The 72,089-nt window shown below is 40.1% G+C and overlaps 1 protein-coding gene across 1 annotated transcript; it reads left to right on the forward strand.

The window, feature by feature from the left end:
- Positions 1 to 588: 588 nt before the first annotated feature.
- On the forward strand, positions 589 to 54,829 carry socs5b (suppressor of cytokine signaling 5b). The gene is made up of 2 exons (XM_061910898.1): positions 589 to 994; positions 44,712 to 54,829. The coding sequence occupies exon 2, from the start codon at positions 44,747 to 44,749 to the stop codon at positions 46,409 to 46,411; it is 1,665 nt and encodes a 554-aa protein (XP_061766882.1). The 5' UTR covers positions 589 to 994; positions 44,712 to 44,746; the 3' UTR covers positions 46,412 to 54,829.
- The last annotated feature ends 17,260 nt before the right edge of the window (positions 54,830 to 72,089 follow it).

Below are 72,089 nucleotides of genomic sequence, written 5' to 3' on the forward strand. Positions count from 1 at the left end.
TTTTTTTTTTTTCCTAGTCCGTCGCTATCAATATTCTCAAACACGAATCTTTCATCCTCGCTCAAATTAATGGGGAAATTGTCGTTTTCTCGGTCCGAATAGCTGTTTTTGTTGGAGGCTCCTATTAAAAACAATGTGAAGATGTGAGGAGTAATCAACATGTGACGTCATCGTCTGTGACTTCCGGTAGAGGCAGGGCTTTTCTGTTAGCAAGCAAAAGTTGCGAACTTTATCGTCGATTTTCTCTACTAAATCCTCTCAGCAAAAATATGGCAATATCGCAAAATTATCAAGTATGACACACATAGAATGGACCTGCTATCCCCGTTTAAATAAGAAAATCTCATTTCAGTAGGCCTTTAAGAAGAAAATGTTTGGTTGTATGCATGTTTGGCTGAATATTTTGCAAAGTTGACTTTCTTACCTGGGTGACGTCATTGTCACTGCATCGCGCGCAGGTCTCCATGAGCACCATCGCAACGCTCCACGTTTCCAAATAGCTGCCAATGACCCAGGCCATCCTCGTTCTCTCTTTTCATTGGTAGCCTGAGACGTCCGTCACCGGGAGACAACTCGTGGGGCCTTTCCCTATCCGCGTTGTCAGTCGGAAGTGGAAACCATTCCCTCGCACTCCATTGGACCGCCGCGCCGTCAGTCGCGCTGCCGAAGTGCTCGCAGCGCTCCCCGGCTCTCGGAGGTCTGAGAGCGCCGTCATATTGGCTGCTGGTGCTAGCTCGGCGGAGAAGAAACCGCCTGCTCCTGTGAAGAATGGGAGTTAGCTGCTTGAATTTTATTCGGCCTTTTTAAATGATTTGAACTGGAACCATACCATGCTTTAAAGAACTCGGGATGACACCTTCTGGTATCGTCGGACCTTCTGCGCTTTCGTCGACACGGTGGCCAAGCCCAGAGGAGACATGCCTGCTTCCTTTCAATAGCCCCTTTTTCGCAGACAAAGAGGGCTGCTGAATAGGGCTCTCAAAACGGCACAAGGGTAAGACACATTTCGAAAACCACGCCATTACGTAACGAGTAATGTTCAGTCTATCCAAACCAGCCGCAGCTCCACGTGTGTGTTTGCCTTATTTCTCTCCAATTTGTATCTCCATTTTACAATGCAAGCTAACACGCTAAGCTCCGTGGCGAGCTAACACCCTAGCTCCGAGGCTAGCGGAATGCTAACGGTTAGCATCTTTCCACATTCTTTTTACATTCTTTTTACACTCGTCTTCTAACTTACCGCAAATATTTAGTTGCAGCTGTTTTCATATATATTTTACAAATATTTCTGTGTCTGTTTGGCCAAATACTTAATAGTTTTGTTGAGGTTAAACGTTTAGCGAAGGAGCTATCTTGGCTGGGATCAAGGAAAAAAGGAAGAGGTTCTGCAGAAATGACAACGCTATTCTTCCAGCTATAATAAGTTGCTTTAAAACAGGGGTCTCAAACTCAATTTACCTGTGGGTCACTGGATGTAGAGTGTGGGTGAGGCTGTGCCGCAAGAAAATATTTATTTAATTTTTTTTGCATACTATTCAGTATGTCTAGTGTATAATGACATTTCAAATTGTATTCCTTGTGCACTGCAACTTTCTCTGTGCAAATACGACACGTCGGGGTACCCCTGTGCCCAACAAATATATTTTGCATCTCCCACTTTTCCTGGAATTGTCTTTGCTCATCAATAACCTTTCTCTTCACTGCAGGCTTTGAAAAAGACATGTTTGGGGTTGTGGAATATATTTGTATTTAGCCGACGCACGGAGGATACTGTTATTTCCGCAATGTGTGCCGTTCAGCTTTTCTTCCGTACAGCAACATGGAGGTTGGTGGATAATAGCGAGTGCAAAAAAGTGACGGCTCCCGGAGTGTTATCCGGCGTCATATAGAAATATATGTAGTGTTCATTGTGTGAGTCAATGCAACTTAAACAATACAAAAAAACAAATAACAGTTTGAATTGGTCCAGGTTATCAGGGACTGTTATTACTGACGGACAGATGTCGCGGTGTGACTGCAGCCAGGCACGTAAGAAAACCCTCGTCTCCATGGCAACGTCTATTTCGCTTACACTCATTTACCACTTTTCCACTAACGCAGGGGTAGGCAACACAGAACGTTGAAAGAGCCATTTTGGACCCAAATAACACAACACTGTCCAGCGCCTTTCACATAAAACTTGCGAGCCGCGCTAACATTAAACTTTCATATGAAGGTGGGGGCCGCAAAATAACGTCTCGCGGGCCGCAATTGACCCGTGTTTGAGACCCCTGCTTTAAAACAATGTGTCGTCATTGACACACTTCACACGTATTAAACCGTAGCTACACAACAAGCCTGTGATAAGATGTATTTTAAATCATACGATTTTGTACTCGTCAAACCATAATGCCTCCCACCTTGTCCAAATCGTTTGTGTTGCAAACATTTTAGTTCTTGCTTAAAGGGTTTTTAAGTTATTCTAAAATAATTTTTGGACCAATGACGTCATGCAGCCTTCCCCTTCTTGCCCAAATCAGCCTGGACTTGTTCCATTTGTTTGTGCTACATTTGTGCACCGGCAATGTTTGCAGCACAACCATATTGCACACGTTTGGGTAGATTTGGATATTGTTGTGGGTTTGGTCTTCAATAGTCAATCAATCAATCAATGTTTATATAGTCCTAAATCACTAGTGTCTCAATGGGCTGTACAAACCACAACACAAACCACGACATCCTCGGTAGAGCCCACATAAGGGCAAGGAAAACTCACACCCAGTGGGACGTCGGTGACAATGATGACTATGAGAAACCTTGGAGAGGACCGCATATGTGGGCAACCCCCCCCTCTAGGGAAACTGAAAGCAATGGATGTCGAGCGGGTCTAACATGATACTGTGGAAGTTCAATCCATAGTGGATCCATCACAACCGTGAGAGTCCAGTCCAAAGTGGATCCAACACAGCAGAAAGAGTCCCGTCCACAGTGGAGCCAGCAGGAAACCACCACAAGCGGAGGCGGATCAGCAGCGCAGGGATGTCCCCAACCGATACACAGGCGAGCGGTCCATCCTGGGTCCCGACTCAGGACAGTCAGAACCTCATCCATGGCCACCGGACCGGACCTCCTCCAGTGGGACAGAGGATAAAAAGTAAAGAAACGGCAGATCAACTGGTCTAAAAGTGGAGTCTATTTAAAGGCTAGAGTATACAAATGAGTTTTAAGGTGAGACTTAAATGCTTCTACTGAGGTAACATCTCGAACTGTTACCAGGAGGGCATTCCAGAGTACTGGAGCCAGAACGGAAAACGCTCTATAGCCCGCAGACTTTTTTTGGGCTCTGGCAATCACTAATAAGCCGGAGTCCTTTGAACACAGATTTCTTGCTGGGACATATGGTACAATACAATCGGCAAGATAGGCTGGAGCTAGACCGTGTAGTATTTTTATGATGCCATATAATAACTAAAAGACTATTATAACAAAAAAGTTGCAGCACCAACAACCATCGCAAACGATTGGGATAATCCATCCATCTTCTTCCGCTTATCCGAAGTCGGGTCGCGGGGGCAACAGCCTAAGCTGGGAAGCCTAGACTTTCCTTTCCCCAGCCACTTCGTCCAGCTCCTCCCAGGGGATCCCGAGGCGTTCCCAGGCCAGCCGGGAGAGATAGTCTTCCCAACGTGTCCTGTGTCTTCCCTGTGGCCTCCTACCGATCGGATTATCTATCCAATTGGGAAAATGATTTTATTATATATGAATTATAATAGTTTAAAGACATGCACCTGGGTAAAGGTTGATTGGCAACACTAAATTGGCCCTAGTGTGTGAATGTTGTCCATCTGTGTTGGCCCTGCGATGAGGTGGCGACTTGTCCAGGGTGTACACCGCCTTCCGCCTGAATGCAGCTGAGACAGGCTCCAGCACCCCCTGTGACCCTGAAAGGGACAAAGCGGTAGGAAATGGATGGTTGGAGACCAGGGGTGTCAAACCCATTGTAGTTCAGGGGCCACATGAAGAAACATCTACTCCCAAGTGGGCCAGACAGGTAAATCATGGCACGATAACTTAAGAAGAAAGACAACTTCAGATAGTTTTATTTGGTTAGTAAAAGAACAACCACATTCACGTTAATCAATTCATGGTAATTTTTAATCCATCAAGATAAAACATGTCAAAGTCTAATTATTTGTTGCTTGGTAATGACACATGCTAACCGTTTTAGATCATTTTACAGCTGTAAAATTATTTATTAATTATTAGTTATTTATGTAGTTTACTCATTTTCCTCGACTGATGTACTAACATCATGTGGTTTATTTTGTACATATGTTGCATCATCTACAAAGATACAAAGAATTGCTATTGCAACTACTAGTGGACACTTTTAGAACAGCTGTTTCTTTCATTCAAAAATTTCAGTTTAATTGGTATACTTTTTACTTATTTCAGGTAAATGTTATACTTGCAAACTCATTCCGTGGGCCATATCCAGCCCATGGGCCGTACGTTTGACACCCTTGAGTTGGACCAACATTGGGACAAGGTGGAGGATATTTGGGCTTCACACAGGTTTACCAATATTATCTTTGATTTGAATGACATCATTCAGCAACTGGAATTGTTTCCACACACAAGAATTTAAATGTTAATATCTTTAGGCTCTTCTTTTCCAATTGAAGTTACTGATTTTATGGCGGACATCCGATACACATTGCATCGGTACACCGCTAATATTAACCATGTAAATGCTGACATTTTTATTCATATTTCTACACTATTAAAAAAATACAGTGAAGTACAAAAAAGTATCGTTTGCTACGTCTCAATGGCATTGTTTCATTCGTTTTTTTCTGCATAATAATTACAGTATTGATACGTCAATGAATAAAACAACATTGACAGCACAATTTGTCACCCATGAAAATCACTACATTGTGTATGAAGGACTGCAGCAGCTCTTTGTAGCAGAAATAGGCTAATTCTACTTTCTGGCAGGCCAACATACCCATTCTCCTGGGATCAAACTGATCTCTGAAACAACGCTAAGCAAAGCATGATTAAGCTAGAATCACTCTCCACTAAAAAACATGGGGAATAAAACACTAGCTCTGTCTAATAATACACTTTGTTCTCATGACTTCTAGGCCTGGGCCGATAACAAATTTAGCTTGACGTTGTATTGCCCAACAATTGATTGCAGATAAACGATAATATTGTCATGATTTTTATGAGACCAAATTAACCATTAATTAAATTATACATAATAAAAATGTATGTACGCATCATAATAATCCTCTCAATCCCCTCCTCCCCAAATGGATTAATTTGCTGGAATATAAAGACAATATAACATACATCCATAAACCTGGATGCATATGCAGAAGTGCAATATATTTATCTGTACAATAATGTATTTATTTATATCTGCACCTTGTTGCTTTTTTATTCTGCACTACCATGAGCTAATGCAACAAAATTTAATCTGTACTGTAAAGTTCAAATTTGAATGACAATAAAAAGGAAGTCTAAGTCTAATGCATATCCTTTCAAATGCAATAAACTTGTGTTTCTCATGTATTTTCACATTGTAATCAAAATGAAAATGTTTAAATCTCCAAGTTAAATAAAATAAACAAATGATAACAATAAAATATACTTTGTCTTTTAGAAAAAAATTGCATTTCACTAAAAATCACAACTAAAAGCAAAACAATATATTAAGACGGAGATTGGGGGGGTTCAACCATAACAATAAATAAAATGGCTAAATAAAGTATTGACAACCAACGTTGCAATGAATATTGAACATGCAGGCAGAGGTAGAGTTGTACATAACTTACCATCAAGTTGGGACCTTTTTAAACAAAAGTGCATGATAACAATATAAACGCTACAGTTAAAACAAGTGTATTAAGAGGTCCTGTGCAAAAAAAAAATTAAGTTTGGCAGATTCCGAGTGAGAAACACCAACATAACGTGACAGTACTTTTTAGAAAAAATGCTAGGTTTATAGCTGTATTAAATGGCAGCTTATCTCTGGCGATTTAACCCCACTTTCTGTGAACGCATACTATTTTGCACTCTTTTGTTAACACTGACCTGTCACATGACTTCTTCACCAAACACGAAGTGAGTTTGGACTGTGGAGTGGTTGTATTTCAAGTCGGCGTTGCTGTCGTCGCGCACATTCAGCAAACTGGCATCTTGGTCTTGTTTGACTCATATTTTTCCAAAGGTTTGAACTGAAATATACCCATACTGGTGCGGTGGAATTTGGTTTTGTGATCATTTTGTCCGTGTTAGCTGCTACATGCTACCTAGTTGCACTCTGTGATGCTAACGGGCCAGCGGCCCCGCGTTGCTGCACTAAGAGTCCAAGACACTTAATGAGGACACGATAATTCACCTCACTTCTTATCATTCCACTATGGTACAAACGCGCATAGCCGCTAAAAGCGATGAAAGGCGTGAATTAGGGCTGGGCGATATTGCCTTTTTTTATATCGCAATATTTTTAGGCCATATCGCGATATATGATGTATATTACAATATTTTGACTTGGCCTTGAATGAACACTTGATGCATATTATCACAGCAGTATGATGATCATATGTGTATACACTAGGGATGTCCCGATCCAGGTTTTTGCACTTCCGATCCGATACTGGCCTATCCGAGCATGTATTAAAGTTTAAAGTTATTTAGCCTATTTAGTTGTCAGATTCATGCAGAAAATGATTTTAGTACTCTTGATAACAACTAGCCAGCTGAATTAGGTGAGTTTGAATAATACATAATAGTTGGTATTCAAGGATGAACACAAATTATCGAAAATTATACATGACAAACAGAAATGGCATCATTAAACAGTAAAAAAGTGAACAGTATAAAGTGCAAATAATGCTGGAAACATTATTAAAAAAAGCAAAACACACAAACAACCTGAGTGGGATAAAATGTCTATAACACAGCATCAATACTTGCTCTTGAACAAGTGTAGACTTAAAAAAAAATATATATATATATATATATCTACACACTCCCTTCAATTATTGGCCCAAGTCAGGGGGGGGGGGCATACAATTGAAGTCCAAGCATAATGGGGAGATTCTTTCTAACAAAGACGAGCACTTCAAGATGCTCAGGTGTCAGCCTGCTCCTGTGTTCATCTATGATGAGTGCTAAAAAGCCTCTCACTCGCAAGAGTCATTAAAATGTCTTACAACTTTACCACCACGCTTGACTTTATTGTGGCATGTTTTGCACTCCACCTCTTTATCTCTTTGGTTTTGTAGGGTAAAATAATCCCACACAGCTGACATTTTTACCGTAACTTTTAATTCACACGGCCATCTGAACTGTTAGAACGCAGACCTGTGGATGTTTTGAAGGTGTTCTGGAAAATGCGGAACAGAGTTTAGGGAGCAGCAGAAGAGTGGAATGTATTATTTAAATTGGTGTGTTGGAAAACACAGACCGGAGTTTTTAAAAAAACTGGACCTGGATCGGCATTTTTCCATGCCTTGCTGATACGCATTTTTTGGCAAATATCGGCGGCCGATCTGATCCAAATATCGGCTCCGGACAACCCTAGTATACACCAAAACATTCTCTTTCATACTGCATTCATATATGCTACTTTTAAACTTTCATGCAGAGAGGGAAATTACAACTAAGTCAATTGACCAAAAGTGTATTTCCTTCCTTCCTTTTTTATTAAGCAATGGCACAAACATTCATGTCATTTCCAAAACATAAAGTGCAAGAATGTCAGAGGCATTTTAAGTGTTAAATAAAAATGAGCTGCATAATAGGAAATCAAATAGTATTCGTCCTTCACTATGTGGTATGTTACTACGGTTATGAAATTCTCTTCATTCTCTAACGAGTGACTTTTCAAATGATGCTACATATTACCAGTAATGCTACTTTTTATAGCAACGCTTTTTCCCCCCACACTTGACAAATTACGGTTGTCTGTTCGACATATTCCCACTTGAAGCCGAACCACCGCCAGACAATGGAAACCCTGCTGTTTTTATTGGGAATTAATTATTCCTTCATTTGTTAACAGATCTGCACCTTCTTTCTCTCATACTGCTACGTTAGCAGCTAACGTAGCCCAGTCTGCCACGTCTCTGCTCTGCGAGGGCGGACTCGTATGTGACGTATGACGTGACAGTATGTGACGTATGCAAGAATGTGCGCCTGCCTGTCTGTGAAGAGAGACAGGAAAGAGTGAGAAGAGCCTGAGTGCCCGCAGTTAAAAGCAACTGCGTGAGAACGTATAATCGAATATTACGATATAGTCATTTTCTATATCGCACAGAGACAAACCCGTGATATATCGTATACATCGATATATCGCCCACCTAGTGTGAATGCTATTGAAGCATGCGCATGACAATTTATCGACACTGGAAAATATACCAAAGTTCATTTTCATTTATAGTCTGTTAATTGACTTATCAAATATCGGCCCAGGCCTAATTACTTTTTGAATTCTAGCAACCAATTAAGTCCAAACAAAAATGTACACTCATTTCGACTATCCATACACCATTAACATTTCATAGATACAAACATTTTATATTGCGATTGACTTTACAAAATAGTGTGATGGGACTCGAGCTACAAAAAACAATGAAAACATTAATTCCTAAATCATATTAACATGCAATCTAATTCCAATTCTTAGACATTTTTTCTCAAGTTAACAAGCTTCATCACAAACAAAGCCCATTTTTCTTCAGGGCTCACAGTGCATTGCCTTTTGCATGATGGCCAACAATTTTCTTTTCAATTTCACCTCACTGGCCAAGGCAGCAGAAACAACTTGTCCTGGCCCATTTGTCAACTTGTTGGATAAGGAATTGCTTTAATTGACTTTTCTTAATTAAATCCATGAATGTACTGTGGAGTCAGTGGAGCATTGTATTTTATTATATTGGTATTACATTTTACATGTTTGGCAAACTTCCCTCTTCCATTTGGTATGAAATTAAAACGCAGATTTAAAGCATTGCTGCCCGCACAGAACATTAGGTAACATTTAAATAACCTAATATGTAAAGTTTCGGGAACCGAAAAAAATGCTTGTAGTAGGGCTGGACAATTGAGCAAATTTTTATTTCGATTATGACTGTGGGTCTGAATGCTCTAACTAAATAAATGTTTTAAAAAAGCACCTTACACAAGCATAATGTATCTATAGCACTTGTGGATATATTTACACATTTATTATGCTTTGACCTAAATGCTGGTCAAACTTGTCCAAAGATCTATTGTACCAATAAATGTGAGTTTTTTTGCATCTAATTATCAAGCATTGTATTACATTTTATTTCACACATTAAGCACACACTTTATGATGATAAAAGATAAAAACAACCAAATTAAAAAAAATGTAAGGAAAAATTGAATTGTAAGTTTTATATTATTTTAAATGTTTTGTTATTATTTTACTTTTTGTGGTTTATTCATTACTCATTTATACGTAGGATCTTTAAAACTGTTTAAAGTTGTGTTTTGGTGGTACAATAATTACTCATGTTTTAAATTTAATGAATAACTGTGTAGTCGTTATAACAATCCAAATAATCGTGATTGTTAATGTTGCCATAATTGTCCAGCCCTACATTTTGCACCAATATAGAACTAAAAAGCAACCAAATGCACCCTTTAGGTAACATTAATTGCCTCAATAGGCTATCATAACCACAACAAAAATGGTTTGCTGGTTTAGGTCTAAAAACAGCTGTGTAAACGTGGTCATAGATCCTTCTGAGACAGCAAAAACGACAACAAATCTTACGGTACATTACATATATGTATCTTATTGCAATCGAAGAATGATTTTGTCCTTAGATAAAATAGTAAACTTACTAAACAACTTCTCTTTTAGTTTTAAGTAAGCAAACCAAGGATCCTAATTTGTCTGCTGACATATGCAGTAAATAATTGTGTCATTTCTCATTCTATTATTTTGCCAGAATTATGAAGGACAAACTAAAAATTTATTAATATTCCACTTTTTCATTTAATGTTAATATGTGGTTATTTTCTGTTTTAGAATGTTCTATTTACAATTATGTTAAAATGTAATTGCTTATTCTTCTGTTTTTTGGATACTTTACATTCGGTTTGGATGGTACCACAAATTTAGGTATCGATCTGCTACCAAGTAGTTACAGGATCATACATTGGTCATATTCAAAGTCCTCATGTGTCCAGGGACAAACTTCCTGAGTTTATAAACATAATAGGAATTTTAAAAAAAATAAAAAAGATTTTGTGACGATAAAAATATGTCATAGTAGTTACGACTAGATAAGCTACTGTATCATTGCAGTGGATGTCAAGTGTAGATCCACCCATGGCATTTGTTTACATTCAGGCACGCTAGCTTTTGTTAGCGGTGGCGCCGGTGACATGTATCCTCCTACGGTGTGTCGGGAAGCATGTTTAGCTATTCCTCGTCCTGCAGGGATAAAAATTGTAAGAAACTTACTTTATTTGTCGCCAAGGAGGCGAGGATTAGTGATTTAGAAGTAGCTAAAACACTGTCGACTGCAGATGGATGTTCGCTGCTAGCTAGCCATGTCTTAAAGCACATCTTCCTGAGGGTGTTTCAGTGTTCAAGCTTCACCTTTATTGTCAGTTTTTTGGCCAAAATGTGTCCAGTCTCCCTTTTCTGTCTCCACACTGTGTCTGCTTGTAAGTACTATATGATTGTGCTCTGCCAAACATGCTCTTCTACTCGTAAAACCAGCACATTTCACGACGTAACATATTCCCGAGAACCAGTACTTTTCAAACAGAATATAATACCGTTTGATTCGTTAGTAGTGCCATACTATACTCGTAACGGTATACCGTACAACCCTAGTGTGTATATATGTACATGTATGTATATGTAAATGTGTATATGTTCGTGGGCGACGTGGCTAGGTTAATAGAGAGACTGTGCCAGCAACCTGAGGATTCCAGGTTCGATCCCCGCTTCACCATCTTAGTCACTGCCATTGTGTTCATGAGTAAGACAATTAATCACATGCTCCCAGTGCCTCACACACTGGTTTAAATGTAGCTTTTATAATTTTTTATTTAACCAGGAAGAAATCCCATTGACATTAAACACCTCTTTTTCAAGGGGGTCCTGACCAAGAGGCCGCAAAGTTGCAATAAAATTACACTCATATTATACATTAAAATGACAGGATGGACATCAAGTAAAATAGCTACAGGCTGCTTCAAAGCGTATTGATTTATTGATTGATTGATACTTTTATTAGTAGATTGCACAGTTCATTACATATTCCGTACAATTGACCACTAAATGGTAACACCCGAATAAGTTTTTCAACTTGTTTAAGTCGGGGTCCACGTTAATCAATTCATGGTAAATGAGTAAAGGAGTCTATTATGGGTTTCACTTTGTAAAGCGCTTTGAGTCGCTCGAGAAAAGCGCTATATAAATATATTCACTTCACGTCATATGTGTATAAATGAAAATGTGTGCATATAAATATGTGTGTACATATGTACATGTGTGTGTGTGTGTATATATATATATGCAGTACATGCCAAAAGTTTGGACACACCTTCTCCTTTTAATGCGTTTTCTTTATTTTCATGACTATTTACATTGTAGATTGTCATTGAAGGCATCAAAACTTTGACACCTTTGAAGTGAAAACCCTTTCCGTTGATTACCTCTTTAAGCTCATCAAGATAATGCCAAGAGTGTGCAAAACAGTAATCAGAGCAAAGGGTGGCTATTTTGAAGAAACTGGAATATGAAACCTGTTTTCAGTTATTTCACCTTTTTTTGTTAAGTAATAACTCCACATTTGTTCATTCATAGTTTTGATGACTTCAGTGATAATCTACAATGTAAATTGTAGATTAGGCTGTACTGTAAATGTGCGCGCGCATGCGTGCGTGTGTGTGTAGTATAATATATTGGCCCCCCCAGAAGAAATAACACAAAGTCTGACGCTATTTCTAAATTGTATTATCTTATTATAACAAACATCAGTTTTACCTTCAGTGCATGCAATTTCATCTCTGTAGAGTTTGTGCTTCCCCTGACACACAGCACTACTTCCTCACTTTCAGCCAATCACCTTTTAGGCACGGACGGTGTGTTTGCGACATGGGAAAGATTGAAATCAAATCTAAAATGCACAAACATAAAACAATATAATTAGCTGTTCTTTACAGTAATAATTGATATTCATCCATTTTCTACCGTTTGTCCGTTACACCCTGGACAAGTCGCTACCTCATCACAGAGCCAACACAGATAGACAACATACACACTCACAATCACACACATATTGCCTATTATTGGTACACTATTGACAAGTGATGTATGGAAAACCTGACCACAGAACAAAGACTGATTACAGAAAGGATTATTCTCAGTTTATGTTGGTTTCTCTTAGGACAAAATTGCATGTTACGGTGTCTTGAAGAGAATGGGCTCCTTGTGTACACTGGTCCAGATGAGAACTAATGAAGGACTGAGCTGTGTGTTTTCTTACACCATATTTTCACTCGATGCAAAACTGCACAAGGCAAACTGCACGCTCTCTCTGTTTTTATTCAAGTCAACGTGTCCATTTCCGCCGCCTGCGAAACGTCAGCTGCATTCCAGCGCTAAATATACGCAGAGCTTCCGAATTTGTCAGACGACGCAACACATTTGTTAAATTCAGCTAAAAAATAGCAAATTTTTTGGGACAGGAAGTCATGCACATACCCAAAACAAATTATACGGTTTACTTTCAAAATAAAATACCCATGTTTTAAAGGCGGATCCTATTTTACACTTTGAAACGTCTTATTGGGCGGTGACGGACATGAAGTCAACTTGTCAAAGGTTTTCAGACATAATTTCCCTTTGTTGACACAAATGAACGAGGACATGCTGTTTCTGGGGATTCAAAATTAAAGAATAATATACAGGCATATCCCAGGCAGCTATATGGAGATATGGGGGCCTGTCAAATACCAGCTGATTTGTGGACCGGGAAATCAGGGGAGTGGATGTACTGTTGTATTTTTGCTTACTACTGAAACTAAGTCATATATCAAGGCAAAACTATCAGCGTTTTTGCCGTTTAGCACCCGTTATTAATAGCAAGACTGATTTTATGTGCTTCTGCTCCTCTGGAAGGACATAATACATTGTTTGTAGTTTGCTTCACTAGCCCTGGATGGATAAAAAATTTAGCTTGACGATACACCCTATTGCCGATAAACATTATTATTGCCATTATTTTAATGAGGTCAAATTAACCATTGATGTAATGATGATATTTAATGTGTGTACATCGATTTCAAAGCAATAAAATTGTATTTATCTTGTATTTTAACATTGTAATTGGAATGTAAACTTTTAAATCTCCAGGTTGTATAAAACAAACAATAACAATTAAATACACTTTGTCTGTGAGCAATATATTGCACTTGAATAAAAGTCACAACCAAAAGCAATAAAATATGTTTACATGGGTGTGGGCGGCTCAAATATCCACAACCAAAGCAATAAATAATATGGCTAAACAAAGTATTAACAAACACAGTTGCTCTTGAATATTAAAAATGCAGGTAGAAGTAGAGTTATATATTACTTAACTTACAATCAAGTTAGGACCTTATTAGGGCTGGGTGATATATCGATATATACAATTTATCGCGGGTTTGTCTCTGTGCGATATAGAAAATGACTATATCGTAATTTCCGAGTATACGTTCTCACGCAGGACTTTTAGCTGTGGGCGTACACTTCAGACTCTTCTCACTCTTTCCTGTCTTTCCTTTTCGCAGACAAGCAAGCGCACATTCTTGCATACGTCACAAACTTTCACGTCACATACACGCCCTCGCCCAGCAGAAAAGTAGCGGCGTGGCTAACGTTAGAGAAAGAAGCTGCGGATATGATAACAAATGAAGGAAGACTTAATTCTCGATAAAAACAGCAGGGTTTCCATCGCCTGGCGGTGGTTCGGCTTCACGTGGGAATATGTCGAACAGACAACCGTAATTTGTAAAGTGTGGGGGGGAAAGCGTTGCTATAAAAAGTAGCATTACTGCTAATATGTAGCATCATTTGTAAAGTCACTCACTAGAGAATGAAGAAGATTTCATAACCTTAATAACATACCACATAGTGAAGGACGAATACTATTTGATTTCCTATTATGCAGCACATTTTTATTTGACACTTAAAATGTCTCCGACAATCTTGCACTTTGTTTTGGAAATGACTTGAATTTTTGTGCCATTGCTTAATAACTTTAATAAATACACTTTTGGTCAATTGACTTAGTTGTGATTTCCCTACCTGCATGAAAGTTTAAAAGTAACATATTAATGCAGTATGAAGAAGAATGTTTTAATGTATATACATAGAATCATCACACTGCTGTGATTATATGCATCAAGTGTTCATTCAAGGCCAAGGCAAAATATCGTAATATATATTGTACATCGCAATATGGCCTAAAAATATCGCGATATTAAAAAAAGGCAATATCCCCCAGCCCTAGACCTTTTTATCAAAAGTGCAGAGTAACAATACAAACACTACTTTATAAGATGCATTAACAGGTCATATGCAAAAAAAAAAAGTCTTAAGTCCGACAGATTCCAAGTAAGGAATACTGACAGAAGAAAACATGAAAAATGTCTGTCATACGTTTTCAGTATTTTTAGAAATGCTAGTTTTATAACAGTATGTTATAACAGTATGCAATGCATTTCACTTCTGTTGTGATAGTGAAACTTAAGCTTCGAGTATTGTCCGATCACGATCAGCATAAACCTTACATACTTTAATGACTTATTTGGTAGTGTGGAATTTTTGAAAAGGCTTGATCAAGTGATACTTCTCCAACATTAAACTATAATCAGAAAGTCTTAGAAAAAAGTGACCAACTTGTTATTAATCAATGGGAACATTAAAAAAAAAAATAATAATATTAATCTTCTACAATTGCTTAAAATATTGAAACCCGTCATTACTCACCAGCAACAAGGGCTGGTCATAGGAATGGACTTACATCTTAAAGTCCGAAATGGGATATAAATGTTGCAACTAGGGGTGTGAGGGTTTTTTAGATACCGCGTGTTTTGGTTTCAAAGTCTTTACAATAATACCGTGACGCCTGAATGTATCAAACTAAAAGTTAGTGTATAGTTTTTTTCCGATGCTTTAGCATTGGACCGGTCTGAAAATAAGCTACCATCTCCCAGAATCCTATGTGAAATGTGGGGCAAATGTGGGGGCGTGGAACTCCGTAAGCAGGAAGTTAAGTGTTTGTAGTTGATACAAGGAATTGTTTTTTGGACATTTCCTGAAAAATGTCATCAAAATCTATGCATAACTATTTGAGTTATGTTGCTAACAGACAGACAAACAAACCCTGGCAAAAACATAACCTCAGTTTGTGTGGTATTTACGTTATTAAAAGTTAAATTGTTAGTTAACTTTTCTGAGAAACAGAATTGTCCAAACTGATATTAACATGTCTATTGTGGAGGACACTGCTTCTCAGAAAGTAAAAGTTTAAAGACCCCAAAGTGAACATCGTTTTTCACTTCAAAAAGACACGCAACTGTAAGTTTTTTTTTTTTTTTTTAATAGTTGCATGAAACAGTGGAAGTCCCTGCACAATTATTTGCACTTAATGTGTTTGTAGTAATACATATAATACAATTATTTGTATTGTATACTTATTACTACAAACATTTGTTTGTTGTAATAGGCATGATTAGAACATTTTAGTATTATGTTTGTGTTCAATTACAGTAAGTGTGTTTATCCTAAACATCACTGCCACTTCATTTTAGACACTAGCATTTTTAAGCCTTGTTTTTTTTACATATTCCACAATAATATCGTACCGTCACCTTAAAGGCCTACTGAAATGAGATTTTCTTATTTAAACGGAAGTGTCGATAGAGAAGGGAGCCGAACGCTAATAAGTCAGTCTTATTACTTTTTCTCCAGTGTTTAAATATTCACGTCGTATAAATACATCTTTGAGTCTTTATTTAGGGATAAGATTGTCTCGGTGCGCGAGAAGCATTTCGCCGCGTTTCGTGCTGACTTAGCTTAGCTCGCTAGTTAGCTTAGTTGTTAGCTGCTAACAAAGACGCAGAAGTTGCCAACACATCGATGAGCAGCTAAATATCATCTTTGACCAGACTGTGGGGTCTTAAGGGCTCGTCGTCATGGGACCGAAGAGAACCCCAGTGGCGGGGGGAAACGAGGACATTAAAAAGTCACTTCAATTTCTTTCACAAGACGTAAATGACATACGGATTAAACAGGGTATAATTCTTAAACTTGTGGATGAAGTCACGGAGCTCCGTATGTGCATCCAGGAGAGGGATAAGAAGATTGGCGAGTTGGAGAGGAAAGTGGAAGATCTGGAGCAGTATTGTAGACTGAATGATGTGATTGTGACGGGGTTAAAAGTTAAACCCCGCTCATATGCACATGCTGGGGGGAGCGAGAGTGCATCTGGGGACCCGGAGGCTGGCTCGGTGGAGGAGCAGGTTGTGGACTTTCTGGCTTCCACAGACATTCATCTGGACAAGAACTCAATCGAAGCGTGTCATCCTCTGCCTGCGAAGAGGGACGTCATGCCTGCTGTCATCCTGAAGTTCGTCAACAGGAAAAGAAAGACTGAACTAATGAAACAAGGGAGAAAGCTAAAAGGCACCAACGTATATTTGAATGATCACCTGATCAAAAGGAATGCAGATATTGCAAAAAAAGCCAGGCACTTAATGAAACAAAACAAAATACAGAATACTTGGGTCACAAACTGTAAAATATTCATAAAACTGAACGGATCACCTGAACAAGCAAAAGTGCTGGTTGTAGAGACATACAGGAACTGAAGAAATATGAATAAATATGTGAATTAGTGGGACAAGGAGAGTTAAAAAGTACTTTAACAAGTTCATTCAATGGCATACAATCAGTCCTCTGATATTACAGACAACAATTTAACAATACAACAAAGGATTCTAGATTCCAAGATTTTTGAACTAAAATTATCTGAGTATACTGATCACGATTCATTAGACTTGGAATATCATCTCGATCCAGATAATGTTTCCATCATCTGACTCCATTAACTGCAAATACTATTCAGAAAAGGAATATAATAACTCAATAAAATCAAAAGGCACATTTTCAGTCATCCATTTTAACAGTAGAAGCATGTATGCAAATTCCAGTGCAATTCAAGACTACTTACAACATTTAGCATAATTGCTATATCTGAAACATGGTTTAATGAAGCAAAAGGCATTGATTTTGAGATAAAGGATTATAATTTAAACTATGTTAACAGAACAAATAAAATAGGTGGAGGAGTCGCTATGTACGTTCACAAGAAATATAAATACAAAATATTAGAAGACATGACTATCAGTAAATGATATAGTTGAATGCTTATCAATAGAAATCATTAATGAAAGGAAGAAAAATATCATAGTTAGCTGTATATACAGGTCACCAGGTTCAAATGTGGAACTATTTACTGAGTGGGCTGAAAAACTTTCTCAGAAATAGTTAATAAAACAATATTTATTTGTGGGGATTATAATATTGATCTCATGAATCCAAATAACCACATAGCAACAGAAAACTATATTAACAGGATGCACAGTATGAGTTTATACCCAACCATTACAAGACCGACTAGAATAACATCGCACAGTGCAACCCTCACGATAACATCTTCACAAATAATATGCAGTCTTCAAACATCAGTGGAGTAATGGTCTGTGACATAACCGATCATCTGCCTGTATTCACAGTGTATAATGATGAGACCAGTACAGACCTGAATTCCCAGCAAAAATATACTTACAAACGAGTTAGAACAGATGACTCTTTCAATCTATTAAATCAGGACCTAACACTGCAAAACTGGGATTGCATGTACAACAAAAAGGATGTGGATAGTGCCTTTGAATCATTTATAGATACATTTAATTCAATACATAACCAAAAATGTCCAATAAAAAAAATTAGAAACAACAACAAAACTTTAAAGTGCCCATGGTTAACCAAGGGTTTACAAAACGCTTGTAAAAAGAAAAACACATTATATAGACAATTCATCAAATTAAGTAATGTAAAACTTGGCTCAAAAAATGAATATACAAAGAAACTGATTGAAGACTCTGAACATAGATATAAAACATATAAAAATAAATTGATTGATATAATAAGGACTAGTAAGAAATCATATCATACCAATCTATTACATAGGAATAAGAACAACACTAAGGAGATGTGGGGAATACTTACCACTATAATTAAAGGCAAATCAAAAAATAACTTGTATCTTAGCTATTTCGCTGATAACAACCAAGATAATTATAATATGTATAATGTTGTGGAGAGTTTTAACAGTTTCTTTGTAAATGTCGGATCAGAATTGGCAGCCAAAATCCCTGATTATAGCAGCAATGAAATGGAGTCACTGATTGAAATGAATCCAATGAGTATGTTTCTGTTGGGAGTAATTGAAGAGGAAATAATAGATGTTGTTAATAATTGCAAAAATAAAACATCTACTGATTGTTTTGACATAGATATGACACTTGTGAAAAAAAACATACATTCCATCACTAAACCACTAACTTATATATTTAACCTGTCCTTCCAAACAGGACAATTTCCTAATAAAATGAAAATGGCAAAGCTAATACCAATATATAAAAATGGGAACAAACACATCTTCACAAACTACCGACCTGTCTCTTTGCTCCCGCAGTTTTCCAAAATCTTAGAGAAATTATATAACACTAGATTACAGAAATTTATGGATAAACATGAGATAATGAAAGTCAATACGGTTTTAGGACAGCAAGGTCAACATCTATGGCAATAATTGATGCAGTAGAAGAGATAACCAATAGCTTAGATAGTAAGAAATATGCAGCTGGAATTTACATGGATCTTAGCAAAGCATTTGACACCATTAATCATCAAATATTACTGAAAAAATTATATAGATATGGAATAAGGGGAGTAGCTTTGACTTGGATAAGGAGCTATTTAACACAAAGACAGCAGTTTGTGAAGAATGGCGAGTTTACATCTGGGCATTTGGGCATTGCTTGTGGGGTTCCACAGGGATCCGTTCTTGGTCCCAAGTTATTTAACTTATATATTAATGACATATTTAAAGTATCAAATGTATTAAAATTAGTCATATTCGCAGACGACACTAATATTTTCTATTCTAACGATAATTATACACATTTTGTATCCACCCTAAATATTGAACTTGCCAAATTAAAAACATGGTTAGATATAAACAAATTATCCCTTAATTTAAAGAAAACTAAAGTTATGTTATTCGGCTATTCCAATCCAGGACCAGCAATAAATATAGATGGCGTGATTCTAGAAACGGTGTCAGAAATTAAATTCTTAGGAGTCACTATTGATAATAAATTAAGCTGGAAACCACACATAAGACATATACAAAGCAACATCTCCAAAACCATCTCTATTATCAATAAATCCAAATTCTTCTTAAATTACACAGCTCTGCATTTATTATATTGTTCATTGGTCTTACCATATCTAAATTACTGCATGGAAATCTGGGGCAAACAACTACAAAACTTCACTACATCCCCTGATTACACTCCAAAAACGTGCAATAAGAATTCTACACAAGGTGGGATATTGTGACCACACAAATATTTTATTTTTACAATCTAAATTATTAAAACTGCCTGATCTAGTTGATTTTAATACAGCTCAATTATTATTTAAAGCAAACAAAAAGGTTCTACCTGCCAATATTCAAATACATTTCAAACACAGAGAAGGAATTCATAATCTAAGGGGGTGTAGTATCTTTACAATTCCAACAGTAAGAACTACCAGGAAAAGTTTGTGTGTGTCTGTGCGTGGAGTGAAACTTTGGAACGGATTGGATGTGGGGCTCAAGCAATGTTCAAATGTCCATCAGTTCAAAACAAGATACAAAAAAATGGTATGGGCAATGTATATGAATGTGAACATGGATGCCTAAGTGTTAAAGTACATCACTGGCTAATAATGATTATTGTTATTATTATTATTATTATTGTTATTATCATCATCATCTTCATTATTTTATATGTATTATTGTCATCATTTATTGTCATTGCTATTGCTATTGTTCATATTATTATTATTGTTATCATTATCGATATTATTATTGTTTAGTCATTGTTGATATTATTATTATTACTTCTATGACATCACCCAACTAGTTAAACTATATGAATTAGTATCAATGAGAGGAATACATTGAATTGTGTGCGTGCGCGTGTGTGTGCGTGTGCGTGTGTGTGTGTGTGTACACAAACAATCCTATATGCAATTTGAGTAATACTAATTTTCTGCAAATGTAAAAACAAATATGAATTCTGACTAAAGAATTGGTGCCGATGGAAACTAAGAAAAGGGATTTGGGTACACTATCTGGAGAACAAGGCAGGCGAGTGGGGGATCTTATGTTCGTGGATAGCTCCTCTGGCAGGGGGCTCTCCTCGTCTCTTTTAATGCACAGCATAGGACACATAATAAGTACACTATCTGGAGTACAAGGCAGGCGAGTGGGAGATCTTATGTTCGTGGATAACTCCTCTGGCAGGGGGCTCTCCTTGTCTCTTTTAATGCACAGCATAGGACACATAGCAAGAGTGGTCCTCAGGTCCTGTTGATCAGGGGCAATAGCTCCACAGCCACAGATCCACTATAACCACTAATATCACAGTCAAAATGAAAGCTTGTCCCCATATGCACCATAAACTGTTAATAATGTTTAGACAAAAGTGTATATTATATATACTATTATATATATTGTATTTATATAGGTGTGTGTGTGTGTGTGTGTGTGTGTGATGGATATGTGTGTATTTTGGGTATATGCATGTGTGTATGTATGTGATTGTGTGTGTATGTGTATATATATGTATATATATATATATAAATTGTATATATGTGTGTGTACATATGTATATATGTAAGTGTGTGTGAATTTAAATGTATTATATATAGACAATATATAGCAGCAACCACTGAATTGAATTATATTATATATATTATTGTATTATATATTGTATATATATATTGTATATGTATAGGGGTGGGACCTAATAAGTTTACTTCTTCCCACTCCCTTTTGAGCCAATCTTGACATCTACAAAAGATTAGGCACATGTAATGTTTTCAATGTAGGTGTAAAAATAATGTATCTATATATTTCTTTTGTATTTTATGTCATTCTCTTGTTTTGTTTGCATGGCTCAAAATAAACCCATTCATTCATTCATTCATTCAAAACGGGGATAGAAGGTCCATTCTATGTATCATACTTGATCATTTAGCGTTATTGCCATATTTTTGCTGAAAGGATTTAGTAGAGAACATCGACGATAAAGTTTGCAACTTTTGTTCGCTAATAAAAAAAAGCTTTGCCTGTACCGGAAGTAGCAGACGATGTGCGTGTGACGTCACGGGTTGTGGAGCTCCTCACATCCTCACATTGTTTACAATCATAGCCACCAGCAGCGAGAGCGATTCGGGCCGAGAAAGCGACGATTTCCCCATTAATTTGAGTGAGGATGAAAGATTCGTGGATGCGGATAGTGAGAGTGAAAGACTAGGGGAAAAAAAAGGCGAGGGCAGTGGGAGCGATTCAGATGTTATTAGACACATTTACTAGGATAATTCTGGAAAATCCCTTATCTGCTTATTATGTTACTAGTGTTTTAGTGAGATTATATGGTACCTGAAAATCAGAGGGGTGTGGCCACGGGTGTGGTGACCCCCAGTGTCTCCGGTGGGAGGAGGTAATAGTCCACAGCTGCAGGAGGACGCAAGCTCCGCTCATGTCTACGGTAAGAGCCGACTTATTAGCACAATTTTCTCACCGAAACCTGCCGGGTGACATGTGGTCGGTAACAATATTGGCTTGACCGCTCTATTAAATAGTAAAGCTTCACTATTGGGAATGTAAACAAGGAAACACCGGCTGTGTTTGTGTTGCTAAAGGCAGCTGCAATACACCGCTTCCCACCGACATCTTTCTTATTTGACTTCTCCATTATTAATTGAACAAATTGCAAAAGATTCAGCAACACAGATGTCCGGAATACTGTGTAATTAAGCGATTAAAGCAGACTACTTATAGCTTGGATCGAGCTGGAAGAACATGTCCGCTACAACCGGTGACGTCACGCGCACGCGTCATCATTCCGCCACGTTTTCAACAGGGTACTTCGCGGGAAATTTAAAATTGCAATTTAGTAAACTAAACCGGCCGTATTGGCATGTGTTGCAATGTTAAGATTTCATCATTGATATATAAACTATCAGACTGCGTGGTCGGTAGTAGTGGGTTTCAGAAGGCCTTTAAAACAGTGATATCGTACCATGAGATTTGAAACGTTACATCCCTAATTGCAACTTTTTGTAATAACGATATATATTATAATATGTTGACATATACCTACATTATGATAAAAACATTACAAAACTGTTTGCATGTTACAAAAGCTAATCTTGAAGTTCCATTTTTGTTATACAAACCCCATTTCCATATGAGTTGGGAAATTATGTTAGATGTAAATATAAATGGAATACAATGATTTGCAAATCATTTTCAACCCATATTCAGTTGAATATGCTACAAAGACAAAATATTTGCTGTTAAAACTGATAAAGATTTTTTTTTGTAAATCATTAACTTTAGAATTTGATGCCAACAACATGTTACAAAGAAGTTGGGAAAGGTGGCAATAAATACTGATAAAGTTGAGGAATGCTCATCAAACACTTATTTGGAACATCCTACAGGTGTGCATGTTAATTGGGAACAGGTGGGTGCCATGATTGGGTATAAAAGCAGCTTCCATGAAATGCTAAGTAATTCACAAACAAGGATGGGGCGAGGGTCACCACTTTGTAAGCAAATTGTTGTACAGTTTTAGAACAAGATTTCTCATCGAGCTATTGCAAGGAATGTAGGGATTTTACGATCTACGGTCCGTAAAATCATCAAAAGGTTCAGAGAATCTGGAGAAATCACTGCACGTATGCGATGATATTACGGACCTTTGATCCCTCAGCCGGTACTGCATCAGAAACCGACATCAGTGTGTAAGGATATCACCACATGGGCTCAGGAAGACTTCATAAAACCACTGTCAGTAACTACAGTTGGTCGCAACATCTGTAAGTGCAAGTTAAAACTGTACTATGCAAAGCAAAAGGCCTTTATCAACAACACCTAAAACGCCGCCGGCTTCGCTGGGCCCGAGCTCATCTAAAGTGGACTGATGCAAAGTGGAAAAGTGTTCTGTGGTCTGACGAGTCCACATTTCAAATTATATTTGGAAACCGTGGAAGTGTTCTCCGGAACAAAGATGAAAATAACCATTCGGATTGTTATAGGCGCAAAGTTCTAAAGCCAGCATCTGCGATGGTATGTGGGTGTATTAGTGCCCAACGCATGGGTAACTTACACATCGATGAAGGCCCCATTAATGCTGAATGGTCCATACTGGTTTTGGACCAACATATGTTGTCATCCAAACAACGTTATCATGGACACCCCTGTTTATTTCAGCAAGACAATGCGAAGTAAAGTGTTACAACAGCGTGTCTTCGTAAAAAAAGTGTGCGGGTACTTTCCTGGCCCGCCTGCAGTCCAGACCTGTCTCCCATCGAAAATGTGTGGCGCATTATGAAGCATAAACTACGACAGCGGAGACCCCAGACTTTCGAACGACTGAAGCTCTACATAAAACAAGAGTGGGAAAGAATTCCACTTTCAAAGCTTCAACAATTAGTTTCATCAGTTCCCAAATGTTTGAGTGTTGTTAAAAAAAAAGGTGATGTAACACAGTGGTTAACATGTCTTTCCCAACTACTTTGGCACGTGTTGCAGCCATGAAATTCTAAATTAACTATTTGCAAAAAATAAATAAAGTTTATGAGTTTGAACATCAAATATCTTGTCTTTGTACTGCATTCAATTGAATATGGGTTGAAAACGATTTGCAAATCATTTTATTCCGTTTATATTGACATCTAACACAATTTCCCAACTCATATGGAAACGGGTTTGTATATGGCTGTGTTTATTCAATAAAAAGTTAGTAAAAAAAAAAAAAATCAACGGCTCTCCCTTTGGCTGTTGGAAAATATGTTTGTGGCAACATACAGTATACAATTTCCGGTTTTCAGATGTCTAAGCTCAGTAATAGTTCTATCATTATTTTTGAAGATGCTTTAATAATGTACTTGCGTGTTCGGATGAGCCGGGCTCTACACTGATTTTAGTTTTACACGTTTTATCCATTTTCCATCCATTTTCTACCGCTTATTCCCTTTCGGGGTCGCGGGGGGCGCTGGCGCCTATCTCAGCTACAATCGGGCGGAAGGCGGGGTACACCCTGGACAAGTCGCCACCTCATCGCAGGGCCAACACAGATAGACAACATTCACACTCACATTCACACACTAGGGCCAATTTAGTGTTGCCAATCAACCTATCCCCAGGTGCATGTCTTTGGAAGTGGGAGGAAGCCGGAGTACCCGGAGGGAACCCACGCATTCACGGGGAGAACATGCAAACTCCACACAGAAAGATCCCGACCCTGGATTTGAACCCAGGACTGCAGGACCTTCGTATTGTGAGGCAGACGCACTAACCCCTCTGCCACCGTGAAGCCCATCTAATGCCTTTGAATTATAACTGCATGCACGTTTTAATTTGGTGTAAATAACACATGATTTTAGAGCATACTTTACGATGACAAACGTCTTTGAATTTTACTGTATTTTTGTTAATTTACTGGCCATTTCACAAAATAATTTGATTTAAACTCTGAATAATGGTCATTGAACAGTTTTTCTTAGTCCTCTGGGCAGTTTCAGTGCTTACGCATTTTTGAAGTATCACTGTTTATGGTAATGGAATGTCAGTATTCCAGTGGACAAAAAGTAAAATGTATTCCAGTGTGGTCACATGGTTGTGTCATCTGAATCTAAAAATGATTCATCAACCTACTAAGTCTTGGAAAACTATACTATTTGTCATATGGGAGTTCATACACAATGTCAATCTTCAGTCACTTGTGTCTACTTTGCACCGAAAGCATGGAATGTTAGTGTGAGCACACTGATCCACACTAACGTTCGGCCCACTTCCCCACCTCTGGCACGATTGTAAGAGGTGGGCCACAGCACAACACAATTGCATGCACATCCACAAGCGTATATTAGCTGTGCTACAGAAAGGCTTTAATCCAAATTCCTAACGACACAACACAATCTACCAATAGAAATAAAAGGGTAAGATAAGTTGGTTTTACATAATAGGGCACCTTTTAATGACAAGTACAAATAAATAACCGTGACAACTTGACATAAGACTAGAAATTATTTTAAAAGTCAGGGAATTTGCAGTAACACCACCGAACAGAAGCAATGGTATAAGGAAAAGGGCCCAAGCGTGCATGTTTATTGTGAACGCAGTAGAGTAGGGCAGAAGAAGTTGTAATCATGCCCTAGTCTAATGTTAGTATGCCCCAAGACAGGGGTTGGCAACCTTTACAACTCAAAGAGCCATTTTGACCCGTTTCACAAAGTAAAGAAAACAATGGGAGCCACACAACTCTTTTGAAATTTATAATGACATAATACTGCATACAGAGTTTTTTTTTTTTGCTTTGTGCAATTTGTGCTTATTTCAGCAAGACAATGCCAAGCCACGCGTTACAACAGCGTGGTTCCGTAGTAAAAGAGTGCGGGTACTTTCCTGGCCCGCCTGCAGTCCAGACCTGCCCCCCATCGAAAATGTGTGGCGCATTATGAAGTGTAAAATACGACAGCTCGTCCCATCCTTGTTTGTGAATTACTTAGCATTTCATGGAAGCATGTTTTTGTACCCAATCATGGCACCCACCTGTTCCCAATTAGCCTGCACACCTGTGGGATGTTCCAAATAAATGTTTGATGAGAATTTCTCAACTTTATCAGTATTTATTGCCACCTTTCCCAACTTCATTGTCACGTGTTGCTGGCATCAAATTCTAAAGTTAATGATTATTTGCAGAAAAAAAAGGTTCATCAGTTTGAAAATCAAATATCTTGTCTTTGTCGCATATTCAACTGAATATGGGTTGAAAATGATTTGCAAATCATTGTATGGATGTATTCCCTTTATATTTACATCTAACACAATTTCTCAACTCATATGGAAACAGGGTTTGTAATATGCGCCACACTGTGAACCCACACCAAACAAGAATGACAAACACATTGCAGGAGAACATCCAAACTATAACACAACATAAACATGACAGAACAAATACCCAGAATCCCATGTATCCCCAACTATTCCGGGCTACATTATACACCCAGCCATTTCTGTATTTAACGCATACATATGGTGCAGCGTATTTTTGGGCGCAGGCATGGTTAAACATACGCTACCATGCATGGACGCTAGGGGAGTAACAGTACGTGCATTTGTATTGATACTTCACAACAAATATTCCACTAAGAAAAATATTTTTGGTGGAAGATTTTGCAGATTTAATAAATAAATACCAGATATTACCAAATAGTAGCCCGGGCGTTTATTTCACAAAATCATTTTTGGAGACGGGCGTTTAAAAGAAGCAGGCGGTTATTTGCACAAGGCTTTTATTTATTTTTGCACCAGCCTGCACCAGGCCATTATTTGGTTACAATGGTTACTGTCCAGTATTTTATTTTCTTATAAAAAACTTTAAATGTAAAAGCTATTGTAAACATACAAACAAAAAAACAAGACTATCAAAAGAAAAGAGATCAACAAGGCCTCAACATGGCAGTAGTGCAACAATTGTCAAATATATTACCAATACTGAAAATAAATAAAGATTTTAAATAAAGCAGCCTACCGGGAAAAATAAATTATGGTACCAAGTACACAAGTATAAAATCCACCATCAAAACAGAACAATAATAGTGTCACTTAAATAAAATAAAGGCTACAGTATTCCAAGTTTTAAATAAAGCAGCATACAGGAAAAATAAAATTATGGTACCAAGTACTCTATAAAACCATCAAAACAATAATACTGCAGCAAACTCGACCCCAAATGCAAGTCAAACCCACTCATCATCATCCTCCTCTTCAATCACAAGTGCATTAAAGAACTGCTGTTCCTCATCACTCCTCCTCTTCCTGAACCACAGCAGCACCCTGCTGTCTAGCCCTCAACAGCATCTTTCAGCCTGCCTGACATGGCTGTCCCTCCTTGAGGCAGTAAATGAGCTGGTCCTCACTCCCATCAGCTGCCACTGTCAGCCCACACACCTTGTAGGATACCAGAAAGCCACAATCCGCTATGGCTACTGTTTGCAACACACGCACACACACATACACACAGCCAGCCAGCCTACCTTGAATGAGTTGATCAGAGTGTCCCGATTCAGAGCATCCCAGGCTCCCAGGACCCAGTCAGCCAGGAAGCAGCGGGAAGGGGCTCTCAGGTTCCCTGACTTAGTGTAGGTCTTGTCTTTATCACCAGCCACCCAGTTATCATAGTAGTTACGGAGCTGCGCTTTGAAAGGGCCATTCCACACAACATTGGGGGCCTGCGGGTACTTTGTGCAACCTCTAGATATAACAGCCATTGTAAGGTTGTAGCCCCTTTTAAGCTCTGCCTTCGTGGCCTTGCTGATATGGCAACGGTACGAGTCCCATGCAAGTAGCCTCGGTCCGAAATGAGATTTCCCCACTGCCCTCTGGAGCCAATCCTTTGTCAGGTCATCATTAAACCAGCCATTCTTGGAGGAAGCTATGATCACCCCGGGGATGCTCTGCATAGCCTTTACATCACGGACAGCACCTTTAAACACAATGTAAGGCTTCAGCTTTGTCCCGCAAGAGCCACCGTGACGCGCGCCTTCTCGTGGCCATTTGGGAGTCAGGGCAGGTAGCCAAATACTTTTGGAAATATAGTGTGTGTGTGCGTGCGTGCGTGCGTGCGTGCGTGTGTATTAGGGCTGGGCGATATATCTATATACGCGATATAGAAAATTACTATATCGTAATATTCGAGTAGACGTTCTCACCCAGTTGTTTTTAGCTACGGGCATTACACTACAGCAGGGGTCACCAACGCGGTGCCCGCAGGCACCAGGTAGCCCGTAAGGACCAGATGAGTCGCCCGCTGGTCTGTTCTAAAAATAGCTCAAATAGCAGCACTTACCAGTGAGCTGCCTCTATTTTTTAAATTTTTTTTATTTACTAGCAACCTGGTCTCGCTTTGCCCAGCCTATGGGTGGGAGTTATTGCTAGCAATGGTCCCAAGGAGAAGCCAGAGCTTGAAAACCCTCTTTCATCATAATTAGGTATGATGTTCGAAAACCGGTTCTCCCGATGCTTCGATAAGAAAAGAACCGACTCCCTGGTTTCGAATACCTTTTGAGAACCGGGTTCCTTTATCGAAGCCACTATACTGTATTTTTGCGACCATTGGGCGCACTGTATTAAAAGGAGCCATGTCAGTTACGGGTGCCATTTCTGTATTTAACGCATAAATAAGGTGCAGCGTATTTTTGGGCGCAGGCATGGTTAAACATACGCTAGCATGCATGGGCGCTAGGGGAGTAACGGTACGTGTATTTGTATTGAACCGTTTCGGTACGGGGGTTTCGGTCCGGTTTGGAGGTGTACCGAACAAGTACATATTGCTAGCAACGACCGGGCTAGGACAACATGTAAAAGCCAGAGCTGGAAGACCCTCCAACCGAACGAGTTTCCACACGGACATATTAAGTAGCGTACCGTACGTTGTGTAAACCAAGGCACTACACGCAGCATGCTAGCAGCGACCGGGCTACGATAGACTGACCATACCTCCTCTTTTCACCGGACATGTCCTCTTTTGCTGAGCAGTCCGTGTGGAGTTTCTTAAATGCCTCAAATGCCTGGCATTTTAAGTTAGGGTTGCATGTATTTTCAATGTACGTTCAGGGTTAAGAAGGGGTTAAAAACAAGACAATTTGTGCATGCAGCAACATTCGTGAGGGAGGGGCAGAGACAGAGAGAGCGAGAGAGTTATGATAAACGTGCATGCGTCGCCAGGCTCTGCTTTTTACCCATAGATTTATCAGATTTTATTTTTCATCATCTATAGCAGGGGTGTCAATAGTGTGGCCCGGAGGCCATTTGCGGCCCACAGCTAATGTTTTAAAGGCCCACGGCACATTCTAAAAATACAATTAAAATAAACAAAAACATAAACAAAAGTGAAATAAAAAAGCTTAAAGGCTAAATGTAATTTAGAAAATGTTGCAACGTTGACTAATGAAACAAAGCTGTTTTTTTTCTTTCAAACTGTCATAGCTTAAAACATAATATTGAATCAAAATCAATGTTATTATAAATTATTGACCTTTCCAAGTTTCCGATTACTTCACATCAAATATTCCACTAAGAAAAATATTTTTGGAGGAAGATTTAGCAAATTTGTTAAATAATCAAAAAAATGTATATTTTGTTGTTTACTTACTGTACCGAAAATTAACCAAACCATGACATCTGAACCGAGGTACGTACCGAACCGAAATATTTGTGTACCGTTACACCCCTAATGTACTCACATTATTTTTTGATCAATCCTCATCCACAAATCCATCAAAATCCCCATCTTCTTTGTCCGAAATGAACAGCTGGGCAAGTTCTCCATCAAACACTACAGATTCCCTCTCCTCATTTTTAAAGTCAGTCTCTTTGTCAATTAGCATAGCAAGCTCGATAAGAGATTCGCTAAGGAATGTTCGATAAGAGGATTCGATAATGGCATCGACATCGATAATTTAACAAACATCATCCTCAATGGTAATTCTCCTGTTTGGGAACATGTTACCTTCTTGGTGAAAAGTGCAAATGGACATGTATCATATGCAGCACGGCGAGTTACATGTAGGTAATTTAATCAAATTAACAAAACAAGACTGGACATGAAGATGATACAAAAGATATCGCTGCCAAAAATTTTAACTTTTTGTAAATATTTTCATAGGACTAACTCTAACTAAATAATATGAGTAGCTTACACTTCCTCATAATTTCTGTAACATCGAGGGAGAAATTATATAAACTAGTTGGAAAAAATCCTGAACTATAAGCAAGGTTAGCAAGATACCTGTAACGATGAGGGCTCCGTCACAATGACATCATCGTATAATTTTCTATCACGATATGATTTTTTTTTTTTTTAAAGGTTAAAAAAAGGTATGCATACATTTCAAATTAACTCTGTTTTATGGATTATTAATAACATCATCCATCGTTTTTTTGGTATACATTAAAAGTTACGTCCACATGGCAGACATACTGACTACGCTTGTCTAGAGAATGGCTTGGTTCTGATTTTGCATCTCAACATTTGGTTTTCCCGCCGCTGTTTTGAGTGATCAAAGTATTTTTTCCAGCTGCCCAATTTTTGGTGCATCACTAGTCTGTAGTGCGCATATAATAGGCTATATATAATAATAGGCTATATATACCTTCATATTTGAACGGCCTGCTGGTGTTAATGTTTTATGTTGTGTGGTTTTGATCGGATGTTAATTTTTTCCTTAGTCTGTGAACGTACCATTCGTGCCTGAAAGCAGATTGGCAGAGAGTGGTGTTTGTCTGGGAAGCAAGGAGACAAAAGTGTTTGTACGGGAGGATAAACTTGTTGGAATTGGGTCGGTTGTTTTTATATAATTAGCAATTAAAGTTAAAAATAGTGTCAGACTGTGTGTGACTTCTTCTGGAGGCTACATTATATTATTTCAATTTGTTTCCACATTAAAAAAAAAACTACTTTTAAAGTGTGGCATTTATGCTTTTTGCACTAGCGGACCGCGACAATAATTTACATTAAGAGGAAACCCTGCTATAAGTTCATTTATGCAGTGTTGCAGAGTTCATCACAAGGAAGCATTATATTAAACTTGATAACCTGAGTAGCCGACTGTCAGTTTATGGCACAATGGTTAAAGTTGTGTTTTACTTTGTAGCTATCTGTATATATATATAAATGGTAGGCTGGCTGAAGTGGCAGCTGGTTGCATCAGCAATACACACCTTTTTGTCTGTCCGTTGCTGTCTTTGATGTTTCCTTCCTGTGTTCATGTGTTTTTACCCTATTTTTGTGGGCTTGTTGTATCTATAATAATAACAAAATCAATATAAATAACAATAAATTTAAGTTTCAGCGTTTTCATTTTTTACATTTAGTTTTTTACCATCTGTACTTATTTTAGCACCACCAGAGTGTGCTTTTTGTGTCAAATAAAATTGTATAAAATGTTTTTAATTAAATGCAAAAATCCTCACATAGTTTAGTGCAATACATCTGAACAATTTTGACCAGTATTTTAGGTCAAAGCATAATCATTTTGTAATTGTATTAGTAATTACTTTAGGTACATTATGCTTGTGTAGGGTACTTTTTTGAAATTCTTTATTTCGTCTATTTTGTCAGACCAAATGTGGCGCAAATTGTGAAGGGGGCAAGTGTGCTGTGCAGTTGTTCTCAGATTGACAAGTACAGAGGCTGTTAAGAAGACATAAAAGGACAGAGGCTTTAAGGATCCCACCGCTGTTCTGTTTGCACATTATTCTTACATCGATGATGTCGTTCACAAAAACACAAGCAGATGAGATGTGTTGTGGGTGTATGACTTGTTCTTGATAGCCTAAACTTTGTAGTTAAGTCGCTGTTTCGAATGACAGTCTCGACATTGTTAGTTTAGCGCTGGGCGACTGAGTGTGTCGGGGATGTATAAGCAGTACAGGACACATTATTTTCTTAAACAAATATTTCCTCTCCTCACAATGACAACATTTCACTCAAATTTATGTCAATTTCCCTGATATTCTGTGTTTAACAGCGGGTTCCGTATTATTGGCCTATTATGTGACTCCATCCATGGTTACGATAACACGAAAATCATATGGCCTTTGTTTTTTTTCGTTGAGTTTAGTGATTATTAATTTGGCAGAGTAGCAACCATATTCCAATCCCAAACATCTGGTAGACATGCTGCTTTTTTTACTCATTCGCGCCTCATCCATTTCACCGTCACCAGCTCAGGAATTTGCATGCACGTTGCGCAGCACATAAGTAATTTTTTTCCCGATTATTATATTTTCATAATCGTGAGAAGCCATTATCGAAATCGAAACCAAAATTTGATTAATTGTCCAGCCCTACTGCAACTACATAATTTCCTGTTGTGGAATGAATGGTCTATCCTATCCTTAACATCTTTTGGGGATTTTGGTTTTTGAATAGTTCAAATCCAGTGTAATGCAAGCGTACATTTTTTTTTATTAATTTAACTGCAATTTGTGCTGGAAATGAACATTTTTGCGGAAAGCTTCCCTTATTGTGAATTGCAAATGTTGACAGGTATGCTTAGAAGTGAAAGACAAACAAATAACACTTACAAATAAGGGCAAAAATGTCAAGTTTATGTTCATTTATTGTTAATTAATTTGTTATCAGCCCTGGCCTAGCTTGACACTAGCTTAATGCTAACATACAATGACAGATTGTATTGACAGGCTAACCACAATCGTTTTAAACTTGTACACACTTTTAACAAATGAGATTTTAATGGAACAGAATTGATATAAAACATGAAATGTATTTGTATTTATAGACATATATTCACCAAACTGTGTGAAACCAAATATTGACTGCCAACCATGCACTACTAGGCCGGTCTGAGGTTCTGCACTGTGTGCTGACTCGCTGCTGAAGCCCCTTGAGTCAAACGTCAGACTAATTTTGAAACAAATAATTTAGTCAATGTTTTATAAAACATCATTGTCAGGAGAAGGCAGCACATATATAAATTAAAATGTAAATTCCAAATCCCCCAAAAGTAATAATTTTAAGAATAATTATTGGTGGCAGCACAAATTGATTTGTGGCAGATTGATAGACACATTAATTTATGGTAAACAGTGGATGGTGCCTGTGATCAGGAAACCTAAAAAGAAAATCTACTAGTCCATAAAGGCATGGATGACAGAGTCTGGTGTAGATGAATTTGACTGGCCTGCACAGAGTCCTGACCTCAAACCTAATAGAACACCTTTGAGATGAATTAGTGTGTGTGTGTGTGTATGTGTGTGTATAAGGGCTGGGCGATATATATATATATATATATATATATATATATATATATATATATATATATATATATATATATATATATATATATATATATAGTAGGGGTGTAACGGTACACAAAAATTTCGGTTTGGTACGTACCTCGGTTTAGAGCTCACGGTTCGGTTAATTTTCGGTACAGAAAGAAAACAACAAAATATGAATTTTTTGGGTTATTTATTTACCAAATCTGTAAACAATGGCTTGATCCTTTTAACATTGGGAACACTATAATAATTCTGCCCATGTTAATCCACATTAAACTGCCTCAAGTTGTTGCTTTGATTAAATAAAATGACACAACTTTTCTTCTACATATAAAAAGTGCAACATTAAACAGTTTCAAGTCAACTCATCATTGTTAATTTATTACAGCATTTGGGAAGCCTTTCGTTATGTTTGTTATGTAAATGTTATATTTTTATCAACATGTGATAGCAGGGACCCTGCCATTCCAAACTAGGCTGCTACAGTACTAATGATTAATGTAACTATAGCTGAAAATTCATCCCTGACCACCATGGAGTTCATGTAGGCTTTGTGATGCACTTACATTATTTTATACAATATCAGAGACAGAAACTCTTCATTTAACATAATGTCCTTTTTTGCTGCTTCAACACACCTCAATCAACACTGTCCCTAACCCAAGCGCACACACACACCCACACACACACGCGCGCACACACACACACACACACACATACACACCGCAAAATGAGTTAACGTTACGCTAAAAGCTAACTAGCCTTCACCTAAACCCAGAAGTGCGAGTGAGCTGAGCTGCAGTTTGTTTCTAGAAGGTCAACGGGCTCATAGTGATGTTTAGAAAGTAGTTGACTTGGAATATAATTTGGGAAGAGTGCGTTGCTCCCCTGCTAAAGACCTATCTGCTCGACATCGACACTTAAGCCTTGACGACATGCGCTCTGAATACGCATTGCTGATTGGCTTTGTATGTAACCAATCAGATGGTTGTGTGGGCGGGACAATGCAGGGGGCTATGTACAGACACAGAGGCAGAACGGAGCGGAGCAGCTTATTAAGACTTTAGCATAGGTGGCTACTTCATATGTTCATGTGCAACTCGTTCGGTACTCCTCCGCACCGAACCGGAACCCCCGTACCGAAACGGTTCAATACAAATACATGTACCGTTACTCCCCTAGCACCCATGCATGCTAGCGTATGTTTAACCATGCCTGCGCCCAAAAATACGCTGCACCTTATTTATGCGTTAAATACAGAAATGGCACCCCTAACTGACACGGTTCCTTTTAATACAGTGCGCCCAATGGTCGCGAAAATACAGTATAGTTGCTTCGATAACGGGAACCGGTTCTCAAAAAGGGATTCGCAGGTTGGTGTTTGTGCGATATAAAAAATGACTATATCGTAATATTCGAGTAGACGTTCTCACGCAGTTGTTTTTAGCAGCGGGCATAACACTACAGCAGGGGTCACCAACGCGGTGCCCGCAGGCACCAGGTAGCTCATAAGGATCAGATGAGTCGCCCGCTGGCCTGTTCTAAAAATAGCTCAAATAGCAGCACTTACCAGTGAACTGCCTCTATTTTTTAAATTTTATTTATTTACTAGCAAGCTGGTCTCTCTTTACTCGAAATTTTTAATTTAAGAGAGACAAAAATCAAATAGAATTTGAAAATCCAAGAAAATATTTTAAAGACTTGGTCTTCACTTGTTTAAATAAATTCATTTATTTTTTTTACTTTGCTTCTTATAACTTTCAGAAAGACAATTTTAGAGAAAAAATACAACCTTAAAAATTATTTTAGGATTTTTAAGCATATATACCTTTTCACCTTTTTAAATTACTTCCTCTTCTTTCCTGACAATTTAAAATTTAAAGCCCACCAGGCTTCACCAAACTTTTGGTGCCTTGTTGACACAGAAAAGTACAGTTGTGAATGCGCATTAGCTATGAAGGTTGCAAGCCTGTTTGGTTCAACTTATCTTTGTGAATCAGCCTTTTCTGACATGAAGTTCATCAAGAACAAACACAGAACACGCCTCACTGATGCACATCTGCAAGACTCACTCAGAGTTGCAGTGTCAAGTTACACACCAGAGTACAACACTAGTTAACAGCATGCAATGCCAGGTTTCCCACTAACTGACAAAGAAACAGATAACAGACTTGGTGTCCAGTTCAAAGTGTGACATGATTTATTTTAAAATTTCAGAGTTGACTTTTGTATTTTACATGAGTTATTATTTGTACAAACATGGTGCAAAGTAATTCATGATTTGTTAAAAAATGTTAGTGGCTAGTTAGTTAAAATGGGATATTGTGATTTTACAAGACTGTCTTAGAAGTGCCATCCATCCATCCATCCATCTTCTTCCGCTTATCCGAGGTCGGGTCGCAGGGGCAGCAGCCCAAGCAGGGAAGCCCAGACTTCCCTCTCCCCAGCCACTTCGTCTAGCTCTTCCCGAGGGGTCCCGAGGCGTTCCCAAGCCAGCCGGGAGACATAGTCTTCCCAACGTGTCCTAGGTCTTCCCCGTGGCCTCCTACCGGTTGGACGTGCCCTAACCACCTCCCTAGGGAGGCGTTCGGGTGGCATCCTGACCAGATGCCTGAACCACCTCATCTGGCTCCTCTTGATGTAGAGGAACAGCGGCTTTACTTTGAGCTCCTCCCATATGGCAGAGCTTCTCACCCTATCTGTAAGGGAGAGCCCCGCCACCCGGGGGAGGAAACACATTTCGGCCGCTTGTACACGTGATCTTGTCCTTTCGGTCATAACCCAAAGCTCATGACCATAGGTGAGGGTGGAAACGTAGATCGACCGGTAAATTGAGAGCTTTGTCTTAGAAGTGATCATTTGAAAATGTTCAATTTGAAAAATGTGCACTAAGAGAAAATATTAAAAAAAAGGTGTCGCATATTGATATCTATCTGTTTTTATATATATTTATTGTGAGAAATCATTAAGATGATTAGTGTTTCCACAAAAATAAAAATAATTAATTAATAATAATAACATAGAGGTAAAGGTAAATTGAGCAAATTGGCTATTTCTGGCTATTTATTTAAATGTGTATCAAACTGGTAGCCCTTCGCATTAATCAGTACCCATGAAGTAGCTCTTTCTTGGTTTCAAAAAGGTTGGTGACCCCTGCACTACAGGCTCTCCTCGCTCTTTCCTGTGTCTCCTTCTCACAGACAAGCAGGCGCACATTCTGGCATACGTCACATACTGTCACGTCATACGTCAGATACGTATACGCCCTCGCCCAGCATAGAGAGGTAGCGGCGTGGCTAACGTTAGCTGTGATGCTAGCGGGTTGTTGCGAGAGAAAGAAGGTGCGAATCTCGTAACAAATGAAGGAAGAATTTATTCCCAAGAAAAACAGCAGGGGCTCCATCGATGGGTCTGGCGATGGTTCGGCTTCAAGCAGGAATATGTCGAATAGACAACTTTAATTTGTCATGTGTGGGCCACAAGCGTTGCTACCAAAAGTAGCATTACTGCTAATATTGCCTTCCGCTCGATTGTAGCTGAGATAGGCGCCAGCGCCCCCCGCAACCCCGAAAGGGAATAAGCGGTAGAAACTGGATGGATGGATGTAGCATCATTTGAAAAGTCACCTGCTAATAACTGAAATATATACAGTTTTCGTAAATTGACTTAGTTGTGATTTCCTTCTCTGCATGAAAGTTTAAAAGTAGCATATATCAGTGCAGTATGAACAAGAATGTTTTAATGCAGACACACAGAATCACCATACTGCTGTGATTATATGTATCCAGTGCTCATTCAAGGCTAAGGCAAAATACCGAGAAATATATCGTATATCGCGATATGGCCTGAAAATATCGCGGTATTAAAAAAAGGCAATATCGCCCAGCCCTAATATACATATATATGTAAAATACAGGCCAAAAGTTTGGACACACTTTCTCATATGTGCATATGGGGGCGGCGTGGCGAAGTTGGGTTGGGAGAGTGGCCTTGCCAGCACCTCACCTTCTACCATCCTAGTCACGTCCGTTATGTCCTTGAGCAAGACACTTCACCCTTGCTCCTGATGGGTCCTGGTTAGCGTCTTGCATGTAGGCTCCCGCCATCAGTGTGTGACTGTTTGTGTGAATGGCTGAATGTGGAAATACTGCCAAAGCGCTTTGGGTTTCTTAAAAAGGGGTAGATAAGCGCTATACAAGTACAACCATTTACCATTTATATATAAATGAACACATAATGTATACAAACCTACTCAGTGGCCTAGTGGTTAGAGTGTCCGCCCTGACATCGGTAGGTTGGGAGTTCAAACCCCGGCCAAGTCAGACCAAAGACTATAAAAATGGGACCCATTACCTCCCTGCTTGGCACTCAGCATCAAGGGTTGGAATTGGGGGTTAAATCACCAAAAATGATTCCCGGGCGCGGCACCGCTGCTGCCCACTGCTGCCCACTGCTCCCCTCACCTCCCAGTGGGTGAACAAGGGGATGGTTCAATTGCAGAGGACAAATTTCACCACACCTAGTGTGTGTGTGACAATCATTGGTACTTCAACAATGTATATAAATAGTAATATTTATACAGTTCTCAAGAGTACTTATATAGATATTAAATATATATGTGTAATTAAATAAGCATCGAAATACATTTTATATCAAAATCACTACTCTAACTCCAGTTGTTTTTTTCATTATTATTTAGTAGAACTATGTGTGCTGTCTAAGAGTGATCTGTGATCATGTTTACTGATCTGTTTTCACATGCAATTGCAATGCTTTTTAGGTCTAGATATTAATTTCATACCAAAGTTGGAACAAACATGTAAGAATACAGTAAAAACTATGTTAAATGCCATATTTTCAAGTGCAATCTCCAATACGCTGTTATATGGCTGAACGCGCACACACACTGACACGCATACATGCTTTATTTGCCACACAGCAGTGTTGATTGTTGCATAACAACAATAATTTGTACAAAAATAACACTTCAGTTTGCATTGATCAAAGCAAGCTATAACAGACTGAACAACACATAACTTCAACTACTTTAACTTTAACAACCCCCACCAACATCAAACCGTGATGACAATGTAATATGAAGTATAAACGATAAACCAATGAATATTAGGAGTAAGTGAAAGTTCCACTCCTACCTTGTTCATTTCCTTGATGACCTCCTTAATGTTTTGTAATCATTCAGAAATATCAAGCAGCTAAAGTGTGCCAAACATGGATAAGTGTGAGGAAAGTGTTGTGCACATATCGCCCATCATGCACAGTAGTGGTGCTGTATATTTGCAATTTTAAATTATGCAGTTGCAGTTTCAAAAGCTCCTTTTGGCTGCTGACATGAAGTATACCAGGGCTATTGAACTGATTGCCCTGGAATGATATTAGACAGACCCACAACTTTGGTTCAAGAAACTTGAGAAAGACTAACATTTTTGCAGCAGATTTCTAAAAACAGTAGAGTGCTGTTATGTAGATGGTTTTCCTCACCTTTTTTTTGCAATAGATCCACAAAAACGATTATTTGTACGTAATTGTACCTAATAACATAATACAATTATATGCAAATCCTTTTCACCCTACACTTAATTTAATACACTGCAAAGACAAGATATCTAATTGTTGAACTGCAAAGCTTTATTGTTGCAAAAATTAGCTCATGCCTGTAACATGTTTCATAAAAAACTGGCATAAGTGGCAAAAAAGACAGATAGTTGAAGAATACTCACCAAACACTTATTCGGAACATCCTACAGGTTAACAGGCTATTTGGGAACATGTGGTTACCATGATTGGGTATAAAAGCAGCTTCCATGTAATGCTCAGTCATTCACAAACAAGGATGGGGTGAGTGTCACCACTTTGTGAACAAATGCATGAGCAAATTGTCGAACGGTTTAAGAACATTTTTCAATGAGCTATTGCAAGGAATTTAGGGATTTCACCATTTACGGTCTGTAATATCAAAAGTTTCAGAGAATCTGGGGAAATTACGGACCTTCGATCCCTCAGGCGGTACGGCATCAAAAAGCAACATCGGTGTATAAAGGATATCACCACATGGGCTCAGGAACTCTTCAGAAAACCACTTTCAGTAACTACAGTTGGTCGCTACACTTGCAAGCAAAGCGAAAGCCATTTTTCAACAACACCCAGAAATTCCGCCGGCTTTGCTGGGCCCAAGTTCATATAAGATGGACTGATGCAGAGTGGAAAAGTGTTCTGTGGTCTGATGAATATTTCAAATTGTTTTTGGAAACTGTGGACGTGTTCTCCAGACCAAAGAGGAAAAGAACCATCCGGATTGTTATAGGCGCAAAGCATCTGTGATGGCATGGGTGTGTAGTAGTGCCCAAGGCATGGGTAACTTGCACATCTGTAAAGGCACCATTAATGCTGAAAGGTACATACAGGTTTTGGAGCAACATATGTTGCCATCTAAGCAACGTTATCATGGACGCCCCTGCTTATTTCAGCAAGACAATGCCGAAGGCAGGGCACTTGGCGGTCCGATCCTCGGCTACAGAAGCTAGCTCTTGGGACGTGGAACGTCACCTCACTGGGGGGGAAGGAACCTGAGCTAGTCCGCGAGGTAGAGAAGTTCCGGCTAGATATAGTCGGACTCACCTCGACGCACAGCAAGGGCTCTGGAACCAGTTCTCTCGAGAGGGACTGGACCCTCTTCCACTCTGGCGTTGCCGACAGTGAGAGGCGACGGGCTGGGGTGGCAATTCTCGTTTCCCCCCGGCTCAAAGCCTGCACGTTTGAGTTCAACCCAGTGGACGAGAGGGTAGCTTCCCTTCGCCTTCGGGTGGGGGGACGGGTCCTGACTATTGTTTGTGCTTACGCACCAAACAGCAGTTCAGAATACCCACCCTTTTTGGGTACACTCGAGGGAGTACTGGAAAGTGCTCCCCCGGGTGATTCCCTTGTCCTACTGGGAGACTTCAACGCTCATGTTGGCAACGACAGTGAAACCTGGAGAGGCGTGATTGGGAAGAATGGTCGCCCGGATCTAAACCCGAGTGGTGTTTTGTTATTGGACTTTTGTGCTTGTCAGGGATTGTCCATAACAAACATCATGTTCAAACATAAGGGTGTCCATATGTGCACTTGGCACCAGGACACCCTAGGCCGCAGTTCCATGATTGACTTTGTAGTCGTGTCATCGGATTTGCGGCCTCATGTTCTGGACACTCGGGTGAAGAGAGGGGCGGAGCTTTCTACCCATCACCACCTGGTGGTGAGTTGGCTGCGATGGTGGGGGAGGATGCCGGACAGACCTGGCAGGCCCAAACGCATTGTGAGGGTCTGCTGGGAACGTCTGGCAGAGTCTCCTGTCAGAGAGAGTTTCAATTCACACCTCTGGGAGAACTTTGAACATGTCACGAGGGAGGTGCTGGACATTGAGTCCGAGTGGACCATGTTCCGAACCTCTATTGTCGAGGCGGCTGATTGGAGCTGTGGCCGCAAGGTTGTTGGTGCCTGTCGTGGCGGTAATCCCAGAACCCGTTGGTGGACACCAGCAGTGAGGGATGCCGTCAAGCTGAATAAGGAGTCCTATCGGGTTCTTTTGGCTCATAGGACTCCGGAGGCAGTGGACGGGTACCGACGGGCCAAGCGGTGTGCAGCTTTAGCGGTAGCCGAGGCAAAAACTCGGACATGGGAAGAGTTCGGGGAAGCCATGGAAAACGACTTCCGGACGGCTTCGAAGCGATTCTGGACCACCATACGCCGCCTCAGGAAGGGGAAGCAGTGCACTATCAACACCGTGTATGGTGCGGATGGTGTTCTGCTGACTTCGACTGCGGATGTTGTGGATCGGTGGAGGGAATACTTCGAAGACCTCCTCAATCCCACCAACACGTCTTCCTTTGAGGAAGCGGTGCCTGGGGAATCTGTGGAGGACTCTCCTATTTCTGGGGCTGAGGTCGCTGAGGTAGTTAAAAAGCTCCTCGGCGGCAAGGCCCCGGGGGTGGATGAGATCCGCCCGGAGTTCCTTAAGGCTCTGGATGCTGTGGGGCTGTTTTGGTTGACAAGACTCTGCAGCATCGCGTGGACATCGGGGGCGGTACCTCTGGATTGGCAGACCAGGGTGGTGGTCCCTCTCTTTAAGAAGGGGGACCGGAGGGTGTGTTCCAACTATCGTGGGATCACACTCCTCAGCCTTCCCGGTAAGGTTTATTCAGGTGTACTGGAGAGGAGGCTACGCCGGATAGTCGAACCTCGGATTCAGGAGGAACAGTGTGGTTTTCGTCCTGGTCGTGGAACCGTGGACCAGCTCTATACTCTCGCCAGGGTTCTTGAGGGTGCATGGGAGTTTGCCCAACCAGTCTACATGTGCTTTGTGGACTTGGAGAAGGCATTCGACCGTGTCCCTCGGGAAGTCCTGTGGGGAGTGCTCAGAGAGTATGGAGTACCGAACTGTCTTACTGTGGCAGTCCGCTCCCTGTATGATCAGTGCCAGAGCTTGGTCCGCATTGCTGGCAGTAAGTCGGACACGTTTCCAGTGAGGGTTGGACTCAGCCAAGGCTGTCCTTTGTCACCGATTCTGTTCATAACTTTTATGGAAAGAATTTCTAGGCGCAGCCAAGGCGTTGAGGGGATCCGGTTTGGTGGCCACGGGATTAGATCTCTGCTTTTTGCAGATGATGTAGTCCTGATGGCTTCATCTGGCCGGGATCTTCAGCTCTCACTGGATCGGTTCGCAGCCGAGTGTGAAGCGACCGGAATGAGAATCAGCACCTCCAAGTCCAAGTCCATGGTTCTCGCCCGGAAAAGGGTGGAGTGCCATCTCCGGGTTGGGGAGGACACCCTGCCCCAAGTGGAGGAGTTCAAGTACCTAGGAGTCTTGTTCACGAGTGGGGGAAGAGTGGATCGTGAGATCGACAGGCGGATCGGTGCGGCGTCTACAGTAATGCGGACGTTGTATCGATCCGTTGTGGTGAAGAAGGAGCTGAGCCAGAAGGCAAAGCTCTCAATTTACCGGTCGATCTACGTTCCCGTCCTCACCTATGGTCATGAGCTCTGGGTCATGACCGAAAGGATAAGATCACGGGTACAAGCGGCCGAAATGAGTTTCCTCCGCCGGGTGGCGGGGCTCTCCCTTAGAGATAGGGTGAGAAGCTCTGCCATCCGGGAGGAGCTCAACGTAAAGCCGCTGCTCCTCCACATCGAGAGGAGCCAGATGAGGTGGTTCGGGCATCTGGTCAGGATGCCACCCGAACGCCTCCCTAGGGAGGTGTTTAGGGCACGTCCAGCTGGTAGGAGGCCACGGGGAAGACCCAGGACACGTTGGGAAGACTATGTGTCCCGGCTGGCCTGGGAACGCCTCGGGATCCCCCGGGAAGAGCTAGACGAAGTGGCTGGAGAGAGGGAAGTCTGGGCTTCCCTGCTTAGGCTGCTGCCCCCGCGACCCGACCTCGGATAAGCGGAAGATGATGGATGGATGGATGGATGGATGGAATGCCAAGCCACGTGTTACAACATGGTAAATTGGTTGTACGTGTATAGCGCTTTTCTACCCCTTTTTTAAGGAGCCCAAAGAGCTTTGACAATATTTCCACATTCGCCCATTCACACACACACATTCACACACTGACGGCGGGAGCTGCCATGCAAGGCGCTCACCAGGCCCCATCAGGAGCAAGGGTGAAGTGTCTTGCCCAAGGACATAACGGACGTGACTAGGATGGTAGAAGGTTGGGATTGAACCAGTAACCCTCAGATTGCTGGCACAGCCACTCTACCAACTTCGCCACGCCGTCCCCACAACAGCGTAGCTTCATAGTAAAAGAGTGCGGGTACTACACTGGCCTGACTATAGTCCAGACCTGTCTCCCATTGAAAATGTGTGGTGCATTATGAAGCGTAAAAAACCACAACGGAGACTTTGGACTGTTGAACAACTTAAGCTGTACATCAAGCAAGAATGGGAAACAATTCCACCTGAAAAGCTTCAAAAATTGGTCTCCTCAGTTCCCAAATGTTAACAGAGTGTTGTTAAAAGGAAAGGCCATGTAACACAGTGGTAATGCCCCTGTGCCAACTTTTTTGCAATGTGTTGCTGCCACTAAATTCAAAGTTTTGATTATTTGCAAAAATAAATTACATTTCTCATTACGAACATGAAATATCTTGTCTTTGCAGTCTATTCAATTGATTTTGAAGTTGAAACGGATTATCAAGTCATCTAATTACACAACGTGCAAACTTCACTGGTTTTGTAGAAAATCAGAATTACAGTGGAGAGAAATCTGGCCATCTGGTCCTATAACTCTCCTAAATATGGTCCCTTAAATAAATAAGTTGTATAATCCTGCCCTAAGTAACCTCTGATGGCCATATTGTTGTTGTTTTACTGCAGTATCCTCTTATAAATGAGTTTTTGATGGACATTATTTTTTAAATTGAATATTAGTTTTGGAAAAAAGTACTATATTCCAACTGAGCCCAAAATTTTCCCACAATCCTACTAAAAGTTGGGCTAATTCCAACCGTATTCATCAGTGGAAGGAATAAAGAGCAACAACTAAAACCTCTTGTTGAATTTATGAAGAACATCTGAAGACCTGTGTGAAATGTTAAGTCAGAACATTATCACGTCGCAGTGGGTTTTGGCCCCAAATTTATGGCTAAACTCGAGCTGTTTAGAGTAGGGTGAACAGTATAAACAAGTGAAACTCAATATGTATCTTGCAAAAGTCTATTCATGTCATCAATTTAACTTCAAATATGAAATTACTATGTGATATAAACTCATTATATGCAAAGTAAGATCCGCTAAGCCTTTGTTTGTTATAATTTTGATGGCTCATGATCAATTTCTAAGATTTTCAATTCAAGGTTTTTATAATATGTAAGCCATAATCATCAACATGTCAAAGAAGGCTTTAAATGTTTTGAGTTGCGTGTAATGAGCCTGTGTCATGTATTGGTTTCACCTTGTAATTCTAATTGCTGGAATAAACAAACCTAGCTCAATATTCCATTTGTTTGAGTTTCTACTTTATAGAATGTTTAGGCTTTGGTTATACTAGTAAGAGTTAATTACAAGAAAAGTATATAGATGACCCCACAGTTAATCCCTCACTCTAACACAAACCCCCTTTTTGTGCCTGGCCAAATATGCCGCAGTGCAAAAAGCATGGCATAGTTGAACTTTCTGTTCACCTGCATACATGCAGGAAGGGGTCATTTACACATGCCCGCCTGCTGCAGTTTCAAGGAAGGTTGTGGTCAGGTCTAGACGAGCTCTGTATTACAGTACATACCAGCAGATCAGTTGTGAGCAGATCCTGGGTCATTTATAGCTGTGGCCTTGTGTCCCTGCATGTCTGCCTGGCAACTCTTAACTCTACCGCTCCCAAACCTCAAAGTCTACCACTGCACAACACCAGTGTATAAGGTATCCATCTTTTTAACATTTTTTTTCTTTCTTTGCAGGTCCCCGGACTCTTGTTGAAAACAAATACGGCAATATGTGGAGCAACCTGAAAAGCAAATGCCAAACTTTCTTTCACAACAGCTCGGGATCTACTGAAGGCAAAAGTGACGAAGATGCCGTCCACTGTGTACTGGATCTCAGCCATGGGAGTGGTTCAGGTGCGACTCAAGCATCTGAATTCTCCAGTTCATCAAGTAGCCTCCTTCCAGTGCCAATGGTAACAGTAGGACGTCGTCATCACAACTGTGTCTCAGACGCACCTCAGATAGTAGAGATCACTATCGATAAGGATTCAGAGGATGTAGGTGCAGGACTAGGGGTTGTCCCTTTGGCTCGCAGAGACTCTTATTCACGTCATGCTCCTTGGGGGGGCAAGAAAAAACACTCATGTTCCACAAAAACTCAGAGTTCATTAGAGGTTGATAGGCGGTCCGGACGCTTGCGAGGAAGTGGAAACCGCAGAGACAGACGTTGTGGAGCTTGTTCTATTCAGGAGATGAGCGACTCTTTGTCTGGAGGGCGCAGTTTGAATGGTCGATCATTACGCCAGCGACTCAGTGACACTGTAGGCCTTTGCTTACCACTACCTGCTCACAGGCGCTCTTCAAAGAACTCCGTTAATTCCAAGCGGAAAATTCACCTGACTGAGCTTATGCTGGAGACCTGCCCCTTCCCACCTGGTTCAGACCTTGCCCACAAGTGGCACTTAATCAAGCAACACACAGCACCAGTCAGTCCACATTCCTCCACAGCTCTGTTGGAATCCTTTGATTCAGTGCACCCCTCTCCTGAGGATGAGGAAGAACGTCTGCGTGAACGCCGTAGACTTAGCATCGAGGAAGGTGTGGACCCACCACCTAATGCACAGATCCACACCCTTGAGGCTTCTGTGCCAGGCTCGTCTGTGTACAAACTGGGACCAAAGATGGCTCCTGGCATCGGGGAAGCCTCTGGTGAGGGCCGAGCCTCAGGAACTGGTAGCTCTTTGGGAGCCTCAACATCGGGGGCTTGTGGACAGGTGTCAGGGGCTACAGCTTCAGCTCAGGACACTGATTCCGAGGAGGACTCAACAACCCTCTGTCTACAGGCCAGAAGACCAAAACAAAGGCATGCCTCTGGGGAAGGTCACCTGAGCAGACAGCAGCCCGGGTCCTGGAAGGTTCACACCCAAATAGACTACATCCACTGCCTGGTGCCGGATTTATTGCAGATCACAGCTCTGCCTTGCTACTGGGGTGTAATGGACCGCTACGAAGCTGAGTCACTTTTGGATGGGCGTCCTGAGGGCACTTTCCTGCTTCGTGACTCCGCTCAGGAGGACTACCTTTTCTCTGTCAGCTTCCGCCGTTACAACCGCTCACTGCATGCCCGCATTGAGCAGTGGAACCACAATTTCAGTTTCGACGCACACGATCCTTGTGTTTTTCACTCTTCCACTGTCACAGGACTGCTGGAGCACTACAAGGATCCAAGCGCCTGTATGTTTTTTGAACCTTTGCTTACAGCGCCTCTCCATCGGACCTTTCCCTTTAGTCTGCAGCACTTTGCACGAGCTGCCATCTGCCGCTGGACCACTTACGATGGGATAGGCTCTCTGCCGCTGCCCCCCGCTTTGCAGGACTTTCTCAAGGAGTATCACTATAAACAGAAAGTACGAGTCCGCTGGCTGGAACGGGAGCCACCGCTAAAGGTCAAATAACGTTCTCTGTCCAAACCCTATGAAAACTATGGAGGAAGATTACAGAACGTGATAAATGGCTCATTAAAACCTGTACTTAAGGACGTACTGATTTCATCTTTCCACGGGAGGTCGGAATTGTAATGTAACAACGTATACAAGATTCATTCTAATCTTTATTTTAGTTACTTCTTACTGAAAAGCATATAATTATATTCTGTGTAGTGCTGCGTGGCAAGCACAAATTATTAAATTCAGTGATATATAAAAATGAATATATACACTATATAAATATTTTAGATGAGGGCTGGGAGGAGTGGCACAAATCTCAAATGTTTTGTGTTATTTACCCCGTTCTTCGCCCTAGACGTCTGCCTGATCCCAAAACATCACCCTGCCTGTAGACCTGCATGCATGCCTCCCTCTCCATCCCAATTAGTTCAAATAGCTAGTTAAACCCACATACTGTAGCTACTTTGTACAGGTCACTTTTAATGCACTCAATTGTTATTCTTGTCAAAACACATTGGGGAGCACCTTTCCAAGAGGGTTTTAAGGTGCATTGTTGTGAACGCATCAGGAAGTCCTACTGGTGTATTGCAGTCCAAGCTTGTCTCATGGATAAAGCTACATAAGCCACATTCTTTGCCACCTCTTTGCACATGAGCATTAGCTAAACTAGAGACAGGGAAGGATTCTGTGAGGGTCCACAGAGTTCAGTAGATCAGGGAAATTGTGCTTTTAAAAGATTATAGATTGAACACGTGTTTCTCCAAAAACAGTGATGGTGAATGATAAATAATAAACCAGCTTATTGTGTCCTACATTGTAAGGCAAACTTGTCAACTTTATTCTCATTGTAGTGATTGACTTTGGCTTTTACTGCAAGCACACATACGATACATTTCTTCTTGGTTGAAACTGAACCGTCTTACAGAAATCTTTCATTTCGATTATGACTTCATGCTTTACAGACACTTTGAACATTTTAGAGCGGGAACTGGGTCACATTTCAAAAAGTTTTAGAAGAAAATCAATGAACATTTTATGGATTTGCATAATGTTTCCATCAAAGTTCCATTTTGTTGCAAGCCAACCTGCACAGTGCAGTGCAAGTCGTTTGAGGGGCTGGCACAATGGTGCTGATGTCCTTTACGTTAAACTGTCAGAAGACACCCACTTAACATAAAATCAATTCTTGTGTAACCTATGTGCCTTTTGTAGTAAACTGTTTATATAGTTTCTTTAGTGATTTAAACCTAGACCAAGTGGTGCTGAATCACATTGTGATGCCGTCAAATCAGACAGAAATCTTAAATAACAGGTCTGTGTGTGAGCGCCAAGCTTTTTTTCTTTGTTGGAGCACATAAGATCTTTGTAAACGATGTCTGTTTACCGGTGCTGCTTGGATAAGCTATAAAAAATGAATTGAGGGTTGCACTGCCAAGGTTTTGGTTTCACTCACATCTGGCAATGTCACGCCAAAATTACTTGGGCATTCCTCATTGATTGAAAAGCATCCGTTGGAACAAAACATATTTTCAAATATTGGCCTTGAAAGAGATATGCACTTTCAGTGTTGTCTAGTATGCATTGCTTTCTCCAGTTACACTCGTGCGGCAGCTAAGAAAGACTTTGTGGGTCCAATACCAGCTCTTCTGTAGCATATATTTGTGATTTTCAAGCCCTAAACTCTGCTACTGTCTAGCAAAACTGAACCTAATGAGAGGTCAAAGTTCAACAGAACAATTTTGCTTGTGGATCTATGAAGTTTGTTTAAGGTTGTCTATACACTAAGACGGCTAAGGGTATACAGGATACAACCCGCCTAACGTTTCCCTGTCCACACACATTGCCATCGTTTAAGCTTTGGTTTAAGACCCCTCCATTCCCCGCCTGCTGGCACAATGCGACCTAATAATCATGAACGGAAAATGGCAGAAGCGCATATATTACGTCATAGTCACCATAGAAGTGTATCCTTACCCAGCATATAAACATTGAAGCTGTTAGACTAGCCATATTGTAGTGAATCACACCTGAGTCATCATAAATTAATCAATTGTTTAATGGACATGTGGAAGTAAACAATGTGATAAAGAACATTTTGCAACAATCATTGTAGGGATCTAGATATCTGGTCAGGACATTTCTGACTCTTTTACCTTCACATTCATTGTCCATTCTTGCAATCTTGCCTGTGCCTGGAGGTTGAAATTGGCGGTCGTACTCAACGGCCACGACCACTGACTTCGTTTAGCGACTCCTTCGTGGCTTCACAGTAATTATGGAGTACAAAACAAGCATACGCAAGTCTCGTCGGCGAAGTCATACAAAGCACAAGCTATCTTGTTTTATCACATACACGGGAACCCGCATTTTCTTTGTCTCCCTCTTCGACAAATGGACAAAGTGTTTCACTAAGTACAAACCCCGTTTCCATATGAGTTGGGAAATTGTTAGATGTAAAGATAAACGGAATACAATGATTTGCAAATCCTTTTCAACCCATATTTAGTTGAATGCACTACAAAGACAAGATGTTTGATGTTCAAACTCATAAACTTTGGGGTTTTTTTTGCAAATAATAATTAACTTAGAATTTCATGGCTGCAACACGTGCCAAAGTAGTTGGGAAAGGGTATGTTCACCACTGTGTTACATCACATTTTCTTTTAACAACACTCAATGAACGTTTGGGAACTGAGGAAACTATTTGTTGAAGCTTTGAAAGTGGAATTCTTTACCATTCTTGCTTGATGTACAGCTTAAGTTGTTCAACAGTCCGGGGTCTTGTCGTATTTTACGCTTCATAATGCGCCACACATTTTCGACGGGAGACGTGTCTGGACTGCAGGCATGCCAGGAAAGTACCCGCATTCTTTTACTATGAAGCCACGCTGTTATAACATGGCTTGGCATTGTTTTGCTGAAATAAGCAGGGGCTCTATGTTGCTTGGATGACAACATATGTTGCTCCAAAACCTGTATGGACCATTCAGCATTAATGGTGCTTTCACAGATGTGTAAGTTACCCATGCCTTGGGCACTAATGCACCCCCATACCATCACAGATGCTGGCTTTTGAACTTTGCGCCCATAACAATCTGGATGGTTATTTTCCTCTTTGTTCAGGAGGACACAACGTCCACAGTCTCCAAATATTATTTGAAATGTGGACTCTTCAGACCACAGACCACTTTTCCACTTTGCATCAGTCCATCTTAGATGAGCTCGGGCCCAGCGAAGCCGGCGGCGTTCCTTTGTGTTGATGAATGGCTTTCGCTTTGCATAGTAGAGTTTTAACTTGCACTTACAGATGTAGCGACCAACTGTAGTTACTGACAGTGGTTTTATGAAGTATTCCTGAGCCCATGTGGTGATATCCTTTACACACTGATGTCGGTTTTTGATACAGTACTGCCTGAGGGATCAAAGGTGCCTAATATCATGGCTTACGTGCAGTGATTTCTCCAGATTCTCTGAACCTTTTGATGATTTTACAGACCGTAGGTGGTAAAATCCCTAAATTCCTTGCAATAGCTCGTTGAGAAATGTTGTTCCAAAACTGTTCGACAATTTGCTTACAAATTGGTTACCCTCGCCCCATCCTTGTTTGTGAATGACTTAGTATTTCATGGAAGCTGCATTTATACCCAATCATGGCACTCACCTGTTCCCAATTAGCCTGCACACCTTTGGGATGTTCCAAATAAATGATTTATGAGCATTCCTCAACTTTCAGTATTTATTGCCACCTTTCCCAACTTTTTTGTCACGTGTTGCTGGCATCAAATTCTATAGTTAATGGTTATTTGGAAAAAAAAAAAGGTTTATCAGTTTTAACATCAAATATGTTGTCTTTGTAGCATATTTAACTGAATATGGGTTGAAAATTATTTGCAAATCATTGTATTCCCTTTATATTTACATCTAACACAATTTCCCAACTCACATGGAAACTGGGTTTGTACAATCACAGCTGACCTGGACATTGGAAAGTTCTCCTGCCGTTCCTCTGGCACAACACACTCGTTGACTAACATGTCCCACCAGGCAGCCGTTCTTCAAGGCCTCATCCAAAACCGCCGCTCAACATTGCTATGTGTCCATCTGAGATGTGATGTTTCCGTAATAGCTGCAATCGCGCGTTGCCTTATCTTAAGGTACTCGTGTGTGATTTCTACAAGCGCCTGTACATGTAAAAGAAGGAGAAACATGGGCATGTCTGGATGATTCACCTCTATCCTTCTATTGGTTACCTCCAAGTAAGTAGTTGTGACGCGTTCTTTCTGGCGCCGTTTCCTCTCTGAACTCCGTTTATAAACGATCAATGAGTCCATACAGAGCTAAGTGCCGGAGATTCAAGAAATAGACGGCGCACTTAACTGTGTAAAAAATATCCGAGGAGGGGAATTTTAAACGATGGGTTAGTTTGGCTGACACGGGGTTTAGGCTAAATAATTATTTGTTTAAGGAGTTATCCGGCCTAATATAGACAGGGCTTAAATCTAAGTGTCAGGATAGATGTTCTCGCTAAAAATCACCCTAGCTATCAGGCTGTAATAAAATCATCAGTATTAACTTGAAAGTTCAATGTTTCACATCACTGTTTGAAAATGTATTGACTTGAATGATAAGCTTTGTGTTACTTAAAACCATTGAACAATGGCAAGAAGAAATCTTAACGGTGCTTAATTTCCCAATGTTAATATTTTGTCAGCGGCAGATTATTGCATTTGACCATTGAGGAGAAATTACATTGTGTTTGTCTGCCATTGTAGAAGAGTGTGACCAAAACTAACTACATTTGTGTCAACTATTAAGTAAAGGGTGCTGTCGGGGTTATGCAAAATCCCTTTCAAAGTAATTTTCAGCATTCTTCCGTATTCACGAGAAGACTTATTCTTTTTTTTTTTTGGTAAATATACTTGAAAATACTAATCAGGAAACCTACACCCAAGTATAATGATGCTTTTACAACTCATTTGGCTTAATTTGTGTACATTTAATATGAAAATGTCTCAAATTCTTAACCAATATTTAGTTTTCTCCACTCTTCTGTAAAGTAATCAGAATATATGTAACATTTTTGCTTAAAAATTCATTATTTAAAAACAAAATGCAAGAGTGACTATATTGTCAGAAATAAAAAGCCCTGCACTTGTGTTGGAATTGAAATGACCTCTGTACTCTCTCTGCTTCTTACTCCTTATTAATAGAATCACTATTTTCAGTGTTTATTAGTACTGCTTACTGAACAGATTACCTTTGCCATTTGAATGAAAAAGGTTGTTTTAGTTATTCCAGTACTCAAATTATTCAACCTCCATAATAAATTGCACTGTACTGTACAAACTTGTGGTAAAAAAAAACTAAAACAGATGTTGAGCTATTTAGGTAGGTGTTATGTTTATTTTCAACTAATGCAAGGATATACATTGCAAAAAACAACATTTGTAACAAGGGTTGAATAATTTGGAGTTGGACTATACATCTCCATGTGTTCAAGTGTGAGCCGTAGAGGACCTGACCTCACTGGTGTTCAAGTCTCAGGGTAAGGTGTCGACTGAAGTTAAGGAGCTAGTGAAAGTAATGGCTATGATCCAGAGTGCTTCTGACAATTCAGACCACAGTCTTTTCCCTTCTTTGGCCACGGGAAATGTCAGCAGAAATGCGCATTTTTAAACATTCATTTCCACGTCAAAATATCAGGTCTGTGTTTTTTTAAATGAAATATTGTATAATGCAAGGATAGGAGTCAAAGGAGTGTCAAAATATGGAGTGAAGTAAATTTTTTTATCAGCAATAAAGCACTATGTAAGACATCCTTGACTTCTCTGCGCAACACACAACACCGGAAATGTGTCCCGTACAAACCCTTCCAACCAGAACTCTTAACAATAACAACAGTTTTGTGGGTGAATAATGTAAACCCACTACAATATAAAAAAAAATAGGATGCAAAGAAAATGTGTTGAATGCTCGCCTAAACCGCAGGTTCTTACTGTTCCTCTTGACTAAAACCCGCACTGGATTTCAGGACAGTGCGCCTGAACAAGCTCGCTAGTTATCATCTCGCTATCTTACTTGTCGCCGCTTGTCGCTCTCCGAGCCACAGCGCTCACTTTGCTGCTAATCATATTTGGATGATTACAATCCGAACACTGTTAGTTCCTAACCAGTTGTAGCTGTAGAGCATTTATCAATAGCCAGCGACAAAATATATTTTTGACGTGACTGCTGTAAACAGACGTCACAACACTGGAAGTGTACTATCTGAGGGGGTTTGGCTGTAGGATGGAGTTGCCAACGTTTTGTGGGGGTTTTTTGCATGCATGTTACAGAACGTTACATTACATTTTCAATGATAATAGTACATTTCCTAAGAAAAACTAACATTTCTGTGGTACATTAAATTGGATTGTCAAAAAGCCAACTAAAAGATTGAAAAGAGGTTGGTCGATAAGAACCAATCTAAAAGTGATATATAGTGTAGAAATGTACCCAATTGTTGGAAACGTAGTCTCCATTTCCAAAATGTTCTTTGGGGGCTTGCTTGGGAACACTTCGGCAGATAGAAATTTACCTTTTTTTTTGTCAGTTGTCCTCCTTTTTTTCCTCAAAGGGTGCTCACATGCTTGCCTGTTGAATGAATAGCGCTTTGTGTATTTGTGGAATACAGTATGACTGCTGAGTAGAATCAACCCTCCGTGATTTTGCGAATTGTTCACGACCTTGCAACTTTGTCCAATCTTTGTAATTCCCCCCACAAATTGTATCACAATAGACACTTAAAAAATTTGGGATCTTAAAATGTGCCCCGCACTTGAGTTTAATGTGTAAATTACACGTTTTGTTAATTTTTTGAAACACTGTGCTTTTTGGGCTTAAGGTTACATAGAACACTTAAACCATTGACAAAAGTTCTTAAAACCATAAGCTGATGCAATGTCATTAAGCCTCAAGACACTGCATTTTTGTGAAAAAACTGATGCGGACTCGGACAATACTGGTTTTAGGACAGTGATGCCTGGATCAACAGGTTCAAATAATTGCTACAAAACAGTATTTGGGGAATTGAAAGAGAATTAGTAAAAATACAATGTAATGAGAGAGCCATGATTACTCAAAGTAGTATTTTTCCAACTAAAGAATATACCAAGAACAGCTTATGTTACCATTAGTGGTTTAACACAACTTGGCATACACAAGCCAGTCCCAGACAAGCAACAGTCAATTTGCAGTCAACTTATTATGATGGTAATTAGTAGCTGAACTTTGGGAAATCGATATCTTAGCTGACAACATACATAACTGTGCGTATGTGTGTGTGTGTGTGTGTGTGTGTGTGTGTGTGCGTGCGTTTTGTGGGGCGTACTTAGGCAGTATGCAATCCTTAAAAAGTTGGTGCGTAAAATTTCAGTCACTTTAAATATAGACAATTATATTACTAATATTCTAAATGTATAATTTAAGATTAAGAAAATATTAAACTGTCTCTTTGTAAAATTTTGAATGTATTAGTATTTCCATAACATTTTGGGTTCAATACTGACAGACTTCAAATGAACATTTTTAAAGTTCCGGCCGTTATTTTTTTGAGGACCCTTCATTGTCAAACTGATTTAAAATGGAAAGATAGGCGTCATGTTATAATACCTAATGGCTGCACTGTACTATTAGTGTAAAGCAAGATTTGGAAAACCGCAAAAGCTGCGTGATTGCAGTTTAGAGTCACACCTTTCTGCCGACTCAGCGTTTGAGTGTTGACTGTTAGGGTCAATGGCTCGTATGAACACTCTACTCTGTCCCACTCCTTTTTACACTCGGGCAGGCCTGGTCCAGTAAAGGCCTCCCAAATATTTGGAAGTATGCACATATAAAACAAGGCACAATTGATTAACTCAGTAAAAGAGATTTTCCATAGTTCGAGTAAATTCTTTTAGACATCTGTTGTAAATTCTGTATGCATTTTGACACCGTCCTTCCATGCAATGGAGTGTAACGTTTGCCATCCTGCCGCTTTACTGCTGCATGTCCATGATAGTGCAGCAAAATGATGGCAACTAAAGATCTTCCTATCGCCCAGACTGACTTATTCTGATCCCTTTTAAATGTAGGACTGTGGCCGCCACAAGGTGACCGATCACAAAAATATCCCTTTTTATGTTTCTCCTGCTTACCTACATTTTTTTTCAGCCTGGTATGATTTATAGCGTGTAAATGGCATAATAATCATGTTCATGTTTCACTGTTCTGTGTGTTTGCTTCATCAGTCATAAACAGCAAAAAAAAATACGAACTGTTTTTCAATGTAACATGTTCATTTGAAAGATGCGATACATATGTAGCTGTCACTCTTGGTGCTTGGCTTCTGCTTCATTGTCTTAATATTCCAATAAAAGTGTAAAACCACACTGACATGAAATGAAGAAATAGTATTTTCATTTGAACTATTGTTTAGAATAAATTTAGGACTGAGCACTTGATTTGTTTACCCACCATAACTGACTCTGCATTAAAGGCCTACTGAAACCCACTACTACCGACCACGCAGTCTGATAGTTTATATATCAATGATGAAATATTAACATTGCAACACATGCCAACACGGCCGGTTTAGTTTACTAAATTACAATTTAAAATTTCCCGCTAGGTATCCTGTTGAAAACGTCGCAGAATGACGACGCGTATGATGATGCGTGACATCACCGGTGGTAGCAGACATGTTCTCCCAGCACCACTCACGGCTAAAAGTAGTCTGTTTTTATCGCATATCGTATTTCCTTGAATAGCCACCGGGGCACTAATTAATTTAAAACCTCACTCCTGTGCTTATTCAAGGCATGCGGTAAAAGTAAGCAGGCGCTAATAATTTTAAAACCTCTTCTCATCCCTGCGCTTACCAATGGCATGCAGTAAAAAATTGAGTGTGATGTAAGGATACTATCATAAAAAGCACATTTAATAAAAATGTTATCATGGTTATTTTCAGCACAGGTGGTTGGGGACCACTGCTCTACAACATGTCATCGCGCCCGCCTTTACACCATGCTATCTGCGTGCCGGCCGGAAGCATGCATTTCGCTGCTTCTCGTATGAGATTGCAAGGCATACTTGTTCAACAGCCATACCGGTTACACTGAAGGTTGTGATATAAACAACTTTAACACTCTTACTAATATGCGCTACACTGTGAACCCTAACAAACAAGAACAACAAACATATTTCTGGAGAACATCGGCTCTGTAACACATTATAAACGCACATTATAAATCCATGACTCTTACTGGTTATATTATACACCCCCGCGCTAGTGCTAGCGTCACGAATTTGATCCGGCGGTATTCGTAAGCATGCGCTAATAATTTTGGGAAGCGGGTTTGACCCAGCAGTAATTCAAGGCAGGCGCATATTACATGGAAAATTCAATACAATTCAAGGAAAAACGGTAATTACACAGTATTCTGGACATCTGGGTTGCTGAATCTTTTGCGATTTGTTTAATTAATAATGGAGACTACAATAAAGAAAGATGTTGGTGGAATGCGGTGTATTGTAACCGGCTGTAGCAACACAAACACAGCCGGTGTTTCTTTGTTGTGAAGCTTTAATATGGAACAGAGCGGTCAAGCGAACATAGTTCTCTACCACATGTCAACCGGCAGGTTTCGGTGAGAAAATTGTGGTAATAAGTCTGCTCTTACCGTAAACATGAGCAGAGGTTGTGTCGTTCTTCCTACAACTGTCAGAGGCAGCTGCGACTTTCTTGGCTCCTCCATGGCTTCTCCTCCCCTCCGACTTTCAGGTATGACTATTTCATCTTACTAAAACACTAGTAACACAATAAGCAGATAAGGGATTTTCCAGAATTATCCTGGTAAATGTGTCTTAATAACATCTGAATCGCTCCCACTGCCCTCGTCTTTTTTTTTTCTTCTTCTAGTCCTTCACTCTCACTATCCTCATCCACAAATCTTTCATCCTCGCTCAAATTAATGGGGAAATTGTTGCTTTCTCGGTCCGAATGGCTCTAACTGCTGGAGGCCATGATTGTAAACAATGTGAGGAGTTCTACAACCCGAGACGTCACGCGCACATCGTCTGCTATTTCCAGTACAGGCAAGGCTTTTTTGTGGGCGACCAAAAGTCGCAAACTTTATTGTCTACTAAATCCTTTCAGCAACAAATGGCAACATCGCAAAATGATCAAGTTTGACACATAGAATGGACCTGCTATCCCCGTTTAAATAAGAAAATCTAATTTCAGTAGGCCTTTCAGTACACTTGCACAAAGTTAATGAGAGTAATTACAAGAACTGTAATAATCTGCCTTTAAAATGATCACAGTGGGTTGTTTTAGGAGTTCAAATGTCATACACTGTGGCCCATTTCCAGTGGTTTAGAATAACCATACCAGCACACTTTTACACACATACATAGAGGGAGGGTGTGTGTATATATAGTTCTTTTAAAAGGAGCCTATGTAATAAATACAATAAAAACAATAAATAGAATTTTGAAAAAACTCCCTGACGATTGCTTTTATGTTTATAACCAGTTGCCAAGTAGCCTAATGCCAATCACAACAAAAACTAGCAATTTTATATATTACTATTTAAGGTGTTTTGGGGGTTTTTTTGTAAATGTTTTAAGTGTTTTGTCAAGCCAAATGCAACTATGTGTTTTTCTAATTTTACATTGCATTGTAATTTGAAGTGTATTTAAAGTGGAGCTGAGCTTTTAAAATTGCATTTTGCTGACCAGTCATTGATTGATTGATTGAAACTTTTATTAGTAGATTGCACAGTACAGTACATATTCCGTACAATTGACCACTAGATGGTAACACCTGTATGAGTTTTTCAACTTGTTTAAGTCGGGGTCCACGTAAATCAGTTCATGGTAATGAACAATCCCTTTGTGACACACGAACACATCTTTTTGCATACCATATAGTAAAACGTGCTAGCAAGAGGCAGCTGACAAAGCAGGTAATGGTGATCCAATCTATTTTCCTAATGGTAAACTAACATTTTAGTTACAATGCATTCTTAAAGTATTCGCAGCGCTTAATTTTTTCCACATTCTGTTATGTTATAACCTTAAATACCTACTGAAATGAGATGTTCTTATTTAAACGGGAATAGTAGGTCCATTCTGTGTCATACTTGATCATTTCGCGATATTGCCATATTTTTGCTGAAAGGATTTAGTAGAGAACATCCACGATAAAGTTCGCAACTGGAGAAAAGCCCTGCCTCTACCGGAAGTCGCCAGACGATGACGTCACCCGTGTGATGGCTCCTCACATATTCACATTGTTTTTAATGGGAGCCTCCAACAAAAAGTGCTATTCGGACCGAGAAAACGACAATTTCCCCATTAATTTGAGCGAGGATGAAAGATTAGTGTTTGAGGATGTTGATAGCGATGGACTAGAAGAAGAAAAAAAAATTAAAAACGCGATTGCAATCGCGTTGCATTAAGACGGATTCTGATGTTTTTAGAGACATTTACCAAGATAATTCTGGGAAATCCCTTATCTTTCTGTTGTGTTGCTAGTGTTTTAGTGAGTTTAACGGCACCTGATAGTCGGAAATGTACGTCCACGGCCGTGTGTTGACGCGCAGTGTCTCAGGGAAGTCGACGGCAGCTGTACGGGAGGCGCAAGCTCAGCTGACATCCGGTAAGTGGCGACTTTTTAACCACAATTTTCTCACCGAAACCTGCTGGTTGACATGTAGTCGGGATCCATGTCCGCTGTGATCCATAGTAAAGTTTCAACTGCGTAAATTTTAAACTAGGAATCACCGTGTGTTTGTGTGGCTAAAGGCTAAAGCTTCCCAACTCCATCTTGCTACTTCGACTTCTCCAATATTAATTGTACAAATTGCAAAAGATTCAGCAACACAGTTCTCCAAAATACTGTGTAATTATGCGGTTAAAGCGGACGACTTTTAGCTGTGTGTGTGCGCAGCGCCCATACTTCCTAAAAACCTGTGACGTCTTGCGTACACGTCATCATTACACGACGTTTTCAAGACGAAACTCCCGGGAAATTTAAAATTGCAATTTAGTAAACTAAAAAGGCCGTATTGGCATGTGTTGCAATGTTAACATTTCATCATTGATATATAAACTATCAGACTGAGTAGTGGGTTTCAGTAGGCCTTTAACTCAGAATGGAATAAATTCCTTTTTTTTCCCCTCAAACTTCTACAGACGCCATAATGACCATGTTAACTTTTTTTTAAATCGACATTTTTTTTAGAAAACAAAAAAAAGGAATGTACATGTGTATTCACAGGAATTTGCTCAATACTTTGTTAATGCATCTTTGGCAGAAGTTACAGCCTCAAGTCTTTTTGAATACGATGCCACAAGCTTGGCAAACCTATCTTTGGCCAGTTTGCTCCATTCCTCTTTGCAGCACCTCTGAAGCTCCATCAGGTTGGTTCGGAAGCATCAGTGCACAGTTGTTTTCAAATCTCTCCAGAGATGTTCTCGGATTCAAGTCTGGGCTCTGGCTCCGCCACTCAAGGACATTAACAAAATTGTCCTGAAGCCATTCATTTGATGTCTTAGCTCTGTGCTTCGGGCCATTGTTCTGCTAAAAAGATTAACCGTTGCCCCAGTCCGAGTCAAAAAGCACTCTGGAGCAGGTTTTCATTCAGGATGTCCATGTACATTGCTGCATTCATATTTCCCTCTATCCTGACTGCTGATGATGCTGCCACCACTATGCTTCACCGTAGTGATGGTATTGGCCTGGTGATGAACGGTACGAGGTTTCCTCCAAAGATGATGCCTGGCATTCACACCAAAGAGTTCAATATTTGTTTCATCAGACCAAAGAAGGTTGTTTCTCATGGTCTGAGAGTCTTTCAGGTGTATTTTAGCAAACTTTTTTTTGTTAAAAGTTTGCTTCCGTATAACTATTATACCATACAGACCTAATTGGTGAATTGCTGCAGAGATGGTTGTCCTTCTGGAAGGTTCTCCTCTCTCCAGTCTCCAAAGAGGAATGCTGTTGCTCTGACAGAGTGACCATCGGGTTGTTGGTCACCTCCCTGACTAGACTAAGAGGAATGAAGCAACGTACATAAACATCATGGATGAAAACCAATGCTTTGCATCCAACCTGATGGAGCTTGAGAGGTGCAGCAAAGAGGAAAGGGCAAACACTGAATGGGCGAAACTGCCCAAAGATAGGTGTGCCAAGTTTGTGGCATCATATTCAAAAATACTTGAGGCTGTAATTGCTGCCATAGGTGCATCAACAAAATATGGAGAAAAAGCTGTGAATACTTATGTACATTTGATTTCTTAGATTTATATTTTTTATACATTTGCTAAAGTTTCACAAAAAAATCACATTGTCATTATGGGATATTGTCTGTAGAATTTTGAGGACAAAATAAATTGACTCCATTTTGGAATAAGGCTTTAACTTAAAATGTGTAAGAAGCAATGCGCCGTGAATACTTTCCGGATGCACTGTACATGCTGTAAGTATATATATATATAATGTATTACCAGTACATGCTGTAAGTATATATATATAATGTATTACCAGGCACATTCACGATAACATGTAATAGTTATGTACGTTGGCCATTTTAAGCTCGACCAGAACTTTGTTCCTAGTCACATTGATTTCACTGAGCGCATTTCTTTCAACAATGCCCAGCACTAATGATGGCAGACTGCAGTTGAGACACCAACGACTACTTTGGGACAAAAGATGATCCAGAAACTTACATTTGTGGGCCGCAATACACAAAGGATGAGCTACGAGTTTTAGAAGCTGAGCTAAAAACAGATTCAGTGCTAGTGAAAAACTAAGCAGCATGGAGCAGTATAACTAAGTGCTAAACAAAAGATACAACCTATAAACATGGTAAAACAACCCTATATTAAACCTCTCTTATATGGCTTCGTTTTGGGATTGGATTTTTCATGATGTCGGCCTGTAATGGGCATATTCTTAAAGGTATTATAATTTTTTGTAACTTTTTATTCAATTTCTTTTTTTTACTATGTTTTTACTCTTACAAGCTGCTAGAAATGTGAATTTATTTTGGAGATCAATGAAGTATAATGTCTGTCTATAATGTCTGTCTACTTAAAGGATACTAACCAATGGGGATGTTTATATCTTTCAGCACAAGACTTGTGTTCCCCGTTAATATGAAGAATTCACCATAAGACTCAAGTAAAACAATGCTGGGATGGAACATGCACATTGTTGCCTCTTCCAAGCAACATCTTCCGTAAAATGTGAATTTGAAAGTTGACTAACTTCTCATTTTATGGTTACAACTTTGTACTATACAAGGGAGAGGTATAACTCCCATGAGATTCAGCAGAAGTTAATTAGCTTGCTAACCTGTCGCTAGTGGTCGAACAAACAATGAGTCTCTCTGTGATCAAGGCTATTATAAAAATATTTCCGTGGTTTTACCTCCTACAATAACAATGTTGCTACGACATTTAATGTTGTTTTTAGTCATTGACTAATCTAAATTTTAGCATGATTGATTATATTTTTGTATTCTAGCTGAAAAAATTTTAAAAATGGGAAAACCGCTATTCGAATGAGATGGTTTTTCCCATCTTTTATTAAAGATTCTGCAACATCTCGAAGATGTTTAAAGGGGAGCATTATCACAATTTCAAAAGGGTTAAAAACAATAAAAATCAGTTCCCAGTGGCTTGTTGTATTTTTTGATTTTTTTTTCAAAATTTTACCGGTCCCGGAATATTCCTAAAAAAAGCTTTAAAGTGCCTTTTTTTCACTCTCTGCGAAGACACTGTTCATTTTCCTGTGACGTCATACAGTGCTGCCAATACAAACAAACAATGGCGAATACCACAGCAAGATATTGCGACATTAGCTCGGATTCAGACTCGGATTTCAGCGGTTTAAGCGATTCAACAGATTACGCATGTATTGAAACGGATGGTTGGAGTATGAAAGTATTGAAGAAGAAACTGAAGCTATTGAGCGAACAGCTATTGACGCTATTCATAGCAATACCATGGCCGAATAGCTGCGTTAGCATCGCCGGTAAAATGTGCGGACCAAACGATTAGGACTTTCGCATCTTGTGACACTGGAGCAACTTAAAGCCTTTGATTGGTGTTTTTTTTTTGCATTAAATGTGGGTGGAAGGAAACGTAATATAGTTGCAAATGCATCTGCAGGTTATCCATACATCTCTGTGCCATGTCTGCTTTAGCACCGCCGGTAAATAGCATGTTGGGATCGATTAGCGTAGCATGTTAGCATCGATAAGCTGGCAGTCACGCCGCAACCAATTATGTCTGATTAGCACATAAGTCAATAACATCAACCAAACTCACCTTTGTGATTTCGTTGACTTTATCGTTGCAAATGCATCTGCAGGTTATCCATACATCTCTGTGCCATGTCTGTCATCGCCGGTAAAATGTGGATACACCCCAGCACATTCAATGGGGGTCTGGCGGCAGACACTTTCGCATCTTCGGGCCAGTGGTGCAACTTGAATCCCTCCCTGTTAGTGTTGTTATTCCCTCCGACAACACACCGACGAGGCATGATGTCTCCAAGGTTCCAAAAAATAGTCGAAAAAACGGAAAATAACAGAGCTGAGACCCACTGTTTGCAATGTGTTGAAAGTGAAAATGGCGGATGTATTACCTCAGTGTCGTCACGTTCTGACGTCATCGCCACAGAGCGATAAACAGAGAGGTGTTTAATTCGCCAAAATTCACCCATTTAGAGTTCGGAAATCGGTTAAAAAATATATGGTCTTTTTTCTGCAACATCAAGGTATATATTGACGCTTACATAGGTCTGGTGATAATGTTCCCCTTTAAATTGAGATTTGCAAGTTGAATAATGCTTGTTTTCAGACTAAAATAATTATAGCTATCTTAAAACATTTGCCTATTTCTAGATATGCAGATCTTATCAAGTAAAATTATCTGTCCATTCAGCTAGTTAAGTTCATTAGTTTATAGTATTTTTGTCCGAAAATCAATTTTTTTTGTCTTATATTTTGAAAACACTATTTTTGCAGGGTGGCAAGCTACTAAATGTTCTTCTTTTTAAAAGCAGCTAATTCAGCAGGGGTACCCAAACCTTTTGCCTTCGAGGACCAGAGTGAAAACGTACTGCGGGCTAAACCGCAATTTTCAGAAATTACGATTTTCAGCACAATCCCATTCAAGAGCTGACAAACATAACAACGAGACAGAACAGGATCGCTGACGGGTCTGCCAACTTCCGTACATAAAAGGTAAGAAACAGGTAAATACTGGGGGGAATGAGAAAAACAAAACTTAAGTCCAAGTTTAGGCCCCTGGAGAGGGTGTCCAGACTGAAGCCAAAGTATCAAAAACCTCATAGGTATAGCACACATACACATGTGTGAAAGAAGGAAACATCAAAGAACACAAAGGACATTAAAGACATCAAAAGAGCAGACCTGACGCAACCAGCCAATTCTTTACACACCAAACAAAAGTAAAACATAAAAAATAAAATATATACTGTGGAGGCCTCCACACCATTGTCTGCTGGGGTGGAGGAAGCACGGCTAGAGACAGGAGCAGACCCAACAAAGCAACCAAGAGAGCCACCCTCGGCCGTCCGCCAACTCTCGGCCAGTGTCCAGTCCGCATGGATTAGCGAGGATACGTCCAAGGAGACCGAGGTGTCCGATACCTGCTCATTCAGCCAAGACACTGTGAAGTTTGTCCGTCCCGGCGCTCATCGCCAGCTTCGCAGCCCTGTCTCCTCATCCGTATCTCCTCGAGTCTCTCCAAACTGTCTCTGGGGTGGCAGAGACCCAGCAGCTGGTCTCCATGGTCAAAAGGCTCCCGGGAGGCAGATCCAGAAGTTCACAAAAAAGCACCGCAGAAGTCACAAAAGCGCCCCCCCTTGTCACACAGTCCCAAAGGGTCCTGAACCAAAAAGGAAAAGAAACTCACATGACACAAGAGCACAGAGCTCCTGCCACCAGCAGCCACTACAGCGGCGCCATCTTGGGAAACAGCATTTTAAGCATAAAACACGAATAGCTAAATAATAAAATAAAGTTCCTTAAATTAGTGCAAATATTATGGCCAAATGGATAGTTAGCCTAGCTGACATGCACTCAATCATTGTGTGGGCTTACAAGAGGTCAGTGTGAACATCTAATACATCTGGAAGGCCAACTTTTAGTAGGCCGAACAAAAACCTCTGCAGGCCCCAATTTGGGCGCCCTTGTTGTCCAACCAAAATGTCAATATGAACTATTCCTAGAAAACCTGAGGCATCACATATTTACAAACAAAGTTATGCGTCCCGTGATAAACTGAAAAGGGGCGCATTTTGTTCTGTATTACCATGAGATTAAAAAACAGACTAAAGATGTCAATAGACAGCAGCTTGTCAGAGGCCACATGACATACGTTGTACATACATTTTTACCACATAGCCTGTCTGAAGGGCTCAGAACTCTTGCTGGTTTGAACAGGGTCAAATATTTATATCATACAGGGTGTTTCAAAAAGAATACGCCAAAATTAACACTTGATATTTCAAAAATAGAAAACTTAGCTTGAACTCACATGTTGTATATAACTTGGAGTATTTATTTCATGTTTTACGAGTGCTCAATATGACCACCACCGGCGGCACGGACAACATCAAGACGATATTGTCATGTCCTGGTGATCATGTTTAGTTTGGCTATGTTCTGTTTGGTTTTTGGATTTTGTCAGTTCCTGTTTTTTCACTCCCTGCTTTGTTTCCATGACAACCCATTAGTTTTCACCTGTCCTCATGTCACGCACCTGATTCATTTTGACTCATGCCCCTGTTATCACTCACCACATCAGTTTTTAAGCCTGCAGTTGCCAGGCAGTCACCCTGGCGACATCCACTCTCTATACACCCTTGTTATTCATGCTGATGATCCATGCTGCTTTTTTTCATGCTCTTTTCTCGTTCCAAGTAAGTTTTCTTTATTCGTGCCATAGTTTTAAAGTTTTGTTTTATGTCCATTGTTCTGCCTTTGTGCAAATTTTTGTTTATACAATTTGTTTTTGTAGTACTTTTGAGTTTTAAAATTAAAAGATGTCATTACCTTCACTCCATGTCTGATCCAGTCGCTTCGCACTTCGGGAAAACAATCCACACCATAGTCCGAGTCTTGACAGATATGAAAATTCCTCCCAAACTTCCCCAGGATGTCGCAATCCACCGTGTTGATAACTGCTGTTATTCGCCATGTTGAGGGTAAATAAACACGTGGTCTTCCACAATTGAACGATGTTGAAAGGATTACATGACCGCAACAGTGAAATTCTAACACAATAAAACTTGTAAAAAAAATGACCATTGAATCAGTCTGTTTCAATGCTTAAGAACTGAATAAATGTGTGATTTTTTTGTGACTCACTGTATATTTATTTATTCAGCAAGATACACACTTCGATTCTGGTCTTCACATTCTAAATGAGAACTTATTTACTGCAGTGACATTTTGTTTTTAACAAAAGATGAAATATTGGGGTTAATTTGGAGTTCTTGTTTGTCTGACGAGGAAGCTACAAGTTGCTGTCACGGCCACGAGGTGAGTCTTAGTCGTCTTACTATTAATGTTAATGGTATTTAATAGTTACATCTAACCTTAGAGTTGATAAACCTTGCCAAATGATATGCAATTATGTGTTAATCACAAGGGCTGATTACAAAAATAAATACACTGCGCATGAAAAACTAATGAGATATACATTTATATACAATTATGCAGTCATAAAATAAACACATTCTAGCTAAATTAACAATAAATAATGCAAAAAAATAAGAATAAATGTCAATAAAATCAAATTGCATATGAAAAATGTAGTTCACCACTTTGGTCAAAATGATTGCTCTTAAGAAACTTTTTTGATTGATTGATTGATTGATTGATTGATTGATTGATTGAAACTGTGCACCCAGGCTGGTTTATTACTGAACAATGTGTTCCTCATGTATTGCTCCAAAACATCAGTGAGTCAGGTTTGAGTTGAATGGTATAAATATTACTTCGCACAAGCAAAAAAGATAAGAAGCCGGTGTTCTGGCGAGTGGTGCTCTCTATTGGAATTCATGAAACCCGTACATTTGCGCATGTGAATGAAATACGGAAATTAAATTGCATTCTCACAATCGTTAACACAAAATATCTCTAAATTTTTCTATGTTGACATTTGTTATACTGTACATGTTTCATACCATAAACGGTAAAATGTGTGATTTATTGGGTGTGGCACTCTCTTTTGTGCCGGCTGAATGATTTACTGGACCCCAGCTGTCAAGTGATATAATTATTTTATTTTCGTTCTCTTTGCTTTTCAGCAGTATTTAGTTTGAGGCTTTTTGTCGAGCGTGTCTCTGCTTCCGGGTTCCTTTCCTCCAACGCTCCTGTCGTTGCTTCACAGCCGACTCCCGCAGGGGACACGTGGACCACGACCCTTCTACATGCGTCCACCGCAAGTTTCAGGCCGGGTAGCCGTCTGGCCGCGACCACTTCCTCCCCCCAAAAGAGGAAGTTGGTCACGGCCATCTGTGTACCCGGCCGGTGGACCACCCGGAAGTGGTAGGGTTGCAACGCGAGGTACCACCGGGTGATGTGTGCGTTGGCATCCTTCATGCGGTGGAGCCACTGGATCTTATACCAGATTTCTACAGGCACAGTAGGATGTGTGTGCACATCCCCATTAGATACACCTTATTCGCCCTTGTGTCGCATGCCTCAACGCCCCGGGTCGAACCAGGTTCTGGTGGATCATGCACTGTTTGCAACCCGAATCCACCATGGCCCGGTATGTACTCCCTTGCACCCTTACCGGGACGCAATACGTCTACCCTGGATCAGGGGAGGGTGCTGGAGGCCCGGAAACCCGTATCATTTGGCCCACCTCCATTATGGAGCACTCCCGCCTCATGTGACCAGGTTGTTCGCACCTCCAACACATCTGCCCTGGTGCTCGAGGTGCCGTCTGCGGGGGAAGCCCCCTATCAGCAGCGCCGGTACCCTGCTCGTGGGTTGGTGTAGCCCCCGCCAGTCGGGAACGGTGCTCCAATGGCGCTGCTGCCTCGGGCGGTGTGGGTCTCTCTGCCGGTCTTGGGGTCGCCTCCTCTCTCCGCGCGTCGCGATGGACTGCCAGGTGATCCTCCGCCAGGGTTACCGCTTCGGTCAGGCTCCGTGGCCAGTGGTACCTCACCCACGCCGAGGTACGTGCAGGGATGGCTTCCAGGAAATGCTCTTTACGGATGAGCTCAAACATGTGGCTGTCTGATTCCATCGGCTTTCAATGCCCGGAATCGGCGCCATTGGTCCTCCGCAGTGCTGCGGACCCGGTCCAGGATCGCTCTTTTGAGGTGTTGAAATTGGACTCGGGCCGCCGCTGGTAGGCTGAGCACCGCTCGCTGCGCCTCCCCCGCTAGGAGCAGCAACAACCCCACCCCCCACTATTCTTGTGGCCAGCCGCACGCTGTTGCTGTGCCCTCGAAGATGTCAACGTACGCTTGCGGGTCTTCTGCCTCCGTCATGCGCTGCATGGAGGCAGTCGCTCCGGCGCTTGGTGACCCCCCCTCTCTGTCCATTAATGTCTGCAGTACTCGCGTCTGTTGTTGGCTTGCTGCTTACACCTCCGCCAGCACTCTCCCAAGCGCCTCCAGGGGAGTTGGAACCGTCCTTTTTCTTCCTTCTTTCCCTTTTTGTTTTTTTTGGTTGGGCGCCAATGTGGCACTCTCTCTTGTGCCGGCTGAATGATTTACTGGACCCCAGCTGTCAAGTGATATAATTCTTTTAGTTTTGTTCTCTCTTTGCTTTTCAGCAGTATTTAGTTTGAGGTTTTTTGTCGAGCGTGTCTCTGCTTCCGGGTTCCTTCCCTCCTGCGCATGGTCTCCAGCGCCTGTCGTTGCTTCACAGCCGACTCCTGCACACGCTCCGCCCGCAAGGGACACGTGGACCACGCCCTTTCCACATTGGGTTATGAAGATTTTGTTTGCAAAACCAAAACACTCCGAAAAAAAACATAACCTAATAAATCATACATTATCAGTAAATCACTCAATTTACTGTATATAGCCCTAAATTGCCAGTGTCTCAAAGGGCTGCACAAACCACAACACAAACCACAACGACATTCTCGGTAGAGCCCACATAAGGGCAAGGAAAACTCACCCCAGTGGGACGTCGGTGACAGTGACAATGATGACTATGAGAAACCTTGGAGAGGACCGCATATGTGGGCAATCCCCACATATTTTTGCGAGGGCTGTCTCCGTAGAGTGATTTGCCCTGAAACCAGATTGAAAGGTTTCACATAGATTGTTGGACGCTAAGTGTTCATTTAGCAGCTCTGCAACAATTTTTTTCGAGGATTTTTGAAATAAAAAGAAGGTGAGACATCGGTCGGTAGTTTACCATGAGGTCGGGATCGAGGTTAGGTCTTTTAAGGAGAGGATGAATAACCGCTTTTTTGAATGCTAGGGGAACAGTGCCAGAGGAAAGTGATAAATGTATAATATTTAGCACTGATGGACCTAATAATACAAAGAGCTCCTTGATAAGTTTCCCATGAAGTGGGTCAAGTAAACATGTTGTAACAAATCCTCTAATGTTATTTCATCAAAACGATAGAAACTATTTTGGAGGGCAGTATCCGCCGTATATACAGTCGTATCTTTGTTATTGAACCCAGTTGTAGCTGGGACGCATTGTCTTTAATCTCCTTTCTAATGAGTTCAATTCTCTTATTAAACAATTTCATAAAGTCATCTGGCGAGTGGGTGGAGCCACTGGAAGGGGTCCCTTGTTGGGTTAGCGATGCTACCGTACTAAACAAAAATTTAGGATCGTTTTTATTGAGACGGATGAGATTTGAGTAATATTTAGCTTTAGCTCAGGTAAGCATGCGTTTATAAGTTATTAAACTATCACTCCATGCTTGATGGTAAACCTCAAGTTTAGTCGCGTGCCATTTGCGTTTCAGCTTTCTACATGATAATTTATGAGCTCTAGTTTCTTCTGTAAACCATAGGGTATGCCTTTTTGGAGCCTTTTTTTAACTTCAGCGGTGCTATGTTATCAATGGTTTCGCGCAGGGCGCAGTTAAAGTTGTTAGTGAGGTTATCAATAGAGCCCACATACTTTGGGAATGGTGCCATTACCGAGAGCAGTAGGCCAGCAAGAGTTGTCGTTGTGGCAGCATTGATGTTGCGGCTGCTATAGCAGTTATTATTATTATTAGCTTGCCGAACATGAGTCTGAACCTCAAATTTTATAAGGTAATGATCGGACATTACTTTAGTATACGGGAGTATCATAACTTTGGAAACGGTGATACCCCTGACAAGCACTAGGTCTATCGTATTACCGTTCCGATGCGTGGGTTCATTTATTATTTGTGTAAGACCACAGCTATCAATTATAATCGGAGCGCCACGTACGGTGGGTCAGATGGGGTATTCATATGGATATTAAAGTTCCTCATTATAATTATATTATCGACGTGTGTCACTAGATCAGCAACAAACTCTGAGAATCCTTTGATAAAGTCCAAATAGGGCCCTGGGGGGCGGTAGATAACAGCCAGGTATAGAGGCAGCGGTGTGACAGACCTCATAGTAAGCACCTCAAACGATTTATATTTATTATTTAGGTTAGGACTAAGGTTAAAATTTTTGTTGTATATTAGTGCGACCCCCCCACCCCTTTTAAGGGGACGGGCAATATGAGCGTTTGTATAGTTAGAAGGAGATGCCTCATTTAGTGCAAAAAAGTTGTCTGGTTTAAGCCAGGTTTTGCTTAGACCGATGATGTTAAGATTGTTGTCTCTAATGAACACATTAACTAATAACGCTTTGGGAGACAATGATCTCATGTCTAAAAAGCCCATATCATAGGTAGTGGGCTGTTCCATAATATTCCGTAGTGTGAAACGTATATTAAATAAAGAAACACAAAAATATAGCGTATAAAAATTATACTCATACGAAAAATTTAAATCAAGTTGATTAGAGCATGGCTGGCTGAGTTTATGTGTAAGAAGGAGAGATATGAGCTCAACTCATTTATTCTTCACACTTCTTTGGGATAAACTACAACAGGAAGGATTAGGGATGCTCACGTAAACATGGTTCCACAATGGCACCAGTGCTGATTTATACAGTAGTAACAGGACCAAGAAAAGAAGAAGCTATATTTAATTTATAAGCTTCATTCCGGCTCTAAGTGAATGCTCAGCAGTAAAATTGTGCAAATAACATTTTTGTAAGTAATCTAGCGTCCCAACAGAAGCACACTGTGTCTGAGGCTCTTTTTAAACTATATTGTCGACCTTTACTTGACAACAAGAGCCCTCATAACACAGTTATGGCCACTATACAAAAGCAACAACCAAACACTTAGTCATTATGCACAAATGACGGTTATGGCAAGGGAGGTGCATTCAGGGAAACCCGCGATTTTGGGAATCAAACATTACAAGTCAAGTTGTCGTTTGCATGTTCTCTGTGTTCTGTATTGATGCAAGAATTATGCCAATTGTTTGTGTGTTTTTTAAAAGTTTGGAAACCCCTTCTCATTCAATACGTTTTCTTTATTTTCATAACTATTTACATTGTAGATCATTACTGAAGGCATTAAAACTATGAATAAACACATGTGGAGTTATGTACTTAACAAAAAAAAGGTGAAATAACTGAAAACACGGTTTATATTCTAGTTTCTTCAAAACAGCCACCCTTAACTCTGATTACTGCTTTGCACACTCTTGGCATTCTCTCGATGAGCTTCAAGAGGGAGTCACCTGAAATGGTTTCCAATCCACAGGTATACCTTATCAGGGTTGATTATTGGGATTTCTTGCTTTATCAATGGAGTTGGGACCATTGTTGTGAATGAGAAGTTGTGTCCAAACTTTTGGCCTGTACAGTATATAGTCAAAACATTTAAATTTGATTAATTGTCCTTTTTAATTTTAATTAATCACAGATTTAAAAATTTAAATTAACTTATAAAAGACCCAAATGTTTGGACAAAAATAAAATGTTATTGTCAGACTGTCATGATTTTGTTAAAAGTTTTACTTAAATGCACGTCATTTATTTGCTTAAATCTCGGAAACGGTTTTATCGAAAGTTCTGTCAGGGTGTTTTTATGAGCAAATTTTGCCGGCAAACAAAACAGTCAGAGTCTCCCTCACACATCTTTGCACTGACATATGCATTGATCTGATCACAGACTGTGTAACAAACCGTGCCCCATTCTACAGAGGCACTATAGAGAGCATGCTGACCAACAGCATCTCTGTCTGGACTGGAGCCTGCAATGCCTCAGACTGGAAGTCTCTCCAGAGAGTGAAGAGGACGGCGGAAAAGATTATTAGGACTCTTCTTCCTCCTATCCAGGAGATCGCAAAAAGCCGCTGCCTGATCAGGGTTCAGAAAATCTGCAAAAACTCCTCCCACCCCCACCAAGGACTTTTTTCACTGCTGGACTCTAGGAAGAGGTTTTGCAGCCTCCGAAGCAGAACCTCCAGATTCTGTAACAGCTTCTTCCCTCAGGCCGTAAGACTCTTGAACGCATCATAATTCAATTATCCCCTCAACTCCCCCCAAAATGGATTAACTCGCTGGAATAAAAAGACAATATAAGATACATCCATAAACTTGGATGCATATGAAAAAGTGCAATGTATTTATCTGTACAGTAATCTATTTATTTATGTCTGCACCTTATTGCTTTTTTTTATCCTGCACTACCAAGAGCTAATGCAACAAAATTTCGTTCTTATTTGTACTGTGACGTTCAAATTTGAATGACAATAAAAAGGAAGTCTAAAGTCTAAAGTAACCATCCACATGTAAGGTTAAGGAGCATGTACAGTCAAATTGAAATGTGCGATTAATCTGCGTATGTTTTTGTGATTCATCTCACTAGTTAACTTGCTATTTATGACAGGCCTAATTTAATTTACCAGTCTGTTCAATTTGAATGTCACAAAATTCTATTAAAAAATAAAGAAAAAAAAAATATTTTTGAAAAACATTGCATATTTTTGGTACTAGTCTTCTATCGATGTATTCTTTTACAAAAACAAAAATATTTCAAATATTTGCCTTGTACAAAATATTCATCAAAAGCAGCTGCCTTAAGTCGCGTTTTTAAATTGTGTTTCTCTCATTGTATTGTCTGTGTCATGTCTTTGTGATCATGTTCTGTTTAATTATGTTCTGTTTTGTTTTTGACTCCATTAGTTCCTGTTTTTGCGCACCCTGGTTTGTTTTAGTTTCCATGACAACCATTAGTTTCACCTGGCTCATTTGTTTGGACTCACGCACCTGTCAATATTCACAGCACTATTTAAGCCTATAGTTGCCAGGCAGTAAGCCTGGCGACATCACCCTCTACACACCCTTGATACCTGATTGGTCACTTCTTGCCATAGATTCATGCTTTTCACGTAAGAGTAAGTGTTTTTGTTTTTGTTGTCCATAGTTCTGCCATTGTGTGAGTTTTTGTTTTCAGAGCCAAGTGTTGAACCTCTCCTGAGAGCGCCTTTCCTTTGTTCCTTTTTTTTATATATATTTTGGAGTTAATTATTTAAAGATGTCATCACGCATGGTCTGATCCAGTCGATTTGCACCTTGGGAAAA

The sequence above is a fragment of the Nerophis ophidion genome, linkage group LG09 (assembly GCF_033978795.1).
Source record: "Nerophis ophidion isolate RoL-2023_Sa linkage group LG09, RoL_Noph_v1.0, whole genome shotgun sequence".
Classification (NCBI taxonomy): domain Eukaryota; kingdom Metazoa; phylum Chordata; class Actinopteri; order Syngnathiformes; family Syngnathidae; genus Nerophis; species Nerophis ophidion.

Bases quoted from the DNA above. Each gene is read 5' to 3' on its own strand.
- socs5b (XM_061910898.1), top strand. From the start codon at position 44,747: ATGTGGAGCAACCTGAAAAGCAAATGCCAAACTTTCTTTCACAACAGC.